The 55,732-nt window shown below is 41.9% G+C and overlaps 2 protein-coding genes across 2 annotated transcripts in view; one reads left to right on the top strand and one right to left on the bottom strand.

Annotated features, from left to right (window-relative positions):
- Nucleotides 1-9,954, top strand: part of arhgef19 (Rho guanine nucleotide exchange factor (GEF) 19) — a 23,248-nt gene extending 13,294 nt beyond the window's left edge. The window contains exons 2-16 of the mRNA XM_080031237.1: nt 1,527-2,196; nt 2,986-3,453; nt 3,984-4,119; nt 4,204-4,289; nt 4,386-4,627; nt 5,140-5,300; nt 5,417-5,569; nt 5,886-6,015; nt 6,210-6,284; nt 6,372-6,461; nt 6,561-6,724; nt 7,081-7,239; nt 7,347-7,426; nt 7,804-7,908; nt 8,048-9,954. Coding sequence (XP_079887363.1) covers nt 1,548-2,196; nt 2,986-3,453; nt 3,984-4,119; nt 4,204-4,289; nt 4,386-4,627; nt 5,140-5,300; nt 5,417-5,569; nt 5,886-6,015; nt 6,210-6,284; nt 6,372-6,461; nt 6,561-6,724; nt 7,081-7,239; nt 7,347-7,426; nt 7,804-7,908; nt 8,048-8,202 — 2,853 coding nt within the window. The 5' untranslated portion in view covers nt 1,527-1,547 and the 3' untranslated portion in view covers nt 8,203-9,954. The remainder of the gene's footprint in view (nt 1-1,526; nt 2,197-2,985; nt 3,454-3,983; nt 4,120-4,203; nt 4,290-4,385; nt 4,628-5,139; nt 5,301-5,416; nt 5,570-5,885; nt 6,016-6,209; nt 6,285-6,371; nt 6,462-6,560; nt 6,725-7,080; nt 7,240-7,346; nt 7,427-7,803; nt 7,909-8,047) is intronic.
- Nucleotides 9,955-21,859: 11,905 nt separating this feature from the next.
- On the bottom strand, nt 21,860-34,597 carry ttll10 (tubulin tyrosine ligase-like family, member 10). The gene is made up of 11 exons (XM_080031788.1): nt 34,508-34,597; nt 33,557-33,692; nt 33,307-33,425; nt 32,596-32,716; nt 30,228-30,313; nt 28,816-29,005; nt 28,084-28,255; nt 26,652-26,792; nt 25,958-26,074; nt 23,282-23,375; nt 21,860-22,551 (listed from the first exon to the last, which is right to left on the bottom strand). Exons 1-11 carry the CDS (start codon nt 34,578-34,580, stop codon nt 21,920-21,922), a joined length of 1,881 nt encoding a protein of 626 aa, XP_079887914.1. The 5' UTR covers nt 34,581-34,597; the 3' UTR covers nt 21,860-21,919.
- Between the last annotated feature and the right edge of the window lie 21,135 nt (nt 34,598-55,732).

Raw genomic sequence — 55,732 nt, 5'->3', positions numbered from 1 at the left:
CGGGAGCAATTTGGGGTTCAATGTCTTGCCCAAGGACACTTCGACATGTGGCGGGTAGGCGGAGGATCGAACCTCTGACCCTGCACTCCAGAGGCGACCTCCCTGCCCACTTCGCCACAGCCGAAGTGGCGAAGCAATTTATAACACACAATTTATGTGTGTTATAAATTGACGCTGGACAAAACCCACACAAATCTACAGATTGTCTGAATAGTGTATGTGGAACTTCATAACTGCTTACTGTTCATAATAACTGAATACTACACTATACTAGTGTGCAACACTCGAATGAGTCAGTGGAATCTTCTGGCGACACTAAGCCAAGTCGTTAAAAGTGAGCTGTGGCCAGTCAACCATGTTTGTTCGCTGGATAAATGCTCCGGCTTTATTGGTTTTTAGACTCACATACAAGTTAATTTTTTTAAAGAGATTACAGTGTTCCCACCTTTGCTCCAGTTTGTGTCACGACCATTCCAATCTATGTCAACACAAACCTCTTAAAAACTGATCATAGATAACAAGAAAACCAAGATAGCAATCAGTTATATTTATTATTTATATTAGTTTTTAAACAAATACATGTGTAAAATACATGCCTACCTGGATTTGATGAATTATTGCTCCAGCTGCTTATCATGTCTGTACAATGAAGCCTGTCAAAATGTGGGTCCAAATAAAGGATTAAATTACACTGTATTTAGTCTTCTTGACTATTGAATTAAACATCAAACTCCCCCCCCCCCCGAATACGACAGTTATTGGTAACACTTTATAATAACTATCCGTTGTAACTCGTTAATAGATCATTAGTAAACTCTTACTTAATGATTATTAATGATTTGTTAAGTGTTTGTTAGCAGTTTGTTAAGGATTTATAACAATGGTAGATAGTTAATAGCTTAATAATTGAATCAGTTCATCTGGGAGGTAATCCGAGATACCGACGAGGCTGAAATAGGCTATAGACTATACACAGTGCATGGGCAACTGAGGGCAGCCCCATTTTCAAATATTTTTAAATAAACTCAATACACACTGTGCATGCCATGGACTTGAACGTGACGTGATCAGTTAATCTCGGATTACCTCCCAGATGAACTGATTCAATTATTAAGCTATTAACTATCTACCATTGTTATAAATCCTTAACAAACTGCTAACAAACACTTATCAAATCATTAATAATCATTAATTAAGAGTTTACTAATGATCTATTAACGAGTTACAACGGATAGTTATTATAAAGTGTTACCCAGTTATTTCTGTACAGTACCATATAATAAAGTATAAAGAAGTCATGAATAGATACTTTAGATTCTAAATTGATTAACCTACATTTGCATTTATAGCAGTAATAATGTCACACAAAATTGCTTCTTTTTTATGGTCCGGTGGACTTGAAAGTTAATGTTTCTTTTTGATTGGCTGTTTCTACTGCAGTAGTAATAACCTGAGAAAAGACTGTAGGCAACAGTTTCTTTTAGTGAAACATATTAAAAAGTTAACTTCCTTCTCTTCTTTTTTAGCTCCCATGTGCTCCTTCAGCCATGCTCCCTGGGTATGGATTCTCACCTTTTCCTGACTTCCAGCCCCACCTTCACGCATTCCGCTGCCGAGCAGAGGATACCAGCATGTGGATCCCGGGCTCAGGAGAGTCCCAGGCTCTGAGCGAGGCCCAGGAGGACAGGCCTCTCCTGCACCCGTGCCACCACAAGCATGTGGCCGTCGTGTGCCAGCAGGAAACGTTGGCTTTCATTGAGCTACAACCACCAGTGACTCCTAAACTAAACGGTCTCAGCTCGGAGGCACATCGCATCACACACCCCCTGCCCCTCAACGGTTTCGATCACACACTGAATGAACTGAACGGCTGCCACAGGACGGACAATGAGCACAAAACTACGTTGAATTTGAACTCTCATACACCTGTGGGCGACGGCCATAATGGTTTCAGGAATTCTTTGCAGGAGCAGACTGAGAAACCACACGCTGTCACAACAGTGTGTCGTCCTAACCACGCAGCTCTTAGCCTGCCTCTGCCGTTCCCTCTCTCCTCTCTATACACAAACAGAGACCCCTGGGAATCTCAGCTCCCTTGCTCCCCGTCCTCACCCGCAAGTCTGGGGTTTCAGAGCCAGGACTCCTGCCAGCCACAGAGGAGGGCATCGCAGGGTTCACTGAAAGAGAAGTCAATCCGTAAGTGTGCAGATTTTTTTTCACTATTGAAAGAGCAGTAAGAGGATTTAAGCCAGAACTGTGTAGCTCAGCATGCATTTCTTTGCTTTTGAATCGTCAAAAGTCGGGAAGGGTACCAAGATTAGCGAACTGTGCCACACCTATTTTTGTTACCTTTTCTTTGGGGTACCAAGTGGTCCCAAAGGGTCCCAAAAGAGTTGAGCTACACACTGCTCTCCTTTTATTGGTTGACAGACTCCTCATTTCATGTGAGAGATAAACTACTAATAGACGTAATAACCTCGGCAAGAGTGAAGAGTCTTGTGTTTAGAGAAAAATGTCGGCGCACAGCTCTTTGTTTATTGTTTGGCGTTTTTTTCTACACTGTGTCCCGCTGCTAGGATGTCACGATACCTATGTAGCTTCCACGCATTCAGCACCGTTCAGCGGCTCTGACCCATGGACTGAATATCGGCCTACACTGGCCGCGGCTATTGCTGTCAGGCATAAATCCCAACTACCAAGTAAAGGTACTGTCTGCAGTGGAAACGCAAGCCAGATCAAAAAAGATTGCAAGTATCTATTAGAGGTTATGCTCTGCCCAAGATCTTCCCTTGGACTGGTTTCTGGCTGGCCGGTCTGCTTTATAATAAACACGCTACTTGTGATACTTACATGCATACATGTTGGGCTTATTGAGAAGTCCTATATCCCATTACCTTTGTTTAAAGGATCAAGTCGTAGTTTTAGGGCCATAAAAGAGAATTAGGATTCAGCCTTAGTCTAATGAAGTTATTCTCTTTTTTCCAGGTCGAAAGATACAGGTTTATTCACCTGACAGCCTGAGCGATGAATCTCTCAGCAGCCCTGTCATGGACCATGACTACATCTTCCCAGGACCTTTTGGGTCTTTCCTTGAGGAGGACCTGAGTGGATTATCATCCCTGGAGACAATTTCAAGTCCTTCACCAACAGACCTCCCCGACCTTAGCCAGGATGACATTTTTAATCTACCCTCAGAACCACTGCAGTTAATGGAGGACTCAATAACAGTGGTAGATGGCGGGAGTGTAGAGATGACCACAGGGGGCAGCGCTTTGTCGCGCGGCCGCCAAGGAGACCAAGAGCGGCGGAGATTCTCAGCTTCCGAACTCATATCTAGACTGCAGCTGTCGCAAAGGAAGAGCTCCTTCACCTTGAAACTGGGGAAGTCGCTGTCCGCACGGGTAGCCTCCAGGGACAGACAGAGCTCCCTCAGCCTCAGCCCAAACCAGGATTGTGAGTAGATTACAGTCATCGTCAATGCATTGATGACTCAATGGTGATATTCTCTCTGACCAATCAGTGGTCTGCAGTGTTTCATGTCACCATTTAATACCTGTTTTTTTGCAATCTTGAAGGTACCAAAAATGTATGTATCAGGTACAAAGTGACTAAAATAATGTAGAGCCTATACCATGTAACAGGAAAAGCGCCAATAGATTCTTCAAATCTCAAATTTCTTCCTAATATTCCCTCGCCCCAGTAGTCTAATGGCGAGGCTAAACACAGCAAACTGCAATGTCCATGGTTACTGATGAGATCTTTGTTACACGCCATACCACCCTCAATCCCCCATGTATCCTTTCTCTCTTGCAGAATGCCCAACATATAAGATAAACGTTGTGGTGATGAAGGCCATGGTGAAATATTATCTCTCATAGATTGTTAGATGTTTATTCAGGTTTTACCTTCAATGTTGATCTCTCGAACGTTAGCGTCTTCACTCAACCTGATAACGGCACTGTCTGCTTTTCGTCCCCCTTTAGATAAGTCCAACTGCAAGCAGCGCAGCTCAGGAGGTTCTAACGATAGCGCCCCTCACAGTCCTGTAGGACATGCACCTACTCCACTGCCCAGCAGTGACAATGGCATGCCTTTGCATCGGTGGAGCACAAAACTTGGGTAAATACAGACTGGAAATATCTTAACACAAGAACTGAAAGACTTATAAACATGTACTGATATCAGTTCAAATTCTTTTGTCAGAATGCGAAAGAAATCCGTGGAGGAGGACGTGGGCACACTTCCAACTGTTGCTAGTTCGAACCGCTTATCACGTTTTTTGCCTAGCTGTAAGTTTCCCTGAACATTTTGTTTACCTAATTAAAAAGAGACTTGACTGCATTTCATTTTTGTGACATCTTTCTTCACTTTCATTCTTTCTGCAGTGATTCTCTACCAGGAATACAGTGACGTTGCCATCAACAGAGAGATCCAGAGGCAGCAAGGGAAGGAGCCGGGCACAGAGGAGGAGGGGTCAGACGGGACTCCGTCTCCTTCTAATCTCTCTCCATCGGGCTCCTTCCGCTCATCGCGAGGCTCTGCCTTTGCCTTGTGGCAGGACATCCCTGACGTCCGAACCAGTGGCCAGCTGGTCAACTTCAGCAATGAGGAAAGGAAATTACAGGAGGTGAATGAGACATGTTTTGTAACTGCCTTTTCCTTTTGGACTGCGGTTTTCTAGTTAAAGGTCAACTACAATGTAAAGGTGCTTTTTCAACATTAATATAAGTCCCCATTGTTACCCTTATGACGCCATCAGGGGAGAGAAATCTGACTGGGGTTTTGAAAGCCACGCCCCATCATTACCAACCCAGCTAAGCACTACCTCCACCTGTGATAAGCACACCCTCACATACTGTATCCCTGAATCTGATTCGCAGTTAGATTCAAACCGACAATTAGATTCAGGGCCAATCAGAGCAGACTGGGCTTTTTATTAAGGCGGAGCTTTGAGAGACTCTTAAACGGAGAGTTTCAGACAGAGGCTGAAAAGAGGAGTTTAACGTTTGCACTGTGAGAAAAATTAAAGGGTGTTTTAGACACTACAGCGTGAATACAGTTTCTAGTAGAAACCCAAATTAAAATGTTGAGCTCTTGACCTGTAGATGGCTTGCTGACCCACTGTCTTCCTCAACCCAGGCAAAGTTTGAGTTGGTGACATCTGAGGCATCGTACATCCGTAGCTTGACAATCGCAGTGGATCACTTCATGCTGTCGCCCGAGCTTACAGAGTGTCTTGGAGCGCAGAATAAGCAGTGGCTCTTCTCCAAGCTGCCTGAAGTCAAAGATGTCAGTGAGAGGTGACGTAATATGCTGATGATATGCCTCTTTGGCCCTTAATACTTTTTCTCTTTTGACATCTCGGTGATCCTGTCTCCTTGTCTGAGTGCATCTTCTTGTCCCTGGTTGCCCGTAGGTTTCTTCAGGACCTGGAACACAGACTAGAGGAAGACATCCTGCGCTTTGATGTGTGCGACATCGTCCTGGAACACTGCCCGGCTCTGCGAAGAGTTTATTTACCTTATGTAACCAACCAGGCTTACCAGGAGCAGACATACCAGCGTTTGCTGTGAGTTGCTACTTTCACTGTTTGGATAAGAAATCATCCATGTTAGCTCTGAACATATGATGTACATGTACAGTACACAGGTATATTTCTGTGCACATTCATGGCTGTAATGCTTAACGTCCAATTGTTTTGAGCTGGATGTCCATAGTTTTCTCTGAGGGTGTTCAGGTGTTATTTTACACCTGCGTGACTTAACTTGCAGTTCCTTCATCTACAAAAACACTGAAATTCTTTCCTCTGAGTTAAAAAGCATGCTGGAATTTTACTCCCACTTTGGCTAAAAGTCATTAAAGTGTTAGTTTCCTTTTCCATTCAGGCACGAGAACCCTCGTTTCCCTGCCATCCTTGCTCGTTTGGAGGAGGCCCCCGTCTGCCAAAGACTTCCCCTGACCTCTTTTCTAATCCTCCCGTTCCAGAGGATCACACGGCTTAAAATGCTGGTGGAGGTACACAATCAAACATTCACTGCAGCATTTCATGTTCACACTTGAAACCCAATTACGTGAAACTGTAAATGGGGTAATATTTGGGCCGGCTGAGCTGTTTGGCGGAGCAGGGTTTTTTTTTCTTCCTGGCAGTGCATAACAAGAGTATTGCTTACTGTTTGGCACGTCTTCAAACAACGTCCTTATTTTTTCAGAATATCTTAAAGAGGACGACCCCAGGCTCCCGAGATGAGGACACTGCCACGAAGGCTTTCAATGAGCTAAAAAAGGTGCTGATTATCATCGCTAATAGCCAGTTGGATAAAAACACAGTATTATCAGTAATAACCATTTTGATTGATATGTGCCTTTTTTAGATCATCAAGGAATGTAACTCCAGTGTGCAGTCAATGAAGAGGATGGAGGAACTCATTCACCTCAATAAGAAGATCAATTTTGAGGGAAAGGTGACTGAATATTTGGTGCAGGATTCACTTGGTTGTCTTCATTAATACCTTCATAACTCAGGGGTTTCTTACTCAACAACTCATTTCCTTTCCTTGCAGATCTTTCCTCTCATTTCTCAGTCCCGCTGGCTGGTGAAACACGGTGAACTTCTGGAGGTGGACACTCAGACCATGAGTATTTCCGGGTCAAAGCTCAAGTTACCCACCAAGCCTGTGTACCTCCACCTGTTCAACGACAGTCTCCTGCTGTCTAGGAGGAAGGAGTGAGTGATGTGCCCAGACACCAAGAACTAAAATATTGCAAACAATATGGAAATGTATTGAAAATGATCAGCTTAGATTTTATTCAAGTTCGGGTCTGGATCTGAATAAAATGTTCACATGCCATGTACTTGTACATAGCCTGGCATGACCACGCTTATCTTGCTATTGGATTTCAATTGCATTTTGTACAATCTTTTTACTCTTAGCACGAAAGTGTAATTCTCAACAAGATATAACATTCTACACATAAAGAGCTTAAAGATTCATGCGCTGGTTATTGGTGTAAAAAAGACGTCCAGGTTTTGCTGGTGATCTTGACAATAGGATGAACATATTTTTTAATTTTTTTTTGCAGTACATGGAAGTTCATGGTGTTTGTGCACGCCAAGATAGGGGAGCTGAAAGTGAAGGATCTCAGTCAGAAGCTGCAGGGCATCTCAGGCTTCATCTTCCACCTGCAGCTGTGTGAAGGCCAGCAGCTCAAACACCAGATCCTGCTCAAATCACACACCGAGTGAGTCACAGCACTTTGTCAAAACACTGTCAACCATAACTTTGTGTCGGTTCAGTCTGGTTGCTTTATCAGACGGCGCTCTAACTAGCCTCTCTCATGTCACCTAGGAGCGGGAAGCAGAGATGGATCACTGCCATGTTTCCATCTGATCCCATCGAAGACATTGAGCAAGCCAGCGAGAACGACGGTCAGTAGCTAGCTTCAGGTTTAGCCTTAACAAAATATGTCATTGTTGGATGAAAAACCAATGCAAGACAACGATAATGACAGGGCACCATTTTCCTTGTATGGAACGGTAATAGTTGCCGCCGGAAAAGAACGTGCTTACGTGATGACGCTTCTACCACTGACAGTGAACGTCGCTGGTTTATTCAGAATATGCTGATTGACATGTAAAGGGGAATATTCCCTTAGCTGCTTTACATGGAAACACCCTATTTGAATGATTGTCTTAACCTTAGCATGGACCTTAATAAGAATATGCAGTGCATGTAAATGTGGTCATGGTAAACTATTTAATCGTCTCATTTAACATTTGTTCTTGTTTTCTTACTTACTTCTTAGACATAGCCCAGGTTCAATGCATCAAAAGCTATCAGGCCCAAGAGCACGATGAGTTAACACTGGAAAAGGCCGACATTCTTCATGCGAAGACCATTACATCTGATGGTAAGAATTTAGATGAAGTGTCTCTTTTTGATAAACTGCATTCCAACCAGTCTCACTGCTGGTTATACAAACATTAAACAAGCAGTAGGTAATGTACAGTGTGTTGTATGATGTCTAAGGGCTGCTGTCTTTCCCCCAGGCTGGGTGGAAGGCATCAGACTGTCTGACGGGGAACGGGGCTGGTTCCCCAAAACCTACGTGGTGGAAATCACAAGTCGCAGCGCGCGCCTCCGCAACCTGCGAGAGAATATCCGCATCAAATGTGTCACACAGAAGCTGGAGGGAGAGGACTAACCATGTTGACTGCAACTTGTCTGGGGTTTTTAAAGCTGCATTTTAAGCTTCTGTAACATTGTTTTATATCTGGATAAATGTGGGACCTTTGTATGGCGCCAAAGCATGGCAACATTTTGAACTGCTATTTGCATGGATGCTTAAATCTCTATCAGCATTTTTCCTTTAGCATGCTAGCTGCAAACACAGTTTTGAAATGAAAATGCAATTATTTGAAATGCCCCTTTACCTTTTCAGTTGTAAAGTCTTTCCTACAATTGGAGTCAAAAGTTCTCATTTTTAACAGTTTTGCCACAGTGACCTTAAAAGACCTCTATAGAAGCATGCATGCTTTCTGTGTGAATGCATTTCATTTCCATTTTAAAATCTGTTTTCCATTTTTAAGCTTCTCTTTGGTAAATGTCACAGGCTTCCATATGCATGTACCAGCACAGGTATTAAAATGTAAACGTTTCCAATGGTAAATAGGTACATTTACTAGTTCATGGCATAGGAGAACAGTAGAACAAAGTCAACTCAAAGTATGTCACTATATTTCCTCTACATCACACCGGGAAATGACTGGAGTCAAATCCTGCTGCTGACTCTGCTTTCATTTCAGACGGCAGATTGAGAAGTTGCTCTGTTGTGTACTCTCAAGTGTTCATCAGAAATGTAAAGCCTGGTGTTGTGTTGTAGCCAGAAAAAAAACAAAAAAGACAGACTGTATCCTCTTTGCAAGACAAAAAATATTTTGCAGTTGGTGCCATAATCTGATCAAAGCATTTTGCTAACTATATTCTACATTTTTAACATTAACCACAGACTATGAAATCGCAAAAGCCAAAGCCTGTAATGTTTTATTGCCTCTGCACCATAAAGCTTCACTGACGTAAAATACCAGCTAGAGCTTCAAATGTGTATTAATCCGCAGCTGGAAATTCCAACAAAGGCACTGTTTATGTAAATTGATCAAACCCAGCTGTTTAAAGGGAGGACCTAGAATTCATTTATATACTGTATGTGTATCTCTCTTGGTTAGATTTACGTCTGCAGTAGGAATGAGCTGGGCTAAGACAATTATACAATACCACCAGCCTTGTCCTTTAAAAAACAGGACATGGAGACAAACCTAATTGACCTTAGGAGGCATTTACCTTGACCACCTGTGTTCACATGTAGCTTACTAATTTTAAAACTTTAACCCGCCCCAGAAAAATGCCTGAAATACCTTATTGCGTTGGACTAAAAACAATCAATTAATACTGGGATAAACTAAGCATCGCATTACATTAAGGTCTACATCAACCCCCTTGTTTAAATATGTAAAATCCCCACAGAACCAAAAGCACAGTGTAACTGAGCTGCTGTTTAATGAACCACTATAATCACCATTCAAATGGAAACTCTTCCAGTGGCACATGAAATGTTTATAACACTTTCCTTTTTCTTTCTATATCTGCGTTAGTTGTAATTTAAGTGGTTGCTGTTGCAGCATGTGTATTTATACTCCTCTAGCTGGTTGTTCTTTAAGGAGATTCTGATGTAAATGTACTTTAATGTAGATGGCTTCGTGTATAAAGAGTAGAAAAATGGTTCCTTGACCTTAATGACTGTAATTTATATGAACAGAGTTTGGACAACTATTCTTACATTCCTAAACGTATCAGTTTGTTTCATAACACCGCACACTAAATATTAATACTGTAATACACTGGATGTTTACTACTGCGCACTACTGTAAATGTTTAACCATTGCAATAAATACAGATACTTCCATTTTAGATTGTGTTGAATAAATTACTTTTCAGAGTTTTTTTTTTAACTGTTTATTGTGGAAAAGTCAAAGTTTATGTATAAGCTAAATATGTACAGATGCTTCAGTTCTATTTCCTTTAGTAGCCTTTCAGCTCTACAGCTTCTACAGCCAACCGTTCTTCTGCTGTGGTCTGGTCATGACTTCATTTCTGTTTGTCTTATCTAGTAAATAAGACAAAACTATTTCAAAATTACTCAAATTATATCAGAATAAGGATGAAAAAGCATCCATTGTGTGGCACAACTCGACATTAAAGCCATATGTACATACTATCTACATGTTGTTTTAGACTTATAAATACAGTGAATGGCCAGGCTTTTACGTGAGTCAGCTGCGTCCGTTGAAGTGACCTTGGTCGGCTGTTATCATTGGCTCCTGGGATTCCTTCCTGCTCCTCTGTAGCTTTGGCATGATGGGAGGAGCAGCGTGACTGGCAGTGACGTGGCTGCTTCTCTCCGGCTAACGATCAAACAGAGAAACATCTTGTTGAGAGAAAAGTTTCTTCGCGTTTAAGCTATTAGAAATCAAATCACCTGAGCACACAATCAAACTTTATAACCTCAAACAAAAAGGTTTTTGTGAATAAAAAAAAACATAATTGACTTTAAATGTGTAGCCTGGAAATTCAGCCCAGCATCTAGAACGTTGTAGGGTCTGGCAATGAGCAGTAGACCTTCCTAACTCAAGGGGCGGCATCAACGCATGCATTTTAAACAGCACGCAATTGGATAGCACTACAACCAATCAGATCAATGAACAAGGTGACTTAAATCCCATTCGTTAAGAGAACAGTGGGGCTAAATAAAATGTATGCACAACCGCAAATACATCTTTCTTGCTAATGAAAGATTTGAGTTCCGCCTTCTATTCATTTTTCTGTGCATAGGTCCAAATCGTTAAGTGTCGAGGCGAAAGCCGCCGAGGCAAAAGTCATTTCAAACGACGTATCCGCAGCCGTTGTTGTTGACTATCACATATTCGACAGTGCAGGTGCAGGCGTCATCTGGTTACGCCCACCCATATTAGATAGTATGATTTGATTGATCAGTCAGAATGTTCCAACATAGTTAATGAGCAACAATGGTTCGTGCCCAGCGGAGCAAATTTAAATTTGATAGCGGTGAGTCTGAATTTCCAGATATTTAAATGGGGCTATAAGTTAGAAGTGTTAGTCTCATGTCCAAATGACCACAACATGTGTAAACCTTAAAGCTGCTGACTTACGACCTATACATCCTTTAATGGTCCTTTTAAGATGTGATCTAACCTGTTGTAGTTGAAAGATCCAGTTCCAATAATCCTCCATGGACGTACAAGAGACTAGCAGGGGCTCCATCAGCTCACCTAAAAACAGAACAGCGTTAATATCAAATGACTGTATTCATCTTAATCCAATGCTACATTTAGCTTCAAATGTCTGGATGTCACATGTTTGTTGAGTGTACCTATCAGCTCAAACTCCTGCCGTCCAGGCATTGCTGACCTCTCCACTGCTCTGATACTGCGTCGCGGCAACCTGCCCTGTTGACGGTGACAGGGGGGGGGGGGAATTCAAATGATACTATGTAAACCGGGTACACAATACCATGATTGTACAAGGAAAACCTGATTTTACAGTAGCTGAAATGCGGTAGGCCTAAGTGATGTTGCAGCAGTTGTTAAAGCTCCTGTAAACCCAAATCCACAAAATCCTTCTAGCTGTGTACTTTGGAGAGTCAGTCACAATCTGAAAAGAGCTTGGCATATTTATCAATCCAAATTAAGGATATTGTCTTTGATCTACTTTACAGAAATGCAGTCTAGATGAGGCGGGTTATGCTCTGGTTCTTATCACACAATTTTGAACCAATCACAGCAGTTCTCTGCCCAAATATTCCATTAAAACAAAGACAGTTGCCATGGAGACCATTTAATTCGGCAACGCCCACCCAGTCCTGTCAAACGGTTTTATGATATTTATTAATAATAATTAATAATTAATAATTGCTTGGATTTATATAGCGCCTTTCATGATACTCAAAGCGCTTTACAGGGTTCCAGACAATTCGTTCACACACAGTCATACCGGTGGTGGTAAACTACCATAGTAGCCACAGCTGCCCTGGGGCAGACTGACAGAAGCGAGGCTGCCATTCAGCGCCATCGGCCCCTCCGACCACCACCTCAAACATACAGCAGTCATACACATTCACACGAGGCAAGGTGGGTGAAGTGTCTTGCCCAGGGACACAACGACCATGACACAAGTGGCCGGGCTGGGATCGAACCGCCAACCCTAGGATCATTGGCCAACCAGCTTAACCACCTGAGCCACAGTCGCCCCATTTATGACCATTTATTTTTAATCATCTTTTTTGTATAAGGTTATTGAGCCACCCAACTCTGCTATATTGATTTTTAAAATGTTACACCAGGTTTCCAGAAGCTTTAACAAACAGTTCCACCCAAGATGTATGGCAAGTGTCAAAAGAAGAAGCGCTTGCATCATTGGGTAGAGAGGTATTATTATGGAGTTACATTGTATAATAATTATGTAATATTCCCACACACACTTCGTACTGTACCTCATATCTTATATTCAGCCTTTTGTTGTCGACCGACAGTAGCAGCACGTCGTGAGGGAAGAGAACCATCACTCTTTCTTGGAGACCCTGCAAGAACAAAGACAACAATGACACTGTTTCTGTTGAACAGCTTGTACAGTAACATAAATACCAATGACAAAATGCTGTGACACTAATGGTTGATAATATTTCACTATAATAGCGGCTGTAGCATTTTAAAGGATAATTGCAGTTTAAGACAACTTTTTTTGTGTAATTTTTTTATCATAATTTTTTTTCGTCATTCCTATTAGTTCATACTACACTGTCATAAGTGTTGAGATATGCTACAGTGGCTACGTTGCTATGGGAGTCTGTTGTAGCAATGACACCATGTTCCCAGATATTAGCACTAAACTTGACAGGTAAAATATTATCATTATCAATAGAAAAAAGTGCAAAATACAACATTTACATATTCATGTCAGACACTAGAACAGTTTCTGGTTATAACTGACACGCTGACAGCAATTTACAGTATATGGAAGCCCATAGACAAAAATATATGTTTATGTACATCTAACATACATTTTTCTGTAGAGCCTGGTATTTCAAAGTAGGGAAGAACGGGGGAAGGTGAGCCATCGGGTAATGTGAGACACCCCCTGTATCTAGGCAATGGAGCACATTTTTCATCATGTGAGATATATACGTTTTCAAGCCCCTCTCATTTCCCCTTGGCCATGAAAGAGAGGACCTCATGGTGATGTTGTGAGCATGTTTTTTTTTCACAAAAATTTATTTTTTGCATGTAAAAGTAAATTTTCTTGCTGTCAACTTAATCGATTGTTGTGCCAAAGCAAATTGATTCAGGTAGAAAAACTTCTATCATAAATGTTGATGAACTACCAACATATGAAACCATGTGATGATGATTACGGAAGATTAGCCTGATTTGCTGAGAGAGGTAGTTTTTTCTCAAATTGTGGCAGTGGGGTAAAGTGAGACAAATGCTGTGGGTAAAGTGAGACAGTGTCTGTGCCCTCTTTTAATGAATCCATTATATTTGAGGTAACAAGGAGACTAGTTTGAATAAGAAAAAAGACAATGTGGGCTGGAGGTGGGGGTTGATGGTTGAAGGGGTGTCAGCAAGGGCATGGTTTGGCACATATGTATGTGGGGGACAGGAGAGTGACCTTTAACACCAATAGACTCTATGTCTTTATTCAATGAATGATCCCAATAAAACAAATGCAGAAAAATATTAATCAAAGACTCAAAAGATGGAAAATGACAGCTGGGTCTAGTCCTGTGTTCTGAGTCCCAGGCTGTTCTAGCTGGTTCTGATTGTTCTTTGCTCTGACCCCCAGACACTAGCTGGCTCTAAGTGTCCTGTGTTCTGACCCCCAGACTGTGTTTTAACTGGTCTAAACTGGTTCTATCTGTCATTTGAATGTTAATTATTGAATATGAATTATATGGTGTATTTGATCAGAGTTGCTTTCAAGTGTTTAGAAAATGTTTTTCTTAATTGACCAAACCCCATGATTCTGTTACTCGTCCGACATTAGTTTTGGAATATTTGGTTTTCAAGCTAGCTGTCAGGATTGTAACTGTTACAACATTTGTTGTTATGGTAGTTTCAGAGTGGAAAAAGTAAGTGGATCAGTTTACCCCCTTGATTTCTCTGGTCTGTCTTAGTTTACCCCACAGCTGGGGTAAACTGAGACACAAGACAACTTTTTTTTAAAACAATCTTTGTCATGAATAAATTCTGCTAATGCCCTTTTCGAGGAAACATCCTGAATTAATGGGAAATGTGTAAATTTGACTGATAAATCATTTTAGCTCCCTTAGAGGGAAGTAAATGTAAAAAGTGTCTCACATTACCCCGTTCTCCCCTACTTTTTTTTCATGTTGACACACTTGTAATTATTGCTCTCAACATATTCAAGTTGTGCTAATTAGTACATTTTAATTAGTTTTGTCACTTAGGGAGCAGCAGCGTGCTGTCAGCTGTGTTATGGCATCTATTTGTTCATATTAATATTGTTGTTTTTGCATTCATTAGATTTGTACTTGGCACCTCCAGACATGTTTTGTTATTACTTATTTTGTTTGTGGTTCCATTAAAACACCTCTTCTAATGTCAAGATGTGATCATGATGAGAATATAAAAAAATACAAAACTTATTGCATACAAGTCACCTCTGGTCATCTATACATGACCGTAATGCAGTTAATGTACAGAATGTAAATACAGCATGAGCATATGAATCACCTGTCTCTGTGTGTTCATGATATGGACCATAGAAATGCATCCTGGCTGACCCATGTGCTGTATGGGCGAGCCCTCCCACTGCCATATCGGAGCGTGCAGTACATACTTCTTCAGTTCCTCTCTTTTCCAGTGCTCGTCACAGGGTAACTAGGGGAAATAATATTGGATGTGATCAATTGGTTAATTACAACTTGAAGGTGGAGTCATCCATTTTGGAGAACGCTACTGTTTTATTCAAAAACCAGTTCATATCACTATCAACTGCCTGTCCGTACTGTGTGTGCTCTGAAATTAAATCTGGTGCCCCTAGGCTCTGTTAACTGTATGTAAACCAAGGGGCCCACTGTAGCTAACATGCACGTTTGCGTTTACAGAGCCTAGGGTGTGTATTAACAACAGATGTTCTTCCAGTGCCCGCACAGACATACAGATAGGTAGCAGATCATGAGAAGATATTCACTGATTATTATAAAAGTGATTTTGACAAAAGGCAAACTCCAGAATGGCTGACTCCACCTTTAACCACACTGCTCGTTCATGTGCATATGTAACCAGATTTATACAGCAGTTTAGTCTTTACCAGATAGGAGAGAGCGCAGTGGGAGGGACTCATTGGTTGTTTCATCGACTTGTATTTCCTGTCTTCTATGAGTTGCAGCCATTTTTGTAGTTCTGCAGCGCTGGCACATGTGAAGACCTTGGAGTCCACCATGGGACCTGGAGGACAGAAGGAACAACATAAATCATGTTAGTGAGTTATTTGTTATATAAGTTATTTGCGCTGTGTTGCCACGTCTTAGTTAAATTCAGTAACTTGCAGTGACTCACTGCTGATCTCAAACATGTGTGATGCATGTGAGTTGTCAGGGTCCATGGAGACGGCTTGCAAGGACAGTCCAGAAATGGGAAGGATGCCCTGGGAGATGAGAGAAGACAAAACGTTTGGGAAAATATCATAGCTGCTGCTGCCGTTGTGTTTTGGCTTCAGGAAGAGATTAACATTGAGGTTTAACCAAACAGCACATGCCAATCCTCAGAGAGAGAGAGAGAGAGAGAGAGAAAGAAAGGAAGAAATTTTTCAAGTGCAAAATAATATTAAAGATCGATTTAGTGTACTTGTTGTCATGCAAAGTACAACCCTGTTGGTTGTCATCAGAGTTAACCCAGCCATGGTCTCCAGACAGTACATTTTAACACAAAGACGAAAGATGTGGGCATGGAAGATCTAAATGGAAGCTCATAGAACATACTATGAATTGAAACTCAGGATATTTAAGCCTCTGCTGCATCAATTTTAACAAAGCCAAACCAATGTTCATTCTGGTTAGGATTAGTTTGTTTTTCAAGTGAATGATATACTGAACAAAAAATATCTCAAGCTGTGAAATAATTAATTGTGAAACATTAGCGTTTTGTTTGATGTTATTGTGTCAGCACCTCTGTTTCCCAAGGTTTTTCAGTTCACTTGAATGTATCCTCTCATAACGGGTTTTAGCAGTTATTTTAATTTTTTTTGTAGAAATGATAAATAATACCTGGTAAATGAAGTCTTCTCGAGCGTGGTCCAGGGAGAGGATCAGCAGGTGGAAAGAAAACAGAACCAGGAAGTGTTCACTGCTTTCCTGTGGGGGACAAACCAAGATAAGTGACAAAGAATTGACACCAAACAAACAAAGGCAAAGCAACTATTTGATTATTTTTCCCTAGAAAAAAAATCCCTCGAAGATTGTTTCTCAATGAGTTTGTGGTCATGTTTGGACTCCATTAACCAGACCACTATTACAACTGACCAACTATTACAAATAATCATTGGAGTGGATTTGAGAAACACTCCCCTTCAGGCAGTTGCAACAACTTGCCAAACGGAGTCAGGGGCCTCAGCTGACTCCACTCACTATACAGTATAAGCTTTTTTGGGGGGATGTAGCTCAGTGGTTAGGGTGGTCGACCCGCAACTGCTGGGTCGGTGGTTTAATCCCCCGTCTCCCTGCCACATGTCAAAGTGTCCCTGGGCAAGACACTGAAACCTAAATTGCTCCCGATATCTACCCTGCGTGGTTGCTATTGGTGTATGAATGTGTGCTCCAGTTGTAGGTCGCTTTGGATAAAAGCGTCTGCTAAATGACATGTAATAATAATTGATTTAGAAAAATGAGGAAGAGGAGAACTAAATGATGGGGGCCCCAGTGAATCTTTGCCTAGAGCTGGCCTCCAATACTGTAGAATGGTCACTGCATCTAGGGTGAGGTATATATAGATGTTACCTGTGTGTAGCTGTTGCAGAGAGACACCAGGGAGGAGTGGAGGATGTCTCCATACATGTGTGGAGGTCGGCCCTCCCAGTCCCTGATGGGCTGCTGGGAGAAGATTCTGTGGTGCAGCTCGTCCCTGCTCCTGCCCCACAGCACCACCTACAGACACAAAACAGTATCAGCCCATAATCCAGTCAAAGTGATTTGTGGACAGTTCAATTGTGCATGTTTTTGAGTGGATGGCCATTTTACCTAAGTTGTAAAATACAAAAAAAACAAATAAGATACTTTGTTAATTTGTTACTGTTCTTGGCTAAAAACTAAGGACCCTGCACACTGTCTGTTCTTTTTGGAAAGAAATGCAGGAAGACTGTTTGTGTGAATTGGAAAAACTCAAGTTTGCACTGCAGTGTTTCCTGTTAAGTTTGAATCACACCAAACACGGAATGCTGAATCCTCGCAGTTTTGTCATGGAAATTTCCCACCGTGTGTTTATACAGTGTGACTGGGCCTCAACACAAATAACAGCACAGAGTGGAAACTGTTGATATTCAAGTGGCTCCACATCTCACCACACTCTGCTCGAGCACTGAAAACTGTTGAATCAACAATCAATTTTATATACTATCTATGTGTTGAATGCATTCGCCCAAAGTGAGCCTCGCAATGTGTTCTTACTGTGAAAAGTGCATAATGAAGTTTTCTCTTGTGTCTTTGTTGCTGTCTTACACAACACACACACACACACACACACACACACACACACACACACACACACACACACACACACACTCACACACACATAGTTACCTCTTGTTCAAGGTGTCGCATTGAAGGGTAGCGCGGTGGTGGTGGCGGAGGGGGTGGTAGCTCATCTCTGCTCACATCTCTCCTCACTGACAGCTGAAGTCTGCTTTCTCCCAGACTCCACACTCTGAATAAACACACACATTAAAGGTGCAGTCAGCAATTCTGGAGAACGCTTGTTGTCAAAATGTATTTTTCTCAAAATCAGTGACTATTTATGATCCGCTAACTTTATGTACTGTGTGTGCACTGGAAACAAATCTGAGGTTAATACACAACCTAGGCCCTGTAAACTGGAATTTAAACAAAGGTTATGTAGACAAAGGGCAGCCATAGTAGTAACATGCACATTTACAGAGCCTAGGCTGTGTATAAATACAGAATTAGTTTCAGAGCACTCACAGTATGGACAGGAAGCAGTTTGTCAGGAGATATTCACTGATTTTGACAAAAAGTGATTTTGACAATAATAAGCATTCTCCAAAATCATTGACTCCACCTTTAATGTAGAAAGCATTGTCACAAAGCAGCAGTCAAAGACAAGAGCAAAGTGGCTCAGTGGTTAGCTTTGTGCCCTCTTTGTAGCATGGATGTGGTTTCAGTTTCCCATCCTTTCTTTGCAATGTGAATGTTGCAAAATCCTTGTCCAAAACTTTGATTGTGACCCCCCTGTTTGTATGTGTGTTTTCTTATGGTGCCTGCTAGAACTTGCTAATAGCACTGGTGAACCTAACGTAACATGAATACAGGTTGATGAGTGATACCATGTGTCACTGTTGAAATGACATTTCTTGACCCACAGGCAGCCAGGCAGCAGTCAGACATAAGCAGATTACACAAGTCAGACACACAAGAGACGGACCCACCTGCTGATCATTTGTACTCTTTGTCTTATACAGAAATAATCTTTTCCCCAATTTCATATATTGTATATATTTGTCCCACACACTTATTCTGAACAGGTGTACTGTTTTGGAAAAAAATACAAAGTACGTACAGTCAAAATATGATTTATAGTAAGTATGCATACAACAAATGGTTGATGTTGATACACAATACACAATGTACACAATGCAAGCAAGGATTGGAAGCAGAGGAGCTACTAACAAACTATGATAATTAAAACAATTTGAATAAGAAAATCATGAGACCCTACCACTGCCACATCTAAATTATCATTTTTATTATTAATATTAAGCCTATACATAAAGAGTAAAATCAGCAGGCTCTTAATGTGCTCAGTGAGCTCATGGTAGCTTTCAGGTTTCTGGCTCTTGTTGAGTTCTGTGTATCTCTTTTTTTTAGTGAGTTTGCATCTTCGTCTCGTCGCCAAATACAAACATGAGTCTGCAACTATAAGTAGTATTATCATTGAACAGCCACACATAAGGCCTGGTAGCTGTTGTGATTAGCTCACATTTAATCCCCCCCGCCTTGAGGCTTTGTCCCGCCCTGCCTCTTTATTAAAGCCCGCCATGCTCCAGCCCATTGTCTTACACTAATCTGATAATCACATCAGTGCGGCATCACCGACTACCCAAGTCCATGTTGAGTAAATAGGAGCCAATCAGTTTTACCGTCTTGCTATTTTGCTGGTGAATCATACACATTAGAATCGGTCGTTCCTCAGGTAATATCATCAGTTTTTATCAAAGGATTTTTAAATTGAACCTATCTTCACTCTACATTCCTTGGAAGTGTTCTGTGTCTAATACACAAGCATATGGTACTGTCTACATCCTGGAAATTGTATCTTTAAATAGTCTGCAGCTTCGATAAAGGTTATGCAGGTGGCTATACCTCTTCTTTTTCAACATTTTCATTTCCAAAAATAAAGTGATGCATGACATGCCAAAAACAAACACAGAGTTGGAAAGAGAAGCTGCTAAAGTTACCACTTCCTCCTCAAAAGCTTGTCGACACACAAAAAACACATTGAAAGTAGTAGCATAGATAACACAGATAAGCACCATAAAGACCACTTAATTCACATTTTGGATGAAGTCATTCCGGTGGTTATATTATAGCTACTATTCTCGGCAGTGTTCAAGAGGAGTAAATTCCCCTACCAGCACTTTTCAATGACTAAGCGAGTGTGAACTTGTATTTCTTTTCTTACCCTAAATTGTCTCCAGAGAGCTCCAGCAGCTCGATCTCATCGGGGCCCACCTCGTCTATCCCGGCCTCAGCATGCCTCTGGGTCACACTGCAGCATCCCATCACGCACCAAACAGTCTGTCCCTCCACAACCGCACCTCAGCCTCTAGTCCACACACTGAGCACCATCTGCCCAGACACTCATCCCCACCATGTGTCTGTCTATGTGTCTGTCTATGTGTCTGTGTGTCTGTGTGTGTGTGTGTGTGTGTGTGTGTGTGTGTGTGTGTGTGTGTGTGTGTGTGTGTGTGTGTGTGTGTGTGTGTGTGTGTGTGTGTGTGTGTGTGTGTGTGTGTGTGTGTGTGTGGTGTGCGTGTGCGTGTGCGTGTGCGCGTGCGCATGCGTGTACGTGTGTGTGCGTGTGTGTGTGTGCGTGTCTGCCACACTAAAACCATCCAAATAACATGAAAACGGTGGGGCTGCTTGGGTCCAAAAAAGAGGATATTGTGCGCCGAAGAAGTGGAGGGGGGGAGGGAGGGAGGGGTAGGTCTGCTGCTGCTAAGCTCTAGTTCCCCCTTTTTTGTGCCAATGTGTATATAGAGAATATTTCCATAGAGGCTCGAGAGCGAAAGGTGTTAAAGTGTTTTGAAGTAGAATCGAAGATAACAGTGACAAGAAATTTTTTTTTGTCAAGTCGTGGCGTATAGTTCCTTCCTTCCTGTCAGTTGACTGTCTACAGAGGACTGAGCAGTGTGAACGTATACACTGGGAACTTGCTGACACATAAAACCTACTTCTGTTGTCATCTTAAGGCAAAGCTTACCATGTGTAGGTAGATAAATGCAGCTCAGACCCCGTTTCCACTACAGATATTACCTATACATACTTGGTTGTTGATAAGCCAGGCTCTGTAATGCTCTCTGTCTACTGGTGGAGAAGAAGCAATGTGGATTAAATGTCCCATTGGGAAAGATATGACCATGCCCGCCAGTGTTTACTGTACATGCACAGAGCTTGAATATGGAAAGGCCAGTGAGATAATTATGAGTTATGAGAGGCAGCGGTAAAAGAGGGCTGCAGTCAAAACAACAAGCCACAACAACAACAACACTGTAGACTGTACTGGAGCTTATAGTGTTGATCTTCCTGGGGAGAATGACAGTAAGACAGTGGGAGGGTTTTACATACTGTATGACACAGTGTCTGAGTGTTTCTGGCTTTCCACAGGGCAGGAGCTCTTGTTTCCGTAAAGTGTTGACGCACAGTTGATGTACAGTAAGTATGACTGATGGATATGTTTTCCATTCAGCCACAGTTGTTGATTTGGGCTTTGATTACAGTAAACAAGTCTACTATTATTAGAAGAAAAATATGTTTTTTAGGCCAGACACAGCTGGCGAAAAACATTGTTTATTGAAGCACTAGTCAAATTTGAGTCAGAAATGTACATTTAGATGTTTTTTATGACTGAACCTTGTCTATTTGGGTCTGTATATGTCTCCCATACAACCATATGTAGCGGCCATTCTCTCAAAATTAGTTCAATTTGTATATTTATTCGAACATTTGTGAAAAAGTTGTAATAAAGTATTGTTTTAATGAAACGTAATCAACTTGCAAAGTGTCATGATGATATCTATCAATTAAAAATATTAGCCTTCAATTGAGATTAAACTTGGCGCCCATATATTCCTTACAAACCAACCTTAAAATTAACCCATTCATCATTATTCAAGTGATAAATTAAGTCTTTATTGTCACATCAAACTTTTATTAGCTTTTCTCTTGAGTTCTTCATGACAACTAAACAGCACCCGAGAGTCCAAAGTGTAGCTCTTTTACAGTATTTAGACCAAGCCCTACAGTATTTAGACCAAGCCCTTCAGATCCCAGCGGTTTACAGGTGGTGTGTCACAGTTTCTCTTTTCCTCTGGTAAACTCAGCCCTTTGTGTGCTCTCCTCCTTCACCCTTGTTCCCACACACAGGGGGGCCATGGGGCGGAGCAGGGCCCAGTGTCTCTAGGGGGCCACGGGCTTCAGGGGTCCCTTCACTCAGAGCAGGGGAAGACAGCGATGCCACCATCTTGGTCCTACGTTGAGTCTTAGAGTGCTTGGCGTCAACCGCGGCCTTCAAACGACGGCAATGCAAAGTGAACGGGCTGGGCTTGAGTTCCACCAGTCTAGGCCCGGGGGTCTTACTCCTCATGGCCTGCACACTGCTGCTGTTCTGTGAAGGTCCCTGCACTGATGGAGAGGAAGCCCCGTTGGAGGAAGTGGGACGTTTGCCAGACCTTGAACTAGCCCTCCTCTCCCCGCTCACTGAGACATTATCAGGGGATGCTAGGGGCACCGTCAGGCCCCCACTGGCTGAGATACACCTTCTGGGTTCAGGCCTTTGTGTCTTTTTGCTGCTTTTCTGGTTGAATTCACTGTTAGAGTTGACCTTGCTGGAGGCCTGCACTGAGTCAGGGTGAAGATCTCCGTTGTACAGCAGCTCAAAGTCCCTCTGGTTGGCCAAAGGAAGGCTGCTCCGCCCCACACGACACTTGTTGAAGATCTCCAGAGCTAAATCTATCGAGGAGGGGGGTTATCACACATCAGAACCATTGAGCAAACAAATCAAAAGTGTTTGGGAGTAGTAAACTACATGTAATCAAAGTAGTATTTTAACTACATTCTGTCCTGACTTGCTGGTGGTTCAACATTCTAATATGCATTGGGATTCATGTAGTTGAATTACCTGTGTCATTGTTTGTTTGAAGTTAACTACTGAAACTACAAAAAAAAATTGGGCAATAAAAGGAAAGGAATTATTTTGTATTCATATTTTACAATTGCTTCTCTACGTGAAACCCCATTAACAAACCCTGTCCTTTTTCTTTCTTCTTTTCCAGAAAATAGACAATTCAGATTCAGATTTTTTTTCCAACAGAGACGTTACATCCCTTGTAATTTGGGGATCTTGTGAAAAGAGCAGACGGGACTGTTTAATTTAGGATAGGTTAAGATATCCGGGATATTCACCTTCCAGGTTTGTCACCTCAACTGTAAAAAATATTGGGTTTATTTCTTACAAAGTAGTTTGAACTTAGAAGCTTTAGTTAACCAAACTAGAATACTCCCTAGGGCAGCTTTGCTGTAGTTAAACTTCTTCCAGTGTGAAGTCATTGGTAGTTTGCAAAGCTTTCATAGTAGCTTCCCCCAACACTGCAAGTTAATAAAGTAATAAACTGTATCTGATAAGGGGAACTGTGAGTGTAGTGAAGTGATGTGAGAACACTGGTTCACATGGTCAGCTCACCCAGTGTCTCCACCACAGTGCTGGGTATCACCTCCTTCAAGACGTCACAGTTTGTGTGCAGGGCTGGATTACAGTTCATCTCCAACAGCCACACCTACACACCAACAAAGGCGTGATTAGTCTGACAACAGGCAGCCATTAAACACTTAGTCTAGGTGCTGGGAAAGTTTTGTATGCGCTTCATTTAGCGGAGAATATCTCAACTGTTATAGACTAATATGACCCTAGTGAACAACGTGGGATGTGTGACAAAATCTCTATCCGGGGCGAAAGTCCTGAAAATGACCACAACAGGTTACACTAGTATCACACTAGGTGGTGAATGGGACTTTCTTTTTCCTTTATAGATATCTTCATACTTTTTTACCAGATTAATCTTCATATTAAGAGAAATACTTTTTGTATTACACTTTGTCTAAAAGAATATGCAAATGAGGCAATATCTCATTCAATATGCGTAGCCTATATAAACCCCACACTACATACAGTAGGTTGACTGTTTTTTAGCTATTTTCATTATATATCAAATCAGAATGTTTACACTCTTCTATGACCTTGTAATCATTGTCATTGTGAACATTGTGATATCCTCAGAAAATCTGTAACTTCAAGGGTTTATATGTACGCATATCTAATGAGATATTGGCTAATTTGCATATTTTATAAACATTTTTAGACAAAGTGTAATACAAAAAGTATTTCTCTTAATATGAAGATTAATCTGGTAGAAATGTATGCGGATATCTGTAAATGAAAAAAAAGTCCCATTCACCACGTAGTGTGATACTAGTGTCACCTGTTGTGGTCATTTTCAGGACTTTCGTCCCGGATAGAGATTTTGGCACACATCCCATGTTTTTTTTAATTTTTTTTATTTAATTTTTTTATATCCCATTGAGACCGAAGACTCTTTTGCAAGGGAGACCTGTTTTCCTTTCCCACGTTACCATTCACACACCAATAGCAGGCTAACTATCGACATTCACACGGGGTCATATTAGTCTATACCAGTTGAGATATTCTTTCGCTAAATGAAGTGCATACAAATCATATCCAGGACCTCTACTAAAGGGTTTATATAGGCTACGCATATTGAATGAGATATTGCCTCATTTACATATTTTATTACATTGGTAGACAAAGTGTAATACAAAAAGTATTTATCTTAATATGAAGATTAATCAGGTAGAAATGTATGAAGATATCTATAAAGGAAAACCAAAAGTCCCATTCCCTAGTGTGATACTAGTGTCACCAATTGTGGTCATTTTCAGGACTTTCGCCCCGGATAGAGATTTTGTCACACATCCCACGTTGTTCACTGGGGTCATATTAGTCTATAACAGTTGAGATAATCTTTGCTAAATGAAGTGCATACAAATCGTATCCAGGACCTTCAGGGTTTATATGTAGGCTACGCATATTGAATGAGATATTGCCTCATTTGCATATTTTATTACATTTTTTAGACAAAGTGTAATACAAAAAGTATTTCTCTTAATATGAAGATTAATCTGGTAAAAAAGTATGAAGATATCTATAAAGAAAAAAAAGTCCCATTCACCACGTAGTGTGATACTAGTGTAACCTGTTGTGGTCATTTTCAGGACTTTCGCCCCGGATAGAGATTTTGTCACACATCCCACGTTGTTCACTGGGGTCATATTAGTCTATGACAGTTGAGATATTCTCCGCTAAATGAAGCGCATACAAAACTTTCCCAGCACCTTCACTAACCAGGGCCGCCTTTATGCACGGGCTTACCTGGGCTGAAGCCCCAGGGCCTACGAAGATTAGGGGCCTCTCAAAAAAATAATATTTTTTTTTACTGTCTCAATATAGGCCCCTGATCTAAGAAGGCCCCAAATATTGTCATTTAAAACAATAAATTATTGACTGGCTCATGATAGGCCCCTAATCTTCGTATGGGGGGGCGGGCGTACGGAGAACAGGGGCCTATCATGAACCAGTAAAGAAAAAGGAAAAAAAAATCACATTATTTTTTGGCCTATGAAGATCAAGGGGCCTATCATGAGCCAGTACATTTTTGTTATTTTTGTTTAAATAACATTGTTCGGGGCAACGCAGATCAAGGGCCTATATTGAGTTGAGCCATTAAAAGCAAAACGAAGAATTCAAAGAGAGAAGTAGCTTTGGGATAAGGGATTATTTAAAAAAAAATGGAATGCTGAATGACTGGATTTTTTAAACCTTTATATTTTTGTTTCTGCTTCTTGGTATTTCTGTGTCTCCAAATTATTCCAGAAAATAGCTCACATAGGACATAGTTGATTTAGCCTCAGTTTTCTTCTCAAAGTGCACCAGATTGATGCATTTTACTTTAAAAAGGTTCAAATTTTTCTTCCGGGGGGGCATGCCCTCGGACCCCCCTAAAAGGTCCTAGGACCCCACCGCTGTCTCCTCAATAACTTGTGTGTTTGGTTATTAAAAGTCATTAGACCAGGAGGGGGTTATTTACATGTTACCTTAAGTGATTTTGTATTTCATCAATAGAGATATTGTGGTGTAGACAAACATGGCTTTAACGCATCTGTATTGTAAGACCGCCGCCCGGGGGGGCCTACGAAACCTCTCAGCCCCAGGGCCTAGTGGCAGGTAAAGGCAGCCCTGCCACTAACTGACCCTTGATCAGATATACAGCTCAGTCTCACCCACCTTGAAGTCCTCGTCCACCATGAAGTCACAGCCTATCAGGTCAAAGTAGCCCAGTCTGCAGTCTAACTTAGATTTGACTGCAAAGAAACACTGCGTCATGATCTGCTTCATGTGCTTCTGTGGTAGGGAGAGGAAGACACACCAGTCAGTCACTTCTAACTCCCTGGGCGTTTTCATAAGCTGTGTAAAGCTCCTATTGAGTTGACTTTGACATGAAAAAGTGTCCCTTAAGGTGCTCCGGTGGTGTAGTGGATAGAGAGCATACTATATAGGCTCAGTCCTTGTTGCAGTGGTGTACTCTCTGACTTGAACTGTCAAAATAAAAGTTGAACCCCCCCCCCCCCCACGCCTCCCCCCAAAAGAAAAATCTTTGAAAAAAACGTGCCCCTTTCATACAGTAACTCTATTGTTAGGATCAGGGTTTGAGGTTTTATTCTAAAAGGTGCAACCAGTAAGAGAATTAGAATTCTTCAAATATGTACATTCTACTGTGTATTTGTGCTGCGAGGCGTTATTAGGATTTTTTTTTTTTTTAAATCACCAAACTGCACATACGGTAATAACATGATATATCTTCAAACAAGAATGACATCATCCAAGCCTAACCCCAATCTCAATTAGCTGCGAGCACCAAGCCCCATCATAATATGGGTAATTGGTCCCAGAGAGCTATACAACACACATCAGCACTCACAGCGAAGGCTCCCAGCACCCAGTCCCTTGGCAGACCCTTGGCAACCTGAAACCTGTCGTTGACGTAGGTGTTGAACCTCTCCATGGACCACACTGTGTCCTCCTTCTGCTGGCTGTACAGAGGGCTCTTCTTCTGCATGTACTACACACACACAGACAGCAGGGGGACCACAGGCACATGAAGGAGACAGACAGTCAGTGTAAAAGTAACAACCTCTCTGTAAAATAGTGGGGACAGGTATAATGTGAAGATCTCTCCAGTAGTATCATCAATTGTTTTGTCATTTTTTTTATTTGAGGTAAATGGGATTTTACATGGTTACTGTAATATAAGGTCTTAAAAAGGATCAACAGTTAACATGAGCTGGTATGAGAGTACATTAGAATATGTGATGTTGTATGTAGCTGCTGAATAAATGCTTTACAAATCAATGAAATAATCAGAACATTGATATCATTCCTGATCTAAAATGTTCCTACAGCAGTTTCTCCCTCGAAATATTGTAAAGTACCAAAATACAACAAAAATATGCTTGATTTTATACCATGTTGGCACAACTGTTTCAAACCCAGATCACTGTGTTTGAAATTAATAGAATAAAAAGACTTAGATCATACAAGCAGTGTTTGAGGATTAGTTTTTAAATTCAGATAGTTGTTATTCAGCATCTGCAAATAAGAGTAAATGCGTGTCAGGGATTCTGGGGGGTGATTGCTGTCAAAACCACTTTTTCTTCTCATTATGATCCACTACCTGTACGTACAGTGTATGCGATGAAAAACAAAAACCCAGTGTTACAGTAAATAGCAATGGATCTGTACACGGGCATGTTACTGGCTATGGTGGGCCTTCTTTCTTTATACACCCTTTGTTTAAATACCAATTTACAGAGCCTAAGCTGTGTATTTACCCCAGATATTTAAGGACAGGTAGCAGATCGTGAGGAGATATTCCCTGATCTAGACAAAGTGATTTTAACAACAAGCATTCTCAAGAATCGCTGACTGCACCTTTAAATTAGTTCCACTCCTTTACAGCAATATACCTCTGACTGTCACTGTATACTGTATGTTAATGGATTGCTTGTACCAAGAAATCACGGCCACGTGTTAAGTCTTATGTAGAAGCACCCTTGGCCATGACCCATGTCCTAATCTATTATAAAAGGAAGTATCATGGAGATGTTTATATAGCTGCCTCATTTGAACAGTGACTCAATCTCACATCACCGCAAATCACCTAAAAATCTGTGTGGGAGTCTGTGTGTGTGTGTGTGTGTGTGTGTGTGTGTGTGTGTGTGTGTGTGTGTGTGTGTGTGTGTGTGTGTGTGTGTGTGTGTGTGTGTGTGTGTGTGTGTGTGTGTGTGTGTGTGTGTGTGTGTGTGTGTGTGTGTGTGTGTGTGTGTGTGTGTGTGTGTGTGTGTCCACAGTACTTGGTTGGTGAGGTGGGCAGAGAGGTTGCTGGAGCTGGGGTCATACAGGTCACAGGTCAGTCTCACATATCCGTGACGGAAGAAGACCATGAACGGGGCAGTGGAGGCGATCAGCAGGTAGGAGCGCACGTCAAACTTCTTCCCTCTCAGCAGCAGTGGCCTCTGGATGTAGCTGAGGACAAAACCTTTGCCTTCAAGACCATTTCAACATCTACGTTTCTATGGGAAGTGTCAGTGTCATCATGTCATGTTGTAAATAAGTAGATATAGACAAGTCCGACAGACATACGCCATGACAATAATGTCTTAAAGGTCACATATTTTGATAATTTTCAGGTTCAAAATTGTAATTTGGGTTTCTACTAGAAAATGTTTTCATGGTGTAGTGTCCAAAAAAACATTATATTTATCTCACATTTCGATTGCTAAATCTCCTCTTTTCAGCCTCTGTCTGAAATGCTCCGTTTTAAAGCCTGTCTCTTTAAGCCCTAGCTTGAAAAAGCCCAGTCTGCTCTGATTGACCCTGAATCTAACTGCCGGTTTGAATCTAACTGCCATGTAGATTCAGGGTTATCTAGGGGTGTGCTTATCAAAGGTGGTTGAACACAGGTTTCAGAGAGGTGGAGATGGAGTTCAAGAGGTGACCTTTAATAGTCTTTTATGCGTAGACATTATAAATGTAACAGATTTCTTCTTTTTCTAAAAACCCCATCATTGTGTATGTTGACCCACTGTTGGACGATGCGGGCCTGGGGCTGGCGGTGGTGGTGTATCATGCCGTTGGCCTGCCTGTCCTCCATGCGCTGTAGCTTTAGTCTGAATGCAGCTACCTCCTCCTGGCCCTTCAGCAGAAAGATCCCTTTGCCCTGGTTCATGCCCGTGGGCTTACAGATCCACATGGGCCTCTCCTTGTTGCTCACACCTGCCAGTCAAGTTACATGCAGGTAAATCAACACACTTGAAATTCACTAAACTCAATGAAATACATTCTCCCGAGCTGTGTGTGTTCCGTGGTTACACACTGTTTCTTCAATGTGTTCAGTTTGTTCAGTATTTCTTTATTCTGTGAGGGCTGTGTCTAGAATGACTCCATGTTTGCTATTCAGAACCATGTGCACTTTCCACCACTTGATTTAAGTGTTTCAAGTGTGAAAAATGTGCCCTTAAAAATTCCCACAAGGCAACACGTTACCTTTGATAGATGTGTAAATGAACATGCATATGCTACTTTATCTAGTTAGTAGAGAAGTAGTAGAGTAGTAGAGTTATTTTACATTTTTACCATAGCTTACTAAAAATTATCCTAAAATGTAACACTCTGACAGGGGCTAGTCTACCTTCTATTGGGTACTTTAGCCTTTTCAGAAGAGCTCAGTGACTTTTATTTGTAATGGAGTATGCTCACTTTGAGATATTGCAAATTTTACAAAGGCACAATGCTAACTCCACCAGTGACTGACATTGTGTGTTTTAACTGTCATGATGATGCAAAAGAATGGTCTGTTATAGGTGCCCTAAATCTCCTTTTAAACAGTGAATGGGGGAGACTGTTCTCTCTTGTCTTCTTTTCCCCAGATGTGTCCGTTACCCAGAGATCCAAAGCAGCTGTCTCTTTCTTTTCTCCTGTTGACTCAATGATAACCATGTTTGTCATGGCCTGTGTGCACCACCTATCATAACCAAATGCATCTGTTTTACTATGCAAACCAGAGGCTGGTTTTAATCTCTAGTCCTCGAAATGAAGACAAATATATTTTTCCTCTTCAATATTAAATGAGTTTCATTGGCCTGTGCATGCAGATCCTGTTGAGCATTTTTATTTTCTTGTGTTTGCGTCTCAGCCCTGCCCTCTGCTGACTCATCTCTATGGCAACAGCATGTTCCCCTGGTGATTTTATCAGGGCCTTCTGGGAGGTGAAGTGCATTACTTTCCAACATCCTCAACCTCCTGATAAAACAACAACCGCCGAGGCAACTGTCGTTTTAACACACTGCCCAAGCACAAACTATTCTGTTTCTGGTGAACGTTGATGCATGACAGGTCAGGTCAGGCATCATGCTAACTGAACACAAATCCAGTTCAACCAGTGGTGTGGTGCTGCATCAGGACACTAATGTCTTAGACGTTAGTGAGTGTGGTTTACCCTCCTGCTGGGCAAAGAAAGCCTCCCTCTCTTCCCTCACGTCCATACGGAAGGTGGTGGGAATAAACTCCTCCATTTTCAGCCTCCTGTGAAGTACAACGCAACCAGGTGGATTCCTAAAATAAAGGTTATTGCAGAGACATAAAAAGGTAACACCGTGTGTCAACCACATATTCACACAGTGCTCAAAGGATCATACCTGAGTATTTACACCTTTTCTGGTAACACTTTACAATATGGGTACATTAATTAATTGTTAGCTAATGCTAAGTTAATACTAAATGAGCATTTACTAAGCCATAACTAACCCTGATAACTGCTTATTAAGCATGAACTAAGCAACTGTTAATCCACATAGGTATTTTGCTTACATATCTTTCATTTCAATCATTTTATGAGAACCTTCTTTAGTTGTTCTAATCCATTCCAGTGATCACTGTGTTTGCTGATAATGTTTGAACAGCGACGTTGTCATTGTGCGGTGAGACTTCTGAGCACAGGGTGTTTTCATATCCCGGACATAATGTTCAACATGATGCATTGACTAACACAAGTTTGACATATGTCTGAAAATTGATTTTTCCAAATGAACAGAATCTGCCTGTAGGAAAAACACATTGAGAGACTTAGGGTGTATTCACACATGCCGTGTTTAGTTCGGTTGAAACGAACTCAGATGCACTTCTGCCTTCGGTGCGCATCTTTCAGGCAGGTGTGAATACAGCAATCGCACTCGGGTGCGGACCAAACAAACGCTCCGAGACCCAGCTGAAGAGGTAGTCTCGATGCGTTTCCAAACGCACTCTGCTGCAGTTCGTTTGTGGTGTGAATTCGTTCGGACTCGATCCGACCCAAATGCAGGAGGCACTGTGCCTTTTCTTTCTTTTCTTTTTTAATAAATAGCCGTCAGCTTCACATTATGGGAAAGTGTTGTTGTCGCCATTGTTAGGAAGATTAGTTGTGGTTTGACCGGGAGCCCAGAACAATATAAATGCTGAATGTGTTCAGCGATCAGCGATCAGATGAAGGAGAGGGGAGCGTCTCTCGCACAGTGCCAACAGGTTCACGCTGCGCAAGAAGTGTGTGTTTTTATTTTGCTTCCCATGTACGGGACCGTCAATACTATCCCCGTGTCAGTTTGGAGCTGAACTGCGCCGACCCAGCTGATACACAGCTTAATCAGCTGAGTGTCAGCTTGAGCCTATTCTTCTCGCGTGACGCGCATCCAGCACCACAAATACAGTAAAAATGATGTTTCACATCGTAGGCTACAAGCCACATAACGTGGCATTGACATAAGGCTACACATTATGACCATATGAAACAACAATAATTTGATGTTTTTCCTCTTTATTTATAGGTTAGATGTAGGCCCTTTTATTATTTTTAGCCCCATATTATATCAATGATATATATTTCGCAGTTTAAACTTTGTGCTTCCTGTTTCTCTCCACCCCAGAATGTCTGTCCAATGAATGAATGACCTCAGATCACGTGTGGTTTTGCTTCGTAATGCTGGTTCACTTGCAAAAGGGGCAATATGAAAGTGGACCACACCAAACAAAAAAAATCAAAACTCTATTTGGTCTGGACCAAAGCAAGTGCACTAGCGGACTTTCCCAGTGTGAATACACCCTTAGAGCTGAGAAGCATTTGGGAAATTTCCAGAAGGCCTGTGTCAAGTATGTTGGATTTCTTCTAAATGGGCTTTAAAAAAAAAGTAGAACTACCGGTTTGTCCATTATATCAGATATCTTCAACATGAAGAAAACAGTTTCAGCCTTAGTATTCTCAAAACCATTTTCAGATTTTGGCATGACATTCAAACATTCACTCATTCGTAGTGAAATCATATCATTCATGGCCAAAACCTATGCATGTTAATCCCTTACAGTGAAATGTAATATATGAAATATGATACATTTTGTTATGTAAAAGGATTGTTTTAATATTTAAGACTTCTCTCAAACAGACATTAGTTAGTTAAACATATCAGGTTGTAAAGGGTTTTAATTGTGTGCATTTACAGTACTATCAATAATTAACCAATGTAATACAGTATCTCTCAATTCTGAGCTTGTGTGCTTCAGATTGGATAGAAGCCTCCTTTCTGATGATGCAATTTGTTCGTGCTTATTAAATAGTATTTCAGGCTAATGTGTCGTTCAGTCATTATTTGCAGAGCCGGGGCCTGTATTGAACCTAGATGACCAAACCAGATGGTTGCTAGGAGATTTCTTGTCACACCAGTACAGAAAATGTGCAGGAAATAGACTGATTTAATGTGAATGCTTTGAATACACACAAACCTGGTCTGGTCTGACTAGAGTAATGAATTAGTGTTAATACATACAGCTGTCTAGCTCACCTCAGTCCTCGGCCGTGGTTGACTTTGCTGCTGACGCGCTCGTACTCTCGCAGGCTGCAGAGGAGGCCGATCTTAGTGGTGAGCACCTTGTTGCTGGGAATCTGGTACACCAGCTGTTCCCCTGAGAACAACACATGGAGGTTTCAACTTTTTTCTTTCTGTGAAGGGAAGGCATTGAAGCTATAAGTGCGTAACTTTTTTCATATAAATGAATGTCGGTTACATTTAAGCCAATCGTCAAACGAGTTGACAGAAAGTTGATCAGCTCCACAAAACTCTCTCTGAATTTCTCAGTAAAGCAGCAATTACAAACTGGTGTCGCCCGCCGACACTAGCGCAGGAGCTCAGAAAAATCTCAAGAAACATTTCCATCGTTGATTCTACTGCTAAGAAAAAACCTGGATGTACAGCAGAAGGAATCAAATCCTTTCGCTATCACCAAAGGCTTACCTCATGTAGATGCGCTGACAGTGTTTTTGTATTTATTTATTTATTTATTGACAAGTTACGAACTATAGCTTTGAATCTTATTTCTAATGCAAACAAAATGAAAGAAATGAAACATCGGTTACTTTTGTCGTATTGTCCTCGGTTGTACTATTTAGCATTTCCCTTTAAGACAGGTAGGCTAGTATTGAGGTAAATATGTACAGTGTAGTCAAATACAGCAGTCAGATCATGCCCCGGGATTAATAGAGTCAATTATTCAACCTTCTCTGAAGTGAGAGTAGGTGGCTGATGATTTGGTCTCACACCACTTGAGTTTGAAATCCTCCCGGTGCTTGTCATTAATCCGCTTCCATCCTCTTCTCTCACAGTAACTGCTCACTCTGAAAAAAGGTTAAAGTCCCAGAGGAAATCACTCACACTTCTGCTTTAACAATCCAGAGGTTGCATGTAAAAGGTTCTACAGCTAACAAAATGTACAGCAAGTCATCACCATTTATATTTCTCTACCTACATTTCAGCCCCGTTGGCTCCTCCAACAAAGTAGAAGGGCCCGGTACAGCGGGGCTCCCTGTCGCTGTCTGGGTAGAAGCAGGTGGGTGAGCTCCTGGGGAAGGACCTCCGATGGGGTCGCTCCACTGAGATGCTTCCTGATCGATTTACAAACATAAACACGCTGAAATCATTCAACCACACAGTCTCTCACAAGTTCACAAACACATAAGCTCCAGCACAAGTGTGTGTTAACTGTGCACTTGAACTGATGCACAGTTAAAGATAGCACGAATGACAGCAGGCACTGGACAATAGTACCCTTTTGTTTTACAGTGTAACTTTTAAAATGTGCAACATTGTATTACGTAAAGGTTTTTGTTGATTCTAGTGCCCCCTTTGGACAAAAGCAGTAATGTTTTTACGTTGCTGTCATAAAGATCTATGCTAGCGCTGGCCGGTGGCGCATGCATTTGTTTAGGAAGCAAGTGAAAGAGACGGCAGAAGGCACCGCAATGAGGTGATGTATTATATGTAACTATGTCAGACTAATAATAGGAATATGACGATAGTGAAGCAAAGTAAAGTTTGATTTAGTACCGTTCAGGAAACAGGATGTTCCGGTCTGCCTGCCGCAAATCATTCTGATAGTTCCAGGGAAAAATCAGACCTGAGCAAAGCCATTATTAATAACTGTATAAAAATAGCATTCTTTAGCAGGGTGATTGATTGGTGGAATTATCTAATTCATGATGAGCAACAAAACGCTCATGGATATTTTGCAGTTCATCACTGTTTAGCAGTGAGACTTTCACGTTGAAGCTCAGCGGCACTTCATCTTTCTGATAAATCATGTGAAATGTGCTAGGAGGTAAGTGTCAGCCTTGTTTGCTGTTTAATGTCATTCGTGATCATCAGAGGTAAAAATGAAACTGTTTCCAAACATCTAAAAGTTCCTTGTCCCTCCACACACCTGAGCCCTTATCTCTTCTATCCTGGATGGCGGTCACGTGGGGAAGCCTCTCTCTCTTTTCCCCAGCCTGCATCTCTTGGGTTTGGATCTGCTCTGGTCCACCTTCTGATGTCATGTCCTGCTTGATGTCACTACGGTCAGGTAATACAGGCTGTTCCCCTCCGGACTCCTCCTGCTTTACGGGAACCTTCACTTCCTCCTTCTCCTCTGCTTCCCCTTGTACAGTGTCGTGTCCCTGGCCCTGGCTGCAGGGCTGCACCCACTCAGATGACATGTCCTCAATCTGGTGCAGACAATGGCTGATGGCTAGAAACGCTGCAACAGGTGGATCCCTGTGGCACTGCTGTCAGAAAATACAGTTTTTTTCCCCCCTTATATTGTTATATCGAGTCAGAGCACACTGAATATTGCTTTATGACTTTGAATATCTCAACATTACAAAATCATTTCTCAAAAGAAATTCTACTTTGGTACAGAAATACAAGCCACTTGAGGAACAGTCTTGATGAGTGATAGTGGGCCATACAGTACCTGGTCCTACTTGTGTTGCATTTTAATAATTTTGCAAAGACCTTAACTATCCATTCATCACCATCATCATGTCAAAACGAATAACATAATCAACGTCCTCAGCTTGTGTTTCGTATTTTGGGCTGATTTGCAAATGTTAGAATGCTGTTCTACATGCTAAAGAGCAGCCTTTAAAGACTTCCAGGATACTCCAAGGATGATGAGTAGGTTCAGACTTTTTATATCACCATCAATATTGCACTTGGATATTTTGTTTGTTAAGTTGCCAGTCCCACGATCAGAACATTTGACACATTTACAATAGCATTGTTGTTTGCTGTTTCAGCCTCTAGGAGCTGCTAGCCCCTGTTTGCAGCTTTACACTTGTAGCCTTGTATGCCTTTGCCTGTATAGTTCAAATGTAATACAACATTTGGCAAACCTGAGAAATTTACAAAAAAAATGCATTATGTGAAGAAGTTCAAGCCATCTTGAAATAAGCATGGTATCTTGTTACAGATGACAGGAGCTGAACTATGACCTAACTGTGGCTATTTTTAGAAGCAGAAGTTTTTTTTTTTTACCTGCAACTCCGGCGTTACACACATGGGCAGCCAGACTCCATGGAAACCTACTCAGTATGTATCCCTCTTGAGCCCTGAGGTGAGCTCAACCTTGTAGTAGTCCAACTGCAAGGTCCAGACAAACAGCAAAACTCACAGACAAGGAGAGAGTGGTCAGAGGTGAAATCACATGGTCTGCCAGCGGTTTAGCCCTCTGAAATCAGCCATGGCCCTCTGTCACACTGCAAAGGAAGCAAAGCCCACTAGACCAAAGTAAACATTCACCGGTTACTCTGGTAATGGGACCCCTAGCAACCGTTGCCTCTTGTGGATGGATTCTTACAACAACAGCATGTCCAAACAAACCAACAACTAGCTACTCAAGATTATATATCCCACACTCACCCCACCTCTAAAGCTTAACCTCATTCAATATTTATTGCCTCTAAGCCTCTGTTGTGAGAACCCATATGGTAACATTGGAGCTGGGTGTCAATCAAAATGGCTTTGCCAGTTTTAGGGTATTATATCCAGACACAATGGGTAAAATAATATAGTCAGGCTTTGTGACATTCGTTTTGCAAAAAGGGAAAGAATCAGTACACAGGACATGTTTTTAATGTAGATGTATTTGTATACAAACACCCTGCATTTTATACTGATATTTAGTTTTCTTATGCTGGAATAAAGCTTCATTTTAGATCATTTAATATACTGTAGATAACATAGTCATAACATTCATCTTTGAATGGCTATATATCTATGCCAACTAGTTATAGTTATGTCCTGTCATTTTTTAAAGTGTAGAAGGGGATAAAGTAATCCATTATTAAAACACTTTTAAATACAAAATAACTCGAGCTGTGACAAAATCTCTCAACACAAATAACATCAATTTACTCTAACATTAGATCATTCAGTTGAGTCATTCTCGGAGTCATTTGTATTCATACCAGACATTATCATTAATCATACTGTCTAGTGCCAAATCCAGAGCCAGGTATGCGGTTGAGCATACCTGCCACGTAGCATTTGTCTGCTGCTTGCATGGCAAATCCACTTATCACCTCTCTGTCTCAGTGATTTGACTGAGGAGGAAACACCCAGGCCCAGCCTACAGTTTGCAATTATGCATAATCTCCTCTCTTCCTCCCAACTGTCTGATAATTGACAGGGGCGGCTGCCTGTTAGACCCAGCATCCATGCAACCGTATAATTACACATATAGATCGAGTAGGTAGGGTAACAAGGGGCACGCACCAATGGGGTTTGAGATCACACTTATGTCTGGCCGAGTGTATTTAGCTTCTTTATTTATATATGTTTTACCTCTGTGCTGTACGTCCAGGTTTTTTCTTAGCAGTAGAATCAACAACTGAAACATTTCTTGGGCGCTTCTTCAGCTCCTGTGCCAGTGTTGAGGGGAGGGGGGGGGGGGGGGGGGCGATATCAGTTTTCAAACGCTGCCACACTGAGAAATACAGGGATATAGTTGTGGAGCTTGTTGTGTAAACTCATTTATGAATGGCTTTTTCAACTCATAATGAAAAAGTTACACAATATAGCTTTTACTGGCATGAAGGCCACATAAGTACATGCTTCAAGTCAGATTTGATGTGACTCAAAGTCCAAAGAGTCTAACCGAATGGGATGACAGGTTCCCAAAATATGTCCAATAAAGCAGCTGTGACTTTGGCCTTAAGTCTGTTCTTTTAGTGATGTGTACTTTAACATTCCCCAATAAACGACAAAGTTAACATTTCCTCCCTGGGTCAAGTCAAAGAAATACACACCCCGTAGTATGTGTTGTCACACCACTACATTGACAGGAATGGAAGACATATTACCAGACAGTATTGTCAGTTCAGTTATTTACACACACACACACACACACACACATGGCTGTAAATTACCCATAAGGTGTGAGTCGACAGGTGTCACAAAAAGCCAGTGATAAGAGAGACCTGTTTGGCAATGATGCAAGTCCAGCCACATCACCCCCAGTTATTAGAAGCGGGGCCTACTATATTCCTGTTTAACCAAAGCTTTGTGTGGAGCCAGTGTCAGCCACACCTTGATAAAGAGCCGCCATCTGATAGACACACTGTGCAAAGTGCTGTGTAGGTGGACAAAGAGAACGGGCTTGTTTTACAGCCCTGTCGACCTCACGGTTCACCATCTGCCAAGAGGCTCTGTGTGTTCGTGTGTGTGCGTGTGTGTGTGTGTGTGTGTGTGTGTGTGTGTGTGTGTGTGTGTGTGTGTGTGTGTGTGTGTGTGTGTGTGTGTGTGAGAGAGAGAGAGAGAGAGAATACTGCTTGTGTTTGGTTATCTGTAGTTCTCTTTTTTGTTTAACATGTTTTATGACTCAAATGTTCATTAAAAACTTCCTATTTTGGGTGTGATCTGTACCCGTCAGTCCGACAGTGTTGTGCAATGGGTGACCAGTTCTACCTTTGTATGTAAATGAGGTAGAGCAGATGGTGCTCTTCTTATTCATCCATGGCAGATTCCACTGCTCATGCTAACTAACCCAGTTGTCCTCCTATTAACTCCCAACAAACCACACACATAAAATACACTACATCATTACACCACTTCCTTGGAAAAAGACTGTGGATGAAAAATCATTTACACAACGAGGATGATGTGACCTATTGGAGACACAAAATATAGATTCAGTTTCATGAAAATTAAGAGATGTGTGTGTGTGTGTGTGTGTGTGTGTGTGTGTGTGTGTGTGTGTGTGTGCGTGCGTGTGTGTGTGTGTGTGTGTGTGTGTGTGTGTGTGCGCGCCTGTCTATCTGTCTCGGGGCGGTGACACCTAAAAAGTGTGTGTGTCTTTTGGAGACTCGCCCATTCCCATGTCATCTCAACTGCCTCCTGTACCAGGAAGTGCTCTGCAATTACAGGGATGCAGCCTGCAGCAATGGTGTCCCTACACAACCCATTATTTGGAGGGATTCTCCTTGTCAAGGTGTTATAGTGGAAGGGACGGAGTTAAGTTACGATGTAAAAGAAAGGCTCATCTCAATAGGGTCTCTCCCTCTCCCGCTATTCATCTTTTCATTACAGAATTACAGCGATCAAGGTGAGGGGGGGGCTGCTGGGGTGGGACGGGACATTCTGTTCCCAGGGTCTGTATTCACCCATTCCCACTGATGACGAACGCAAGATGGAAACACTAAGACATCACACTTAACCGAGACGGACATAAACATAGGAAGATGTACATACCATACACACAATTTTGTGCTTTTGCATATTTTTCTATGTACACAAATTGTATAAATATATATATATGTATATACACGTATATGTTGTGTCAATATAGCTTTTATAAAGCATTATGCTAAAAACTACTCTTTATGTTGATTGCCTTTTACTATTAATGCAGCTGTTTGGTTCACAATGAATTCCCCTTCACCCAGTTAGATTTACATGAAGCAGTGTATTTAAGTTTATTTGATAAACATAATGAAAAAATCATTGATATGGCTCTTGAAAAAGACGTTATGTGCTCCATGCAGCTTGTTTTTTCTTTACACTGTCATCATATGGTGATGTACAGTATAGTGGAGAAACATTGCCTCAGTTGCACCCAGCTTAGCCTCTGCGGTTACTCTAAATACAGAGGGACTTTTATGGTGCTTGCGTACAGATGGCAGCCTCCTGGATTAACCTTATTCAGTGTGCTGGTTACACCCTCAAGGGCTATGAAAAAACACAGGAGGAATACCTTTGATTTCGAATTGGAACCTGACTCACTGATATAAAAAAAAACGTAGGAGAGAACATGACAGATGCTCCAGGATTCCAAAGAGCTTAAAATACTCCAACTAAAGAGGAAGTGTTGATGGAATGAGTGCTCACGCCCCTTTAACATTCAGTACTTCAGAAATCAGTCAAGTCAGTCAGGTAAAAATTCATCCGTGCAGTAACTACCCTTCAACTCCCCAGAAACTCATTTATCCCGTAACTACTCTTCGACTCCCCAGTAACTACTACAATTGTGTGTACCTTATTGTAAAGTGTTACCCATACATTTCTGACATGTCTTGACATTGAAGCCGTAAAAACAATTGTCCAAGCAGTGAATTGATTCAACTTTTCTTCAGCGTTGTTGTTTCTCGTTTGTATGCCTAAATATACGTGTGATTGGATTGTTGGGAGCCCCGTTTGCACTTTGAAGTATAATACAGGACAGAGACTTGCTTCCAAATACATCTGTCCTTGACCAAGACATCAGGCCTCAGAAGTTGGAGTTGGCCCAGGGCGCTGACTGTGGACATAAATCTTTACGGACAAATGCTGTGAAAACATGTTGCCACGGTTATGAATCAAATCTAACGTAGGCTATAATCAGTTCCACTCCTCAATGGCTGACTGTCAAAGGAGTTCCCTGCCACAGTGTGACACGGTACGTCAGCACACTGGTGGTAGGTATGTTTGTCGTAGCCATTCAGCGTCCGTTGTGCTTATGCTCCACCCTGGCTTGGTGAACTTAGACGTCCTCACCTCTTCCACAGCAGAGCAGGAATCTGGTCTGACTGCACCCAAGCATGCACAGACCAGCTCAGGAATCCTCTAGTCTACACACTCTCTCTCTCTTAGGAGGCAAGTCAGGAATGTGATTCAGGTGTGACGTCACCAGAGGGAGAGCTAACTCATTACAGTCACCTCCCATTGCTGTGTGGCAGCGTTTTTTTAAATTGTTAGCTTCTTTATTTAACCGGCAAGTTCTAACTTTAGTGTCTTTCTTTTGCTGCAAGGCCCAATGCCTGATAAATGAAATTCTTGAAAGATACAAAAGACTGGAACATTCACAGGGTTCAGACAGGTGGGTCTACTGATCTGTGTTAGTTGTTAAACCAGATATTTTTTGAATTTGTCCATTAAAAATATTTTTTCAGAATTGAATTGAACCTCATGCATGTCACAGTTTGTTTATGGCCAAATGACTAATACTGTACAAATGTTTAACTGTAAAACTCAAAATAGGTCTGCACAGCCTTCCTGCTCCTCCTTTAAATGTGTTGCCCAAATTGGTTTTAGTTATGCATGTGCATACCAATATTAAAAGGCCTGGTCACTGCAGACATTACATAACCTAACATCGTAGGAAAACAACAGGTGTTACTAATACTAGTATTGATTATTTGTATTATATTATTATTCATCTCAACCTTTATATATCTTTCACATTGAAACACCTGTCAACATCAGCGTTCAGAAAAAATATAAGAAAAAGCTACAAACACTGTTATAATGTATCATTTAAATGTATACCACATTATACAGAATCATTGTCAACATTCTGCCAATTCATTCTTATACAGACATGTTTCCAGTGCAAAACAAATGGCGTTTTGTGTCTTTTGCTGCCAGTCATGTCATGACTCCACTCCTCAGTTAATGCTGGAACCAGATCAATGATTCATTCGGCTTGTGTCTGGGTCTGAGGTTTTGATTGTCTATTTGTTTGAGCGCTTGCAGGAAACCGTTTTTAATGAGCCATGAGTCACAGAGTGCAGGACGATATTAAAACAATAGTAAACTAGGAAGGAGGAAGTACACGTTTGAACTTCATCTTTTCAGCCCATTTGTCTGAACACAGGTAACGTTGAATGGCTTACACGCCTGAAAAAGCCTAACAACGCTAATAAGGTAAGCATAAAGAAAGATAGCTGTTTTTTAACTAAACATATCCCATACAGAGCTTGTACAAATAACACAAATCAGAATTTTGGGTATTATATCATATTTCCGGGGTTGACAAACTACTTCTTTGTGAAGAAGCATGAATACATCCCATCTCCCCATCACGGGAGATGAATGAGGCCTGGGGCCCACTATGCTAAACGGCTAAATGGTTTTTGTGTTTGTGTTCCAACTGATAAAATCAGAGCCGCGTTTAACCGGTCAAGTGAACCTCTGAGCTAACAGGACTAATTAAACATTTTGGCCATGCTATCGGCTTTGTGTGTGTGTGTGTGTGTGTGTGTGTGTGTGTGTGTGTGTGTGTGTGTGTGTGTGTGTGTGTGTGTGTGTGTGTGTGTGTGTGTGTGTGTGTGCATGTGAGAGGTGGAGGTAGGGATAAGACCTTGCTAAAAAAAACTCCCTATATGTCTGCAAATGTACCATGACTATATCAATTGTTGTATGGATTACAGTAGGCAAAAGCAACATACTGCAAGCCGCCCTGGACCTGGCGGTGAAAAAAAAAACGCCTTGCCGGTGGTTTATCAAGCTAGCCTTCTGTGCACTGCCCATAGACTGGGACACAATGAGGGCTTAGCTGATGGAGTGGGGGGGGGGGGACCTCATGGGTAAATTGAGGCATTTAAAAAGAAGCTCTGTTCAGTGGTAACATGATCCCACACTCGACCTGGGCTCAGCATTCCGGTCTGGCCGAGGGAAGAGTTCACATCGACCAGAGAAACTGCTTCAAAGGGCCAGCGCAGCGCACAGGAGATGTTTCAAAAATACATATATACTGAAAATGGTGTTTGGTAAGAAGAAATGAACAAGAGAGAAATGTCAAATTTTATCCCATTTTTATTGAATCTTTTCTTCCACAGTACATTTCATAGCATCACACCACAGTGAATACAGTTAGTACATGATGTGCAGAGTGTGTCACAGATAATGAAGTCTCAAAAAAAGCTGTGTGCATTGTTCTACTGTACCTGGAGAAAAGCCAATGCCTGTCCCCAAAAGGAATTCAGTTATTGCAGTAAGAGGAAGAAAAGCAGAGATCTCTGAACAGATAAAAGTCACCGCATTTTCTGAAATAAATTTTTTTGACTTGGCATTCACAGTAACATTCCTGTTTGGCACTAATTTACAGTCCACCGTGAATGAGTAAAAGCCTAGTGTAGGCCTAAGTGGAAGGGTCTTCTCCTGGACTGACTGACTGACTGACTGCGCTGCTCAAGGGGGGGAACTTTGAATCAAGTCACGTGGAAGGAAGCCCAAGAAAATCAATCACTCTTCCAGTGCAAGGATCACAGTTCCATAAAGTCATCGGCATTACTCAGCCCCATCTGTCCACCACTCAATCAATATGTTGATGTGCTTCCCCACACTGTCCTTTGTCAATACACCGCATGTCAGATGCACAAGAGCAGCAGAGGAGGAGGGGGGGGGGGGGGGGGTAGTGAGAGAGCGGAAGGTAATGCCATTTAATGGACGGCATTACCAGACAGTATTAGACACCAATAATTACATCTAACCATGTCTGGTAAGACGCCTATCAACAGGCCAGAAGGAGGGACGTCTGAGCTTCCACCTGTGCAGAGGGAGAGGAGGAAGAGGAGAGCCATATAGTGCAGCAGAGACAGGTTGAAAATGAGCAGTTCCTCTTTGTGTTGCAATCACAGATTTCTATATACACTGATTCACTTTGTACATTTAAATTGGCCAAGCATGCAGAGAAAAAAAAGCCACGAGTCAACAGAACCAAGGCCAGAAGCAAAGTGAGCTCGCTAAACTATTTCTGTTCTGAAAAATGTATTGTGTGACACCCAACCCATAGAGGAAAAAAGGGACGATTAGAGGGAAAGAAAAGCTATTTCATGTGGCTTGGTTGGTGGAGCCTGGGTGGGCAAATAAAGGTGCGGCTCAATATTTACGGGGGTAATTCTCCCTCCTTAAACAAACAGCACCTTTTCTGCTCGATCCTTGTCTTTTATTTGCCTTTGAATTCGCATGAGTGTTTGAAGGGTTTACCCATTTAGATTCACACTTTAGGTCCAGACACTGATGGAAAATGGTATACTGTGTGCACTGCAGTTAAGAAAATCTCAACTGTTTAAAATCAGGTAAATGTAAGGTTTACATTCTAAACGTACCTACCACCACGCGACTTAAAGCCTGTTTCTGTTGGGCGGAAGCCATTTTGTGTCTACCTTACAGTATCGTTTGCTTTTTCTTTTTCTTTTTGTGGGTCTGGAAAGCTGGGAGGAGGCCAAAGCATCTGAAGCTGGGTTAGTTAACCATAAAGCATTCTCATTCAGGTGAGCTCGTGTCAGTTTCAGGATGTGCCACGCAGGTAAGGCTGGTTGGACCAATCACCGCCACACAACACAAAGACTGTCGCTGTTCAGGGGGAGGGAACAAGGAAACAGGGCCTCGCAAGACCGGTGGAACCATCAACTGACGGCTATTCTTTAACGAGGGTGGGGTAGGGTTGCCATAAAAGTGAGAGAGAAAAAAAGGCAGGGAAGTAAGTAAAGGAGCAAAAGAAAAAGACTGGATAAAAGATGTATTCTTTGTCATGTCCCACAGGAGTCCTTCTACAATAGTCATCTCAAACGGAGTAGAACATAAAAAGGCTCAGACATTGAATGTCAAAAAATATATATTTTTTACACAAACTAATCCATGGTCTGTCACAACTGTATATCATCAGTGCCACTCTTCCTTTGTGTGTTTGTAATGGGACACCAGTCAAAACAGCCCAGGGCATAGATAGAGACAAGTTCTAACTTCAGAGCTAAAACAAATATCTAACGAGACGTGCTACCCCCAAAATACAACTACGCTTATTACCTTTCAGTGACGACACCAACGTAGGCCCACAGATTTCAACAGTTGTGGATTTATCATTCGATTGGGCAAACTACCCCCATCCACACAGTCACACCGGAGACCAGGGTCACCCAGAAAACATCGTTACCAGACAGTGTTAGAACAACAGTTGTACAATCCACCACTGTCAGGTAAGATGGATCCTGAGAGCCATTTGCTTGCTGCTCAAGTATCCAGGGCCCAGGCCAGGAGCTGCTGCTAGCATTCTGCTAAAGCGGTTTGTCTGCTTGCAGTTCGTAGATGACAATCATCATCATTACCAGGCAGTATTAGAAAAAGGGGATCATATCCAATGCTGCCTCGTAAGATGGAGATAATCACCCGGCATACACACAACATGTAATTAGTACACTCCTTACTGACACAAAGGGTTGGGATATCATAAGTTGTAGAGCATCATGTAACGTCAGTTCCAGTTTCTTAAAGGTTAATGAATGAATGGATCAGACTGAAGCTGATTGGGTGTGAGTCAGTCCTCCTGACCTTTACTACCTTTGTCTAAAAGTTTAAGGGAACTCAATGGATTAGAGTACATTTGTAAAAGTTTTAAGGTGGCAGACTTGTAACTTAAACATAGCCATGCATTGCCCCCCAAAAGTAGCCTTGTAAGTAGGAGTGAGGGAGACCACCTCTCCATAGTATACTTGCTCAGGCCTTGTTGTGGTCGGGGTTTTTCAGCTTAAACCGGCTGTCACAGAAGACTGGGCCACACAGTGGTTGTTAATGATTGCCCAAACCTGTTCCGACTAGTCTAAATCTACGGCGGGAGGGCTGCCTTTTCACACAATACGCGGCAGTTGCTAATTTCAAAACACATCAAGTCGTGCACATCCACTAGAGTAAAATTCCACGAGTGACAAAAGCACGTCAACCTCGGGGAGCTTTTTAAAGTGTTCAAGGTACACTGCTCTGCCTCTGATAAAGCCTTGTTGTCCTGTTCTGTTTTCAACAGATGCTTTACGGTTTAGATGAAAGGAAAAGCCCAATTTTTTTCTCTATATTTTCCGTTTGGTGGACCTCTTAGGCCGTCGGTTGTCTTTGTGTTTGCGGAGTGATGAAAGGCTGATGGAATGCTGCTCAGCCCGACCTGAGCTGACGCTGTGTGTGCAGAAGGTCACTGAATCAGCCCTCAGCTTACTGAATAACCTGGATCATTCACAGGTAGACCGCGTGAAAACCCTCACACCTCGGACTGCCATTTAAATGTACATTGTTACGTTCTAAATTATGCATATCCAGTTATCCTAAGTAGCCATTATACTGTATATTTAGTTGCATTACATAGACAATATACTTCATATTGGATATTTCAACTAGACCTGTCCATGTGCATTGAGCCCAACCATACCCTCTTAACAAAGTAAAAAACACCCCCCAATGAAAAATAATTGAACAGGTTTACCAGTCATTCTGCAATTAAAGCAAATGTAGAGCACACCGGAGAGAAAAAAAGAGGAGGAGGGAGAAGGAGAGGAAGAAAAAGGAGAGTGTGTAAGGGAGGGAAAAGTTCAGAAGGTGGAGAAAGAGGAAAATGGAGAATGCACCTGTAACCTTACCGTCATGAAAGGTACCCCCAAGGAAAGAATGCAACAAAACCAAAGTAAAGTGAGTACGTTTTGTAAGGGAGAGAGAGAGAGAGAGAGAAAAAAAAGATCTTGAATTTCCAGCCCGCTGCCCTGTGAAACGCTCCGTCTCTTTCCTCTGCCGGTCAGTCAGTCAGTCAGTCCAGGCCCCATGAAATGAGAAAGCCAAGCAGCAGAACCCGCTCTCCCAGACTCTATTTAGTTAATCATCAGCATTATAACCCAGTGCTGCAGGCCCCTCTGAGGAAGACAAGAGGGACAGAGAGATAGAAAGAAAGTGTGAAAAAAGATTAGCCCAGTGAAAATAACATTACCTGGTCAAAGTAGAGCATGTCTTTTCATGTGTTACCTTTTTCTCGAAAAATAACTAACTATCCAAAACCCCAAACGGTCCAGCAAACTTTGTCTAAGTTGTCCTCCGTTAGTCCAACTACTTCCTCTTCTGCTCCTCTCATGGTTACATGCTGCAGGTAGTTTCCCATTGTTGTCTATGGCGCTGTGTGCAGTGGGAGTCTTATAGCCTGCTTACGGCTTGCCCACACTTTTAGCCTGCTGGAAGTGAGGCGTGATCAGGTAACTCTGCCCTCTGCGCTGGAATGTGACTCCAGCGTGAAGTCAACAACCCCATAGGTAAACTGGCCTGGCCCTTAATCAATAGTTGCTGTCTTTGTGAGGAAACAATGGGCAAGGGAAACCTAAAACCTTATTTAACTCCGGGCCCTTATCTCAGCTCTACCTAATTGGGCCTTCAGACTACAGGAGGTGCAGCCTGCTAACTGTGCTACAGTCGGGCATTGATACCGCTTATCATCCATGGGGCCACTGTAGCTACTTGCTAGTGTTTCTGAATGTAAACTTAGCGTTGGACTAGATTTACATTTTGTCATTTTAGAGCTGGTAGCTCCTCCCCCTGTCCAGCGTCCTGTCACCTGTCTGGTTTGTATATTTCAAATGAACGACTACAGTTCTCGACATATTTGATCATCTAAATATATTTTGACTTTTCCATTCTAAACCTCAGTTCTTGTTACATCCCCCTTTACTGACAGGCTTCCTTTGCATTTAGTTTCTGAAAAAAAAGTAAAGTAAAATCTGTAAAAAAAGTGAAAAAAAAGAAAAAAAAAATCTAATTAAAAAGTAATAATACTGAAATAAATAAAAGTCCTACTCTTTGTAGTTATTTCCTATTTCCCAGGAGACCAATTTAATTGTAACATTACATCAGCTTGATTCAATACCGATTAATGCCAAAGGGTGGTTATTGTTTCTTAACATTTCAACTGTAGGAAGAAAATATCTTGAATCATATTACCTTATCACCATGGCTTCTTACAGCAGACAAACTTAGCACATGCAACATCAACTTTTTAAAATGGCCCTGGCCCATGGTTATGCAGCGTCATTCACCCTATCAGCTGAATCAAACCGCTGCTTTAACTTCACCTCGCTCACCCCACCAGGTGATAAGACCTGCACTCCCCCTTTTCAATTCAAACCCTGTATGCTCAAACAGGAACAAACAATCAAATCAGTACGCCGTTTCCACTGGCCTCCCAATCGTTAAAATCTCGCTTTTATGTTGAAATCCTACCCTGCACTTCCCTCAACTGGTTGCCATACACTGGCGGAGCGACTAGCCCTCATGTGACTCGCAGCTATTCAGGTGCATGAAAGAAATGAACAAATGTTGCCCTTTCCAACCAATCACGATCCTCCACCTCGCTCTGCACTCGCCGCTGTACTGTACACGGTCGACATTTTCCCTCCATTTTCCCCTTCTCCTTCACCCAGACAGCAGCAGTCCTCGTCTGCTTGAAAGTACACTATCTTATAGATTAGCAAGGCTAACTACAGAATGTAAAAAAAAACTCATTTCGGTTGTAAACCCTCTGCTGCGATAAGTCCAAAGCTGCTGTCTGTCTCAACATGCAGCCAAACTTCAGAGGCTGTGAAGACGGATGAGCAGACATTTTACGTCCGACACACATCCCCTTCAGAACACACTTCCCCTTTTTTCCATATAAAAGCACATAGCGGTCATTATTCTATTAAAATATCTACGTTTAAACACCAAATAAACAGCTTAACTGCATACATGTTTAAGAAAACCAAGGCTTTACTGTTCAACAGGTCGTTGAGTAAAGTTGCCAAATAAGTTCTGAACTCTAATGCTAAAGTCTGTTAAGCTAATGCTATTCTTAGCATTTAGTTCTATTAGGTTATTAAATTGTAAAACTGTTTCATACCGTGGATGTTGCCTGGTAAGGCACATTTTCAACGCTCTCTAGACGAAGGAGTCAGCCTGTGTCTTCGTATCCTCTGACAAGTCTGGCAGTTTGCCTTTACCTGCCCCAACTGGTCTATCCAGTTTAGGAATGAGCGTTGGCTCCTATTGTTTCCTCTTCTTTCTCCCCTGGTTAAAAAGGAGCTGGAATACGATACAGCAATTTTCTTTGGTTTCCCATCGAAACTACACCTGGACCCTCCTACATCGGCACACGATCGCTTGGAGGGCTTTCGTATCGTGACCTAATTCGCACATTTCCTGATCCTAAAGCCGATGAAACAAATGTCCTTAAAAGTTTTTTCAAACTCTACCGTCACCAAGCAACAGGTGACCGAGACAGCCTGGAGTCTTAAAGATGGAGAACCAAAGACAAAGAAGGGATCACATTAGTGAGTTTTACCCAGGTCTTTCTCCCCCAGGTGTGGTCAGCCAGCCAGAAAAAAAGCCCAAGACAAGAGACATCATTGTACGAGGGGTTCTCTTGACGCCCCGTTGGCTGGTCCTCTTCCTCTCCTTTCCTGCTCGCGCTGAAGGACAGTCGACCTCTGGAGTGGAGCGCTGACGAAGAAAATAAAAAAAAATAAAAAGGTTGTCCCTTTCAGGTAGATGCAGACGTAGAGTCGGAGGCTGAAGCCAAACCCTCCCGGAAACAAAACCGACCAGTTCTGAAGCGCGGCGGAGGCGACATTCTTCCTGCCGTCCGAGAACTTGTTCTTTTTTTTTCTTCTTTTCTTGTCTTCAGGAGCTTCCCCATCAGCGGTGTTTGTCGGTTAAGCTCCCGGAGAAGACAGTGGCTGAATTTGTAAAGGGCTTGGTTTACATGTAGCCTGACCCCTCCTCCCCCTTGTCCCCCCCACAGGTGTACATTTTCAGGTCGCAGCCAATCTCCTTAGCCTCTGGCGCTTGCGGGTGTGTCCCTCGCGCCGGCATTAGCCAATGGCGGTTGAGACGAACCCCCCTCGCCCCCCCCTCCTGTACTCCCACCTCACCGGTTCACTCACCTCCGCCCCCCAGGTATAGGCTTCCTTGTCTTGTCGTGTGTTTTTTTTTTTTTATGATGTCAGCTCAGGGCTTCTGTGGGAACGACCTCCTCTGTTCCCATTACAACACACAGACAACAGCTAAACCACCCTCATCCCCAACTGCCAAACACACCCATCCTGTCCAAGAAGAGACTATAGAGTAGATCATGAGGCCTGACAGTGACTGACTGTGGGGCCTAAGAATTCAAAAACGTATCTGCTTCATGCATAAACCTTTGCCATACTTCTGAACGGCCGTATAAACCCGCCATAACCTGAAATACCTGCCCTTTGCTCTCATGCCTTCCCTCAGCCTCTGTCTTTGTGTCCACACACCTTTTTTTCTTTCTTTTTTTCTTCCTAACAATAACTCGGCTAAGTTACAGAGAGCAACGGCAGGTGAACAAAGTGCAGGTGAGTAAAACTTGAGAAAGACACACCAGCAGTTTGAGTGGTGGGAGATAGGGGGTTGGGGTGGTGGGGTCGTTGGGGCTCTCGGCCCCCGGGGGCTAAACAGAGGGCCTAATCTAAAGACCCTGGACTGGGCTGGGCTGGACGCAATGGGTAAGGCAGCCCCACTTTCGGTCTCGAGGTGTAATTGTCGGGATTAGTCTCTCAACAATGAGCACAATGCCAGAGCCGTATCCTGTTTCAGAGGGGCGTGGCACAGGTTGCTGCAGAGCTACGTTGAAGGATGGAAGAGGGCGAGTGTTTGGATCCCTAAGACGTAAAACAAGCAGAACTCTGTGAAGTACAGACCCAGGCTGCAAATGCAATAGAAAACCCTCCATTATCCAGCTGTTTTACCTTCAAATGTTAAGATGGTTATTGCTATAAGGCTCTATGTTAGACCATGGTCAGGTGGTTGTTCCAACTGACTACTGATACTACATAATGAGTTGGTCTGTGGTTATCTTTCCTCAACATAAAACTCCTTTCTCAAAAATACGACGATAGAAAAAGCTGAAAATTCATATTTCTATGTAGGTAAACATTAAAGGAATACTTCACCCATACGGAACCAGCGTTCTATCATTATAAAATAACTATTATAATATAATGAATGAGGTTTTTCTTCCCTCAGTCTTCCCTTAGTCTTCCCTTGGCCCAGCTGTCCTGTTATTCCTGACCCTTACTGTTATGTCACAGTAAGTAAACTGTAGGGTTAGACAGTGAGACCATAAAACACTCTTTCTGCCTTTTCTCAGGCTAAGATGATCCGATTTTTAAAAAAATGCACATTTATACTAAATAGGATCTCCGAGTTCAATACACCTTCATATTCCAACCGGTGAAGGTAACCTTACTGCCTCTGCAATTACTCAACCAGCTTAAGAGGAGTTTAAAAACCAGATACTTACCTTCCTATCCTAATATTTTTAAGTTATTTGTAAGCCTAGAGTATCCGTACAAAGCTTATCTTAAATAATCAAGTTGTAACAAACATTGTGCATTAAAGGGATAGTTCAGTATTTTTGAAGTAGGGTTTTATGGGGTACTTAGGCTTACTTAGTTAATGTGTTACCTTATGGAGATGGCAGTCAGCGCAGTCACTACAAGGAGTTTGGGGGAGACTTTTCTGTAGCAGTCAGCATTGTTTCATTGCAGAGGGGGGCATTTTATTTCTCCACATGTATAAATGCTAACCTAAAACCTAAATATCTGTTCAATTGTACGCTAATCTGGGTTTTTTCCACAGCTTTGCCGTCAGACAGCCCTTTATTTTCTATCATTCCGCCAATCAGCTGCTCGACTCAGAGCTACTGTAGATTATTCAAGAGACACAAGAAAACTAAAATAAACGGCCATCTAAAGCTGTGGATAAAATTTCAGTTTAGCGTACATTTAAAGGGATGTTCAGGTTTTAGGTTAGCATTTATATATAAATGCTAACCTAAAACCTAAAGGGTTAGGGTTAGGGTTAGGGTTAGGGTTAGAGGGTTATATATGTGTGGAGGAAAAACGTTTTTCTGCTGGCCCCCTCTGCAACAGTACAATGCTGACTTCTGCTACAGCGATGCCTCCCTCAAACTCCTTAAAATGACTGCTCTGACAGCCATCTCCATAAGGTAACACACTAACTTACCTGCCTAAGTACCCCGTGCAACCCCACTTCAAAAATACTGAACTATCCCTTTAATACCAGACCCCACCATGTATGTTAATAGTGACAGAAAGTCCATGCTGAAGTAATTACAAATGTAACTTATTAGCTTCGTTGGTCCTTCACCCCGTCAAACCTATAACCAAGCTATACGTCTCTTCAAAGGGTGCAGGTAGTAAAATGCTCTGCTCTGAAAGGTTGGCTTTGTTTAGGCTTTTCATTTGCATACCAAATGAGGTTCTGGAGTGGAGCGCAGGGGCCTGAACTTATTTGGGTACTGATGGCTATCTGGCTGGCCACTCACGCAATGCAGGATGTAAGGACATCCATCAGCAGCCAGCTCTGACCAACAGCCTCACGATACACAACACAACACAAACACACACACACGCACACACACACACACACACACACACACACACACACACACACACACACACACACACACACACACACACACACACACACACACACAGACAAACAAACACACATACACACACAAACACTGAGGTAAACACATACACAAGCTCAAACTCCCAAACTGCTATCAAACAATGTGTGCTTCAATGTCAGTAGAACTTCAGGGCATTAGCCAACATGGATTGTTGCAGTGTGAAAACCTTGATGATGAAAATGTCATCCAGTTCACACAAAAAAAAATCTGTCTTGTCTTCTTCTGCAAATGTCCAGCTGACTGAGGCAAAGTATTTATTCAAGAAAACAAATCATTAAATTGTCAGCAGAGATGTGTTTTTCTCTTCTCCATCATACCTCCCAGGCTCCATAGAAAATAGTTTTTTTTTGGTCCAGTTTGAAATTTGGTCTGTGATTTATGATGGACTTTCCCCTGACTCACCTCCCACATCTTTAGTTCTTGGTTGTATTTCTTTGCTGATACATTATTATCCTCGATGGATAATATAGGGTTAAAAAAAACGTACTTTGTAAATATTACTGTGATGTCACAGTAAAAGACATCACAGTAATATTTATAAAGTAAGTTTTTTTTTAACCCTATATTTCTCTTTCTGTGATGTCACGAGAAAGAGAAATATAGGGTTAAAAAAAACACTCTTTCTGCCTTTTCTCAGGCTAGGATGAACCGATTTCAATTTTTTTCGCACAATTATACTACATAGGATCTCAGAATTCAATACACCTTCATATTCAAACCGGTGAAGTAGGCCTTTAACAACATGACAGCAGACGTGTGGATCACCGTTGGTATCCTTGCCACGGCTTGTCAACTGACGAAAGCAAAACAATGACTGATGTTTGTTTCATATTTCCCCATGTGCTGCTGCAGAACATTTCCATGTAGCCCTCCACTAATCTGCATTCAGTATCCAAGGTGACTGCTTATGCCTGATGTGTGGCTCCCCTCAGGCCTTTAACTGAAGCCACCATAACCCTCATGGTTCTCAGCCATAGGGGCAATCACAGGTCACAGGTCACACATAGGATTCTTAAAGTAAAGGAACGTCTAAGAAACTGCTGTGTTCTCATAAGACATGTCCACCATGTCGACCATTGGACATAATACTTCAAAATTCCAAATCGCATACTCTTTTTTTTCTATTCTACGTACTACAGTTGATCTTAAAAAGCATAGTTAGCATGCAGTAGGCATGTACTTTTACTTCACCATAATATTGTCCCTTAAACTTGTCTCCTGCTTATATTTCCGTCTCATCGCTGGTTGTTTTCACTCGGAGGCCCCATCTATGTGATGTTAATGCCAGTGCGCAGTGGATTGTGGGTCAGAATTGCCAAAAAAAAGCATGCTGATTACCACACTAAAAATCCCAACCTGATGTTGTGGGCGTCTGGGTATTTTTCAGCATGCTGCATCTTAATCACATGAATTAGGACATCCTTAATCTTTTTCTCTCATACTAATTAGCACGGGAGTGTAAATGGGTATTGGAATGCAGGGATTGTGTCATTATATCAGATGTGAAGGCATGGCCATCAATCATTATGTTCAAGCTACTTTAACAGGATTTAGTTGCATTATTTTTGTGAAATGACATTACAGAGAAAGACCCAAATGTCTGCAGACCTTTGTCAGGTATAAACATACTTTGTGCGCAAAATTGTTACTAAAGTAAGTACAAGTGATTGGCAGGGAGCTGGATTTTAAATTTCCTTTAACGTCTATGAATATACTGATAGAGTTACAGGTCCCTCTCATTGGTTTTCAGAAAGTACATACAGTAAATAAACTGAAGCCTGTTGCAAATGGGTACGAAAGGAAACCCATTTTAATATGTAAAACAGCAGTTATTCATTTTAAAATGAGTTAGTAGACAGTATACTAGCCACTAAGAACACTCCAGGATTTCTGCACACCCACAGAAAATGAAGGAAGATAAAGTAACACCATAGATCTGTGACAGAAGTTGAACAATTTGTTTGGCAAATAGGGTGTGGAGAGATGACAGAAGACTGGGCAAACATTGGCGCACATGCAGAGAGACTCATCTTTCCTTGTCCCCACCCGAAACCCCATCCCACTGCCAACCTGAGCAGACACAGAGCATGCCAGCTGCTACATAGCACACTACCTGTTGGACTGTCCACTAAATAACCAGCATGACAAGTATCAGTCAGAATATTGTGTGTATGCAGACAGCCCATGAAACTGATCTTGAAAAATGTCCTGTGTGTTATAACATATTCATCAGCGATGAATAATGAATAGCAATCATCATATGGTCAGAGACACAGTGTTAAAGATGGAGTCAGCGAGAGATTTCTGGAGAATTCTTGTTGTCAATGTCACCCTTGGTCAAAATCAGTGAGTATCTCCTCACGATCCGCTACCTGTAGATACTGTGTGTGCGCTGGCAAGAACCTAGTGTTATTACACAGCCTAGGCTCTGTAAACTGGTGTGGAAAGAAAGGGGATCCACCGTAGCTAGCAACATCTCCATTTATAGAGCCTACTAGGCTGTGTGTATTACACAATGTGTTTTTTCTGTGCGCACAATGAACAGGTAGCGGATCTTGAAGAGATAGTCACTGATTGTGTCTAAAAGTGATTTTGACAACAAGCGTTTTCCAGAAAGGCTGACTCCACCTTGAAGCCATCAATAGCTGCCCTTCTCGTAGGTTTTCCCCCCAAAATGAAAGGCCTTATATCACTTCATATACAGCATATGTCTTGTCTGTTGGCTTTGTGTCTGTTGTTTTATCCACCTGTCTCCTTGTGCTGCCCCTTCTGCTCAGCCTGCTATAGGATAATTACAGAGATTTACATTGTCTTAGAGGAAATTGGAGGACTTAGCCCAGGTGTGACTCTGAGAGGCCCCTCATTACACTGATGAGCAGTCAACCACTGATTTCTACCAAAGTCTCTCGCCAATTAGCTCGCTGTCTGCCTGGCTACCTGGGGAAACAAAGCAGCCCTCCTCACCTTACAAGCAATACAGAATATATTGAATGCATTGTTTTTGAACTGGTTTTTACTTGTTTTATATCAAAATATATAAAATTATTCATCTAACTTTTTTCGTTGCCAGGTTGTGAGGGGAAAACAAGCATTATTTACAAGTCACAAAGCCAAGAGAATCACCCAGGGAGCATTGCCACACCAGCGGTCTAGCAGCCCCTCACAGCCATGCTCTGACTTGCGGCCCCGCCACCAGCAGTGGGTAATTGGCCCCAGTGGGTTTAGGGCGTGTATTTGGATGGCGCGGCCGTATCCCATAATCTCCGATGGGGGCAGTTGTTGCCATAGAGAAGCCGAGTGAGGCACAACCAATTATTACTGCATCTTATTCCACAAACACACCTGTTTGGATCATCTGCTGGTTTACACACAAACTGCTCAGGCTGACAAAGAGATACATGGATATAATGTATTGTAATATACAATATCCATACATTCATATGCTTTGTTTTGCATGTTGTCCATGATTGCACGATATTCTGCCTTTGAATTTAACTCTTTTGGGAAATTATTTAAAAAATTATTGGAAAGGGGAGACATAAAGTATGTGCCATTTTTCTGCCATTTCAATCCACATGTGCATATGGTATATGGTTCACCTACGTGTCATTTGTTTTAAGTTGAAGAGTTACTATAGTGCTTTACTGAGCTTCTCATTTGGTCTTCTTGGACTCTTTTTATTCCTCAGATATCCCAATACATTGTTTAACATGAGAAGGAGGAATGTTGGTCAATCGAAACAAGAGAACGTGTGATGACAGCTCAATGGTCACTGATCTTACTACGTCTACTGCTTCCATTATAGACAAACTGGCAAAAACACAAAACTAAGAAAGTCTTTGTGAGCCAGGAGTGCATGTGACCTTAATGTCAAGTCCTCTCTCACTGAAGACACATTAAAAGACATCAATGCGATGCTACCTTCAGTAAGAGGCAGCTTCTCATGGTTTCTCCAAGATAAGGTAAGACGAGCTTGATTGAGTATCTCATTTTATCCCTCTTGTCCTTTTTGAATATTTTTACATACAGGTGGTACTGATTCACATTTCATTTTACCGTAAATTTTACAAGATGAATAATATTAACTCATTCAGAGATAAAGGGAATAAACCT

The sequence above is a fragment of the Ammodytes marinus genome, assembly GCF_949987685.1.
Source record: "Ammodytes marinus genome assembly, chromosome: 7".
Lineage (NCBI taxonomy): Eukaryota > Metazoa > Chordata > Actinopteri > Uranoscopiformes > Ammodytidae > Ammodytes > Ammodytes marinus.
The sequence above is the reverse complement of the archived record's forward strand: the minus strand, read 5'-3'. Positions and strand labels throughout refer to the sequence as shown.

Coding starts and splice junctions, on each gene's coding strand:
- ttll10 (XM_080031788.1), bottom strand. CDS start 34,580: ATGCAGGCTGGGGAAAAGAGAGAGAGGCTTCCCCACGTGACCGCCATC. Junction 30,314..32,595: donor AACCACGGCCGAGGACTGAG/GTGAGCTAGACA, acceptor TGTACTTCACAG/GAGGCTGAAAATGGAGGAGT. Junction 29,006..30,227: donor TTTCTTTGCCCAGCAGGAGG/GTAAACCACACT, acceptor CTTGACTGGCAG/GTGTGAGCAACAAGGAGAGG.